The 72,089-nt window shown below is 46.7% G+C and overlaps 1 protein-coding gene and 2 long non-coding RNA genes across 3 annotated transcripts; all 3 read right to left on the reverse strand.

Annotated features, from left to right (window-relative positions):
• Positions 1-695: 695 nt before the first annotated feature.
• LOC149344473 (uncharacterized) lies at positions 696-9,369 on the reverse strand. Its single transcript, XR_016282768.1, has 2 exons — positions 9,296-9,369; positions 696-864 (listed from the first exon to the last, which is right to left on the reverse strand). It is a non-coding gene; the product is annotated as an uncharacterized LOC149344473 (long non-coding RNA).
• LOC149344474 (uncharacterized) lies at positions 3,830-6,609 on the reverse strand. Its single transcript, XR_016283202.1, has 3 exons — positions 6,016-6,609; positions 5,832-5,948; positions 3,830-4,070 (listed from the first exon to the last, which is right to left on the reverse strand). It is a non-coding gene; the product is annotated as an uncharacterized LOC149344474 (long non-coding RNA).
• A 9,086-nt stretch (positions 9,370-18,455) lies between the features above and the next one.
• LOC149344475 (uncharacterized) lies at positions 18,456-36,129 on the reverse strand. The gene is made up of 9 exons (XM_089547233.1): positions 35,833-36,129; positions 32,889-32,948; positions 31,817-31,891; positions 30,758-30,806; positions 28,908-29,134; positions 27,511-27,801; positions 23,207-23,426; positions 20,290-20,448; positions 18,456-18,644 (listed from the first exon to the last, which is right to left on the reverse strand). The coding sequence occupies exons 1-9, from the start codon at positions 36,127-36,129 to the stop codon at positions 18,460-18,462; spliced, it is 1,563 nt and encodes a 520-aa protein (XP_089403359.1). The 3' UTR covers positions 18,456-18,459.
• Positions 36,130-72,089: the final 35,960 nt, after the last annotated feature.

Consider the following 72,089-nt stretch of genomic DNA (forward strand, 5'->3'; position numbering starts at 1 on the left):
AGAACGAATAATCGCCTACGCGATCCGCACACTTTCTTGATGAGAACGGAACTATTCGACGACAGAGAAAGTGTCTTGCCGTCATCTGGGCTCTGCGTAGGTTCCGACCATACAACTGCGGACGACCGTTTCGTGTTGTCAGCGATCCCTTATAAAAATTTCTATAGATAGTCCATAGACTGTCTATAAGTCTATGAAGTCTATAGACTGTCTATAGACAAATCCTTTAGACTGGTCTATAGACAGTCTATAGATTTATGGCCATACACTTTTAGTAGACTTTTGTCTATAGACAGTCTATAGACAAATGTCTACAGAAAGTCTATAGGTCTATAGGAAGTCTATAGACACAGGTCTATAGACATTTCCTATAGAGCTGTCTATAGACCGTCTATAGACACTTGTCTATAGACGAACTATAGACGACCTATAGACTTATGGCCATAGACTTCCTGTAGATTAGTCTATAGACAGTCTACAGACAAGTCTACTGGTCCAGTAGACATGTCTATAGACTGTCTATAGACATTCCATAGGTGTGTGGCATGGCAGTGCTATAGACCTTTGTCTATAGACAGTCTATAGACCTCTGTCAACTAAACTATTAGTAGACCATTATCTATAGACTGCCTATAGACTGTCTACGATCATTGAAAAAGGTCACCAGACAGAGTTCACACATGAAACAATCAATATACTTACAAATTTAGTTTATTTCCAAGCTATCCAGGCTGGGAATATGCAATACATGCACCATAAGAATGCACCACAGTAACATAAAAGTTGAAAGTAACAGTCCGGCTAGTTTCCTCAGAAGCATTCTTGTGGCCTGTTGTCTGCAGTCAATCATCCGGGCATGTTCACCTGTACAGCACAAAGGAAAAAAATAATATAAGAGGAACTGAAAAATTCCCATTCCATCTCTACACATGTGCTTCACAATGCAAGGCATATCCTGGCTATGCCATTCTAGAATTGTCTACGCAATCTTTATATTTTGGTTTGGTTTTATGGGGGTTCAAAGACCCATAAGGCGACACAGGCTACGAGACGCTGAAGTGAAAGGCTAGGGAATAATTAAGGTCACCTGTGCAGTGTACACAGGCCTTTAGCATTTTGCCTCTAATGCGACCGCCTAGGCCGGAATCGAACCTGCATCTTTCAGGTCGCCATACGAACATGATAGCCACTGAGCTATCACGCCGGCTCAATCATTTCAGTAAATACACGACAGATTATAAGTGTCGTCATAAAACATTGTAACAAAGACCCCTAATCCCTGGAGCACTCTACTCTGAATCCAGTACTGATACTGATTACAGCGCCGTCCTTGTTGTCTCGTCTAGTCCTCGTCTCCTTGCGCTGCTATTTATTTGTTCAAGACATGTACCAACACGCCCAATTTTCCAAGTTAGTCAAATACTGATTTCTGTATGGAAATACTGTTACAGCCAATACTGATCTCTTTATGGCAATCCTTTTACACTATTTGTAACAGAAGACTTCGAACAATTGTGGCACATATCTGCATTGACTCGCAAGGAGCTGTTAAGAATGCCACCTCCATAAAATACAGATTCAGTGCACCTTACACACGGATCCAAAAATAAGAATATTGCCGCATTTATTCTTATAACCGCTACAGAAGAAGCGCTTCAGAATACCCTGCGTGAATTAAGCCTGGCACACCCGGCCAAATTTTTAACTGGCTCCGGTGTTGCATCGCTAAATGCACCTTGTAAAAAAGGTGCCTTTCGGCTACACTGCTGGCATATTCATGCTGTAATTAAACGAGTGAAACGTCATTTCGTGGTTCCTTTTTGTTCATATAATGTTTGAGTGCAGTACTTGCGTGTTTAGATCAACGTTATCAGAAACATTCGTCTGCCACTACGAACAGCTGAAACAAGCGGCATACGCAGCAATGGATCTGGTCCATATGGCCTCATGCTCTGGGTAAAGTACCACTCCTTTCATGGCGGACAAGTCGTTTACCCATATTAGTTCGATCCCGACCGCGGCGGCTGGAATTTCTTAGGAGGAGAAATTCTAGAGGCCCGTGTACTGTGCGATGTCAGTGCATGTTAAAGAACCCCAGGTGGTCGAAATTTCCGGAGCCCTCCACTACGGCGTCTCTCATAGCCTTAGTCGCTTTGGGACGTTAAACCCCATAAACCAAACCAAACCGTTTACCCATATTAGTGAAAATGCGCCACCAGAACCATTGCTGCGTATTCCGCTTGTTTCGGCTCTTCGTAGCGGCAGACGATGAATATTTTCTGATAACTTTGATCTAAACATGCAAGTACTCCACTCAAACATTATATTAACAAAAAGAAACTATGAAATGCCATCTCACGCGTCAAATTACAACATGAATATGCCAGCAGTGTAGCCAAAAGGCACCTTTTTACAAGGTGCATTTAGCGATGCAACACCTCAGCCAGTTAAAGATTTGGCCGAGTGTACGTAAGCCGATACTCAAACGGGCACAAGCTATACAAAACCAGCAGGCAGAAGCAACCAGTTAACCACAGATTTGCGCCTATAACTTGAAGCACAAAGACGGAACAGCATACTCATACATCTGCGCGCGCTCTTAGAAACAAGCGGGTTGCAGCGCTTCCATGCCGCGCTCATTATTCAGAAAACCAATACAGCACACAGAGGCTGCAGCTGCGCCGTTTCAAAAGCAGTCGCGAGGTTGAGACAGCAAATTACTGTCACGATAAAATACCGTCTGAAATTCACTTAGTTTTTCCTTCAAGTGCAGCTCCAACAGCGCAGTAAAGAGGTGTGTTTCTTGCATGGAGGCAGCCTAACCCAACGCTGCTAGAAAAAATCAGCGAAAGCATTGAACGTGCTCAAAGTAGGAGGTATTTCAATGAAACAATTAACGCCTTCAACAGGCGCAGCTATAATAACACGAGAGCTTAATTTAATTTTAGGCGCAAATAAGCGGCGAGTCACATCGGCGCTTTCGTAACGTAGCAGTCTGAAATCAGAAACACATACTTTGCCTCTCGCGCAAATGGTATTCTAGAAATCTGTGCACGCGTGAGCGGGATTCATGAACGAACCACTCGGAACGAAATGTAAGCCACCTCTTGTGGAGCCGACCTTTACCCAGCTTTCAAAATGAAGTGCCCGCAAGCCAGCGGCGGCGGCCAGCGGCTCTGATGACAGACACGGACGAATCCATACGTGCGCAACGAAGGGCAGATGGGATGGAGCTCGTGGGTTCTTCGCGGTGTTTGAGCACGCCGGCCATTCGCGCCGGAAACGAATGTTATTCACCCATCACACTACAAGCATTCCTCCAGCGCCGCTTGAATACAACTTTGACAAATGTCTCGCGCTCCAGTCTACACTGCAAACCGAAAAACACCCGGATAGGAGTAAATGGCTCATCGCGTAGCGCACTCCCGAAAAGGGGTTTTTATACTCCTCAGAATAGGAGTATATCGTCTACTCCTCTGCTTGAAGGGGTACTTTCGGAGTGCTAGAAGGAGTAAAGTGTTACCGCTCTGCAGACGGGAGTTTATTTAGGAGTAAAGTTGTGATCACAAAGGAGTTAGCATGGCAATTAATAGAAGTATTATATACTCCTTTGCAGCTACTTTTATAGTACATTTCAGGAGTACGTGCCTGTTCCTTTTAAGTAGTTTTGACAGGAAATTTTTTGAGAAATTTTTCTTACTGTAGGGTTACATTTATGATTCCCAAACGAGTATATTACTTCACTTGATGCGGAAGCCGATTTGAAATAAAGTATTCGTATGGAAGGCTCATTTTAGAGCCTGATATTCCAGGATAAATGCGTCGATGAACTTACAGTGATTTATTTCAAACAATATTTTATTGGGTACAAAACATTTGAGACATGTGTTCGGCAGCTTGCTTTCGACGGTTACAGAGAACCAACGTCTTGGCCCCTGTAGAAGAGTGCCTTAACCCACGCTGTCTTTGGGTACATAATTTAAATACCCAAAGGAATGAAAATAGAGATGCCACACTTGAAAGCAAGGAGGGAACCTTGAAATGCTTCGCTGTCAACATACAGGCTCCTTCTGAAAGAAAGATTAGAAAAAAAAATGCATCAGAGGAATTGCACCTCTAAGCTTGAAGTATGACGTGCTTCAAGTGTAGAAGTCAACGTCCCAAAGCCGTTCAGAGTGCACTTTTCAATAAAGTAGGTATTATTGAAGTTTAAACGTTTTTCATGACAAAAGATTAGCTAGTAGAACATAGTAGGTAATCAACTAGCTAATACATCCTGTACCCTGTCGGATGACAGCGGCTAAACGCGGTTTTCAGGGAATCACAAATTCCAGAGAGCCGCTTTCGTAAACGTTAAGGCAACACGGCGAATGGGAAGCAGCATCGATAGGGAACATTTTTTCCGCAAAGCATAAAACTGAAAAAAATAAAATGGTCTTACTGAGGCACTTGCGCATTCGCGCTGCCTTTGGCTGCGTTCCTGCACCAAAAGAGGCCTCGAGATATAATTTTTTTTTTACTTGTCAGAGGTTCCTCATGCTTTTCAGGCACCATATCGGAACCAATTACTGAAATCAAAACATGCAAACAAAAGACAGCGCTTTGCATACACGCAGCGGAAGCTTACATGCAATTTCCTTGATGGGAGAGCCCGCAGCTACGCATTTTCAGGACGTCATCATTCTGTGTATAGGTCAAAGGCAGGGCAAGGGTGACTGACATTGCAGGCATTGTTAGGAATAGAAAGCTACCACCAGACCCACCCTCCCGCCGCCACCTGTCTTCTGTTAAGCTTTGCCCTCACATTCGTGGCCAGGGTTCAAAAGAAAACATTCTACACAGGTCTATCTGGCTGGGAAAGGAATATACTTTCGGGAAAGAACGCCAACCAAAAAAAAAAAAACATGTTTCGGAATCTTCTTGGTTCTTTCAGCAGGTGTGACTGCGAGTGACTCAAAGCTTGCCTTTTTTAAGCCTTCGGTTAGTCATCCGCCGGGTCACTGATCTTAGACAGTTGATGCAAGGATAGTTCCCTCGAAGTCAGTCTTGTCAACCCGCGCTTCCTTCCTTGTTCATTTGTTTGGCATCCGCTTTGTGCTGCTTCAGTTTTTCTGGGAAATGCTTGCTTTCGCCAATGTACTACGTCCAGCACGAGCAGGGGATCTTGTACACTGGCGTATGCTTTATTCTTTTTCTTTCGCTGCCTTCCTGGGATCAGCAGTCTGAACCAGAACGCTTGCCTCCACGAGTTTCACATAATGGAATGTGTTCGGAAACTGCACGCGAAGTGGAAACTTCTTTTAACATTTTTCAAATGCGAAGAGCTTACAAGATACCACATTTTGGAACTAGACGCCTAACCATCCAGAAAAGGCAGCGTTCAGTATGGTTGAAATCCCATGTCCGCTGCCGAAAATCGCTGCAACGTTAAGATGCCACCAACTCGGAAAATGTAACAGTTTAGCTAATCTCCGTGAGCGCTAAGGCGTCGCCATGTCCTGTGCTATGACTGAAAAGAATAAAATCGCTTGCATTGTTTGCATAACAAGGCCCTCTTAGAACACAGGAAAGGAAGCAACCGATTAGGGCAGGGTTCTCAGCACTGTTCGTAATAACGTGAGAAAAATTCACAGACCCCAAGGCTGTGCATTTTCACCTGTCATTGCCTGTACAGCTTTTCCATATTCATGGGGCGTGAACGCATGAAGAAAATTTGGTCCCTAGAAGAACTGACCGTACTTCCAGCTGTACATGTTAGCGTAACAGCCACGACTCCAGTGCCACACTCTTTTTTTCAGCCGCATGCAACAACAAATTTCTCAGATACTTACTTCATGCCTGCTGTGTGAGTTGGCTCCACCGGACCACAATGAAGCCTTTGCTGTTTTGCTGTTCTCGTTAAGCCTTTCATCTCGGCGCACCCGTGGTTCACAGCAAGTCTACGCACACTGAAAAGGGAGCGGCGTTAAGTGCATGCGCGTCTATGGCGTCAAAGGAGAGTTTAATACTGCTTACCAGAACACACGACGATGGTAATCCGGTCTTTAGTATTCTTGCAATACAGCGAAAGAACGAGGGGCCGACGATGTCGAGAAAACTGGTGCGTCACACACACACCGCCATGTCGGCGCGGCGAAACGGCAGCAGCCAACACTTGTATGCTGCGTAGACAATGAATGACTAGCCGCTGCTTCTGCACATATTGCTGGCTTGAGTGAGACGTTCATTGCAGCACGTTGCTGCTAAGGTCGATGATGTCCAGTCTTACGTCACGACAAGAGCGCGCAAAGGAGCGGGTGGTAAACTGGCGGCTTCGGGGAGGTCGACGCGTCACACACCGCCATGTTGGCTCGGCTGAGCTCGGCTGGCTAAGCCTCTCGCAGACTGCCGTCGCAGGCGATGCAACACCAAGCGTTCTCCGAATACACTGGGGGCTTCACAGGCACTGTCTGTGGCGCACATTGGTGCGCGAGGTTGCGGCGATCCGGTGTCTTGTAACATGACAAACGTGCGTGAAGCAGCAAAAGCAGAGGCGAGCAGGCAGCGACGACAGAGCCGGCGTCGTCACCTGCAAGTGCAGCGAACCGGCAGCTGCCACTAGGCGGCGGGCAGACAATGGGCTTCTTCGATTAACCGGGCTCGGGCAGCCCGCTGGCGGCCCGCAAGTTCGTCTCTGACAGGAAAACGCATCATGGTCACGTGGGCTGGCGGCCACCGGAACCAGACGGTCGGCAATCTCGGCGGCAAGCAAGTCGCGGATCACGGAGGGCAGATGCTCTCTCTAGCTTCGCGTTCTGCGTCTCATTCACGCGTACGGTAGAAATAGGCTGCTTGGTATCGAAAACAACGACTTGCAGTTATTGAGGGCTGCGTGCCGCAGACTGCAGAACATGCAGCTGATCAAGCTCGCACTCGTATACATCGGCAACGACAACGCGAGCGTGTGCCTTCGGTGCACTGTGTAAGCTTCAAGAAATCCTCAAAAGCATGCGATGAGCAATCGCAATCTAACGTGTTTCAGTCGACACCACATAGAACGGAAAAACTGCCCGTGCGTTGTTTATCAAACGACAAGCCGTACTCTCGGATTATTGCGTGTTTGCTTACTACGCAGTAAGTAGGTATATGACTGGTATGACCGCCGACGATCGACCCAGCTGGTGTACTCTGCTGTGGTCGTTGCGATTTCTACGCTCGTAACCTGCTTCCCGTAAGCTGTAAGCAGAAAATAATCGGGATACGTTCGTTCAACTGTAGTCTGTCGGCCGCCGGCTTTTGCTGCGGGCAAGGAACGCCTAATCTCGGCAAAATTTGCGCATATCAGCTCTTTGAACGCCCACCTAGAACAAGCGGGTGCACTGTATAAATTTAGCTGCGTATCGTTTCTGTAATAATACAGCTTTATAGCAGAGAAGCACTGAAATGAAAGGCGCTACAATCCCTGCGTGTCGGCTCCTCACGTTCCGCGTGTGTTTGCATGACGATAAGCGCTAGAGCTCATTTTTATCTATTTTTTTTTAAATGGGCCAAACGCGAGGAGGTGCATGCCTGCGGTACTTCTCAGATATTTTGAGCATATGTGGCAGAAGGCCCGAGCATGAAGCTGTTCAACAGTTGGTGACAACAGAATCAGCACTTGGTCGGCGCGACAATTCTGTGTGGCGCGACAAGAGATGTCTCGAGCAATGTGCTCGTTAGGGCTTTTAATAAAGGACATGTTTCAGTCAAGCGTTTTTCAAAGCATATCCACTTTTGCACTGCGCCAAACGCAATAAAGATTGGTTGGTTGGTTTATGGGGTTTAACGTCCCAAAGCGACTCAGGCTATGAGAGACGCCGTAGTGGAGGGCTCCGGAAATTTCGACCACCTGGGGTTCTTTAACGTGCACTGACATCGCACAGTACACGGGCCTCGAATTTCTCCTCCAAAGAAATTCAGCCGCCGCGGCCGGGATCGAACCCGCGTCTTTCGGGACAGCAGCCGAGCACCATAGCCACTGAGCCACCGCGGCGGCATAAACGCAATAAAGACCATACGCTCCCGTATCGCGCTCAACCAACTCTTCGTAAAACACGGTCAGCACATGCATCTATGCGCGCGTCTGAACGCGTACTCGGAACTGGAATCCGGCTGCTCTTGTGAAAGGCCTCGAACACCATCGCAATATCCGCTGGGCGCACGAAATTAACAGCCGAAATATTTTGTGAATCAGAAGTATGCGATCGTAATATGAAGCGAGCAATTGTGCTTTCGAGGTGGTGAGACGATCAAAATATGATCGCGCATACGCACGCAAAACATATCAATAAACAGCGAGAACTACCGCAGAAGGTGTCATTGCAGGCGACACAGTCGATATGCACCGTGGCCTAGTCGAAACAAGCGCCTGCATCGCGCAAAACATCGCATGAAGAACCGCGGTCCTTCTAGTCCTTATAAAAATGGCCGCGCGAGCTTCCCGCGACCATACACCTCTCTGTCGTCTGCTAGCTGCCCGAGCGCTGCCAGCACAAAATCGTCCTGGCGAGTCTGGCCGCCGGCTGGCAGCCCGAAACCGCCCAGCCAGAGAAAAACGAACGCGTTCCGGGCAGCCACCGGAAGTGGGCGGAGCAACCCGAGAAAATCGAGCGCGCTCGGGCAGCCCGCAAGCAACCCGCGGGCTGCCAGAGGCGGATAATCGAAGAAGCCCAATGTGAGTGCATAAAGGGCCTGAAGGACTATTGAAGCCGACATACTCCTGCTTGGAAAAGTAGTAAAATCATGTAAATGCTTTATTTTACTCCTCGATTTCGCGACGGCAGTAAAAAAGGAGGATTTCCTCTTTTTTACTACTTAAAGTCGATTGCGCAATTTTCAATAAGGAGTTTAAAAGCGGACACTAGCCATTTATACTCCTATTTGGGCTTATTTGTGTTTACAGTGTATGTAAGTACGTTTCGGAGGTGCAAAGTATATTGAGCTCACACGGCGATAACTAACACACAGTTCCATTTCGGCCGTCATTCACAGGCTAAACGACATTTCTGGCCGCGCATCTACCTTGAAACACGAAAAATCTAGTAGACAGCTTGCGAGGAGCGGCTTATCATCAAGGGCATCGCACAGACTGCCTTTCCGCGCGTTAGTAAGGACAGCGGGACAGAGATAAGCGGCATTAGTCGAGAACCCGATGGCTTCCGCCTTAGAAACGAAGATAGTAAGTTTGTAACTGCGCACATAATCTGTTCTGCACACACAGCTCTGCTTAGAGTGGTTTAGGAGACCAAATGAATAAAATATAAACGTGTAGACTTACCGTAAGCGGGCGATGAAGCTGGATTTTGAAGAAAACATAATCCGCGAGAAACACGCCAACGCCATTCATGCAGCCACGCACAGGGTTGTTTGCAGCCCGAATGATTTTCTGCCGTCTCGCAGTTAAAGGGACCATGAAAAGAATTAAAAGACGCTTGTAAATGTTAGAAGTTATGCTCAGAAGCACTGACACCAAGTATGAGTCTTCGGAACTGAGCCGGCAATTTATTATGGCTTTTTAAAAATCGCGTTTTTTAAAATTCGCGGGCCGATTGGTGTCTTCGTAGGGAGCGATTTTGAAACCAAAACCGGGAAAACAGACGTCACTAGTCCCATGACGTCGGTAGGCCACCACACGCTGTCATTCGCTCGAGCCGCGGCAGCTACGACGTCACGGGCACACTTCCGGTAGCGGTGAAAATCGTCTGCTCGAGGCGCCGCGCGACCCCCTCGGGCAAGCGCGGGCCAGGGCATTGCCTTCACGCATGTTTCCAATTTACCTCTGCCGCCTCTTTCTGCCAGGAGTTCGGGAGCAAAGAAAGCGCCGAGACCGGAGAGACGCTGCCGACGCACGCTGCTCCTCGGGAGTGCGACAACCGGAAGCCGTAAACCGAACGTCAGCGAATGACGTATTCATGGGCGGAGCCCAGTCCCGGAGCTGTTTTCTTTATTTTTTCTTGGTGCTCCGCGCGTATGAGTTGAGGGGGGAGAGGAGGAGCGTGATTTTTAATCGTCTATAACTTCGTTGTTATTCATGCTAGCTCGAAAATTCTTTCGCTGGGGTGACGAGTGATGGATTGCCTATCTTTACGTAATCTCAATTAATTTGTTTCATAGTCCCTTTAAATGGGTAAAACGTGAAACAGAAACCCATTTCACGGTCGTATCTTTATCGCTCGCACTCTTGCCGTGTGCAGCTTGATCTGATATCCAAGACCACAGAAGGCAATTGGTTTATAAGCTTAAATTCTTCGCTTACCCTATAATAATCTTATTGTTTTCGTGAAAACAGAACCGAAATCTCACTTCTTGTCGGTATACGCGCCGCATCTCCCACCGAATAGTATGTGGTACAATTCTCAAATAATAATTATAAGGTTGCATAGCATAACGTCTTTTTTGCGTGTGTTCGTGTTTAGAAAACTGATATGCGCCACATCAGCGTGTCATCGGCTCCGAAGCAACAGGTGCAAGGGTAGGAACGAAAAAATACTGGCTTTGTGATTGTTGCGTCCCCGCACTTATTCACGTGAATGCAAACTGCAAACGTAGAAATGGCAGATGTGAATCGCACAGAGGACCAGGCTCTTTGAGATTAATCTAAGATGTTTCTAAGGGATGGGCGCTTCCTTGAATTCTCACACCCGTATTTCCCCCTTTGCTTTCAGGACGTTTTAAAGAGAAATGTAGAACCGTTGATGAAATGTTTCTGATTTCAGCGCGTTGGACAGTAACGATCGAAAGATGGAATGGAATTGTGTAGAGCGATTCCTTTAAGGGGCAGCGTATTCGTTCGATGTAGTACAGTTTGCGGGCGCCCTTCAAGAACGGCTGCCTTTCCTCGGCTTACTTGTTAGCATTAAATATCTAATTGTATTGACAATATACGTCATGGTATAACAAAAAGGAGCTTGTCAAGGCTCCTGACAACATTATACAGAAGGGTGTGTAATGGCCTTACGCAATACTTTTTAATTTCCGTAATAGCGAAGGAGGTGGGGGACTCCCGACTAAGTTGCGGTCACTAAATGCAGGTCCCCTCAACATGCAGTGCAAAAAGAAATTGACATTGTTCTGGACTTAGTCGAAAGTCAGTGTATCAAACATTGTTAGATAAAATTACGATTGTTATATACTGGTCTATAGGCAGTAGACTATCTATAGTGTACAGTCTATAGACGAAAGGAAATTGAGGTAGTTGTAGACTGTAGTCTATAGAGAGTCTATAGACCGTCTATAGAAAGCAGCTATAGACCGTAGTCTATAGAGAGTCTATAGACCTCTGTAGACGAAAGGAAATTGAGGCAGCTATAGAGAGTCTATAGATAGTCTATAGACGAAAAGATAGTTGAGACAGCTATAGACCTTGGTCTATAGAGAGTCTATAGACCTTCTGTAGACGAAAGGATATTGTGGCAGCTATAGACCTTAGTCTATAGACCGTCTATAGACGAAAGGAAACTGAAGCAGTTATAGACTTTAGTCTATAGACAGTCTATAGACAAAAGTAAATTGAGGCAGCTGTAGACTTTAGTCTATAGCGAGTCTATAGACTGTCTATAGACGAAAGGAAATTGAAGCAATTATAGACATTAGTCTATAGACAGTCTATAGACAAAAGGAAATTGAGGTGGCTATAGACCTTAGACTATAGACAGTCTATAGACCGTCTATAGACAAAAGGAAATTGAGCCAGCTATAGACTTTAGTCTATAAAGTGTCTATAGAAAGTCTATAGTCAAAAGGCAATTTGAGCCAGCTATAGACTTTAGTCTATAAAGTGTCTATAGACAGTCTATAGACAAAGGGAAATCAGGCAGCTATAGACCTTAGTCTATAGAGGGTCTATAGATAGTCTATAGACGAAAGGAAATTGAGGCGGCTATAGACCTTAGTCTATAGAGTGTCTATAGACCGTCTATAGACAAAAGGAAATAGAAGCAGCTATAAACTTTAGTCCATAGATTTTCTATAGACTGTCTATAGACAAAAGTAAAAGTCTATAGGATGGCTATAGAGTCTATAGAAAGTCTATAGACCATTTTTATAAGGGATCATCACTCGCTATACTGGCTAGTTAGCATTAAAGACCCTTCTGGCCGGTTGGCCAGATGGAGCCTCTCTTTGCAGGAATACGATGTGACGGTCGTCTATAAATCTGGTCGGCAGCATCAAGACGCGGACTGTTTGTCACGAGCGCCCGTAGAGCCGGCTACGCAAGACATCACCGAAGATTGCCATCTTCTTTGTGCTATTAGCATCTCCCGTATGGCGCAGCTTCGACGGACTGACTCTGAGTTGACTCCACTCATTAAGTATCTGGAGGGTTTTAATTGTAGTGTACCTCGTGTGTTTCGCCGTGGACTACAGTCCTTCATTCTGCGGCGTGGAGTTCTCTACAAGCGCAACTTTGACAGCAACAAGGAGATGTTTCTGCTTGTTTTCCATCGCAGTTACGCTCCGAAATCTTGAGCGCTTGTCATGATGAACCATCCGGCGGCCACTTGGGGGTCAGTCGCACACTGGCGAAGATTCGGCTTCAGCATTACTGGCCCAGTTTACTACCATCAGTGCTTAAATACGTAACAACATGCCGCGATTGCCAACGGCGCAAATCTCCTCCTCTGAAACCAGCCGGCTTTCTGCAGCCCATAGTACCACATAAGACCCCTTTTCAGCACCTTGGCATAGACCTCCTTGGCCCTTTTCCGAAGTCGTCCACAGGAAAACGGTGGACTGTGGTCGCGACCAATTATTTCACACGGTACGCTGAGACCACGTCACTTGTAAACGGTACTGCTGCTGAAGTTGCCGCATTCTTTGTTCACAACATCGGCCTGCGTCATGGCGCTCCTGCAGCTAGCATTTACGGCCCGCTTCACTCAAGCTGTGCTCGAGCTCACGAACACCAGCCATAGACGTACAACGGCCTACCACCCGCAGACATATGGCTTGGTGGAACGCCTCAACACGACCTTGACCGACATGCTTTCCATGCATGTTGATATCGAGCACAAAACATGGGACCAAATTCTTCCATACGCAACATTCGTGTATAATACCGCGCAGTAAGAAACGACGCCGTTCACTCCGTTCGAGTTAGTCTTCGGTCGACAGGTTACGACCCCCCCTGGACGAAATGCTACCCGTGGATCCCCCTGACTGCGAGAGTGAACTTGACGTCGACGTCCACACTTACGTTCATCGCGCGGAAGAAGCGCGGCAACTGGGCAGACACCGCATTCACCGCCAGCACAGCTCGATGCTGACCGCTACAACCTTGGACGCCGCTACGTTACCTACAACCCAGGCGACTATGTGTGGGTCTGGACGCCCGTTCGTCGCCGCGGGCTGTCCGAAAAGTTACTGCGCCGCTACTTAGGCCCTTACCTTGTTGTCCGCCGCCTCAGCGACGTAACGTACGAACATGCACCAGCCTCGCCAGCTCGTTCATCGCACAACCGTAAGCGCAGCGACGTTGTGCTTGTAGCGCGAATGAAGCCATACTAGGAGCGACCCCCCGACTGACTTTCAGGCTGCATGTAGTCTATTCCGTGATGTCAGACTCGTGGTGTAACTCTTGAACGCTGTCAGACTAGTCGGCCTCGGCCTAAATTTCTGCTCGTTTGGAATTTAGGGCACATATTTAGAAGCTTTCATCTTAATTCTTTTTTCTTTGGAGCTCTCATACTACGTTAAACATGATGCAAGGACGACCACAATGGGCGCATGTTTTCTTCGTATCAATTGCTTTACTTAAATCGCTGAAGGCACTATGGCGGTTTTGATGTGCTATCACTGAGAGAGCATGTGGCTTACGTATTCGCTGTGATTTTCAGATTAATTACTACAGCACGCTGGAGCAAGTATGTCTTTTGTGTTTGCCATCGGCCACAGAGTTCTAACTTTGGCCATTTTTTTTTCATGAGGACATCTCGCCCTTCGCTACAGGCGCTGGTCATCACCGGGTGTCTTCCGGTGGTTTTACACAAATATCTTGACAAGCTCTTCATATTATAGTGGCATGCCAACACTTACTGTTTCATACGGTTATAAAAATTAATCCCTGGGCCAGCTGTAATCAGATATAAGTTTATCGAGCGGAGAGGTCGTCCGGAAAGATGAATATCTGTCCTGCTAATCTTTACTGCGGGAAGGGAAGAGGAGAGGAAAGTGGGTCGTGGAGGATTTAAGGGTGCACGTTGTTGGGCGAGTCGGTCGTACACACTTCGGCAAGGGAAGTGCGCAAAAGAAGACAAGGACGAGAAGGGCACAAGGACGGGCGCTCTTCCCCTTGTGCTCGTCCTCGTCTTCTACCACGCATTTCCTTTGTTTATAAGTCGTGGTGGATGACGATGTGCTGAGAAGAGGGATGGAAATATACACATCAGCTGACGTCACAGTCTCCAGTCGAGGCCCCTGTCGCTCAAAAAGCGTGAAAACGCCCGCACTGCCCGCAGAGCATTCTCTCAGACCACGCGCATAGCGGTAAGTCCTCCGAGAGCGGCCTGCTGTCGAAACGCTTCAAGGAAGCGGCGAACGTTAGTCTTCTGTGCGCATATAACGGACACACCAATAGTACACGCTGCAAAGCCTCAGTTACGTCACAAGTGGAACAGTAATCTGAATCACAAACGCCATCGCAGCTTGCTGCGATGCTTCGGGGTGCCGACGTCATGAACAAACACCACATGAACGTTCCGACGTAGAGTGGGACCGTGAGGTGGTCCAGGGACCCAAAGGGGGTCTAACACACTTGCCATAATAAAGTTTTTCTCTCTCTCTCACAAACGAAACCGAACCGCTACCCGGTCTCTCTGTCACAAACCTGGATTGTAAAATAGCCAGAGCAGGAGTAGTGTCTCAGGATCTTAATGAATAACTTTCAGTATTTATTATATTAACAAGACGCAAATTTAAAATGAGCTAAGAGGGTCTGAATAGCTTTTTTTAAAACATTACGTGTATCAAACCGTGTGCCTTGGAAACTCAGTGTGCTGTGACCTGAGAAGAATTCTGAAAAGAGACAACGCTGGAATGGCAACTGACAAGATTACGGACGAAGTCTTTCAAACATAAAAACGAAATTTTTTTCTGAAAATTTTTAGAATACTCAAAACGATATGTCTAAGTAAATGAATTTTCGGTTCCGGCATGGAACATACCACTGACGAAACAATCGCCTTGCACTGAGAGCTTGCACTAAGCCGGGCGCATACGTCATGGACCAACTTAACATGAACATTTACACGACGAGAATGGCTTAGTACGAACACCCAGGGGGCATGCGTGCCTCGAATTAGCATGCGAAATGAAGTGTCTGTACGTCTGTCTGCCTGCACTGAGTATGAGTCGTTGGAAAGAAACTGGTGATTTATTAATCGTTGAAACCTTTTTATTTTTTTAATTGTGAGGCTGACTGATCAGCGCAGTAACGGTTTCTGGTACTATTTTTGTAAACAGTACAATATGCGAATGTGCTGATGTCATAGTGGGTGACAGGGCACCAGACGTTGGCATTCGCTGCATTCATGCCGTCATGGGCACACTTTCAGCATCGCGAAAATCGTTGCTGGGAGAATCCCTCGGACGTGCATGAGATAGGCCGATGTCTTAGCGCACATGACTACGATTTGCCACAGTGAGCGACGTATGTGCGGGAAGGCGGAGTTTCGCGTGGGAAAACCGGTGCGGCAATCGGACGTCCTCAAACCAATGCGTCAACTCATGTCAAATTTATGGGCTAGGCGCCATCCCCAAGCTATTTTGTTCCTTTCTTTCTGGTTTAGCGGGGAGGGGATGACATCATTTTAAATCGCCGATATCTACGGCGCTAATGAGGCCAGCTTAAAAATTATCGCGTCAGGGAGACGAGCGATGAAATGCGTACCGCTTGCCTTGTTTAGTTAACTTCGTAAAGGCTCTTTGTTGTCCCTTTGGAAGAAAGCTTTCATATGCGTACGGAGTACCACATACGTGTAGCCCCGTCTGATACTGCGATCTCGGCGTGTATGTTTTTTTCTCTTTCTTTTTTTTTTTGGTGTAGTGCTTCCATCGATCGCATCGAACAGCTCAGCCTGCCGTAGAAAACCAGTGCGGAACGCTTTTGACGGTAGCAGGAATGTTAATGAAAAAACTGGGTTCATAAACGGTTTCCCGCTCAAAAATGCTTTTGTCCAAAATTGTTGGCCGTGGGTTACGCGTGGGAAAACGGATGCGACAACCGGAAGTCTGTGAACCAAAGCGTCAAGCGATGTCAAATTTATGCGCTGGGCGCAGCCCCCAACTTTCCTTCTTTCTTTCTTTCTTTCTTTCTTTCTTTCTTTCTTTCTTTCTTTCTTTCTTTCTTTCTTTCTTTCTTTCTTTCTTTCTTTCTTTCTTTCTTTCTTTCCTTCTTTCTTTCTCTCTTTCTTTCTTTCTTTCTTTCTTTCTTTCTTTCTTTCTTTCTTTCTTTCTTTCTTTCTCTCTTTCTTTCTCTCTTTCTCTCTTTCTTTCTCTCTTTCTCTCTTCCTTTCTTTCTCTCTTTCTTTCTTTCTCTCTTTCTTTCTCTCTTTCTTTCTCTCTTTCTCTCTTCCTTTCTTTCTCTCTTTCTTTCTTTCTTTCTTTCTTCCTTTCTTTCTTTCTTTCTTTCTTTCTTTCTTTCTTTCTTTCTTTCTTTCTTTCTTTCTTTCTTTCTTATGTCGCGGCATCTACGAGTTGGAGGTAGAGGGGGAGCATCATGTTTATCCGCAAGTTGGGCGCTAATGCGGCTAGCTCAAAATTCTTGCTTCGGGTGACCGGTGACGGAATACCTATTGCTTGTCTTCTTTACTTAACTTCGTAAAATGGCTTTTTGTAGTCCCTTTAAAAAAAAAGTTCCTATGTGCGTAGGCAGTCGCACATACGCCTAGCCCCATCTGATACTGCGATCTCAGCGTGTATTTGTTTTTAGTAGTGGGTGACAATTAAATCTATCCCGAGCGAAATTGGAGGCCCTCTTTGAGGTGCGGGCAGAAATGCACAGCTTGCCGTGCGGGAGCACCGTGCGGAAGACGATGTCAAATGGCAATAGATATTGAACTGGAGACGACGACTGGACGCACAGTTTTTTTTATTTACGTTTTACAAGAAGAACGCACGCACCGATAACGCGACAGAAAAAATAAATAAGGAAAACGATAACAAAACTTCACAGGGACAGGTAATTTATCAGCGGTTGGTGCTTCTACTGGAAATGACATCACTTCCGGTATTGACGTCAAAGTCGTCAATTTCCCCCAGCGAATGGGAATGCTTCCATCTAGTGGCGTCACTTCGCTCTAACCAATGGGCGAGTTTTATGACCGCGACGACGCATTTCGGCGCCATGGAGGTTCTAATGCTAACGCATTAAGGGCGACTCTTATAATGAGGAGGAAAGATGAAATACATTTCAAACGAAAACTATACTTCTTCCGACGCAAATGGCGCTCGCGATGCTAGCTGGACGATTCTGAATGACAGTCATCTTTCAAAAGACAGCGAAACCTTGCCCCTGGCACAGACTTGCTTCAGCTAGGGATTGTGAATTCAAGTGAAAATACCTGCATAGACTCCGCACCCGCTTTGCCAATCGTGGCGGCAGTTCGGGCGCACTAAGTAACGCACAGATTAAGCCACGGAAACTGGAATTTGCACTCGCACGAAATGATTGAAAAAGACCGCTGCGCCTCTGTCTGCCGCTGCGGCTGTCGCAAGGATTCGGAAACTCGGTCAAAGAGTCGTTCGTATATGACGACACCAGCTTTTCTACAAGGTAGTGGAGCTTAAACGCTTCAGCAGACTTGACAGCTACATTTCTTTTATTCAGTGAGTGGACAACGGGGTGGACCAATTTAGAATTCCAAATGTTCGTCCTGGTCTAAAGATATTCACTCGAAACCCGCGATAATTTTCAATGCACTAGAATGCAGTCAGGCTGCGCAGATAGCAGCGAGTTACAACGTTGTATTGCACAGACACAATACCCTGAAGAAGTGATCTATTTCGCAGCTTGTGCCATTGTTACTGGTTCCGGCTGTAGTCGCATTCGACGGGTAGTAATAACTATCAGTGTTCCGCCTGCATGATGCCACGCTGGTATTTTGACGCAAGAAAACGTGCAATAAGTTATGAAGAACACTAATGACGGCGTCACCTATCTGATGGGTGCTATTTGGAATTGTGCAAATGAAGGGCAGGTGGAAAGAAGGACCCCTGCGCCTGTAGTTTTGAGTGCGCACACTTACAAAAAGCGCAAACCACCTCTGAACACTCGCATATGTGTTTGTACAAAGTTTTCGCCGCAGATGATCGCCATTCCGAATGCAGTGACGCAGAGAGAAGCAGCTTGTGTCGTCGATACAGTGTCTGCCGTCTTCAAAAGTCACCGGTGTCGGCTGAAAGCTTCCACTGAGTCGGGCTTTTTGGAGGTATAGCTCACGGCCATCACGCCATGTGGGCGTCGTAGACGAAGCGGCGGTCCCCGGCTTCACGGTGTTCGGCCAGCAGGTCCTCCTGGGACTCGCCCACGGGACTCGAGGGGCCGTTGGGCTGGCCGTCGGCGCCTCCGTGCAGGGCCTTGGCGACGTTGCACAGCTGGGACCCACGTCGGCTGCGTCTCCCGGGGCAAGCTGCGGAGGCGGCCCATTCAGTTATCTGTTCATTTCGCTTTGGTGCACAGTTACGCCGAAAATCAGGAAAACGCTTAGGCTTCCCCTTAAAGGGAAACTGCATAGGTTTTAGAATTCAAGGATGGTCGAATGTGTAAAACTTGCAGCTAAAGCATGCCAAGTCTTTATGGGCTAGCACTTGAAATAGTGAAGTAATCGCCGATTAAAATCCGCACGCTCTTCAAGCTACTCCGCAGCGCACAACGCTTAGTGGAGGGGGGGATGAGCATGATGACGCCTTCGAAGGTATCGGTACAATTCCAACGCACAAAAGCATGGTTTGAAAAAAAAAAAAAACCAACGCCATCAAAGGCAAACCCTGCCGAGAGTTGTTTGGCAGCGTCTAACGACTCAGGGCACGGTGTGGCGGACGACAGCGGCAATTTGAAATCATACCTTCCGTGACGTCACGCTGAATTTCCTTGCACTCCAACGGTGCATTGAGGAGAAGCACAAAATTCAATCGACTATTACGTCACTATTTTAAATGCTAGTGCGAAAACAATTGGCATGCTTTACCTACAGCCTATACAGACTTGAATCCTTGAATATCGTGCAATTCTAAAAAAATGCTGCAGTTGCCCTGCCCACTTGCCCAGTTGCCCATTAGACGCGGTAGCGCCTTTTCCTTCTTTTCTGAAGCCTAATTAGCATATATATATGTCTGGTTTTATTTTTTATTATTATAGCATCAGTACACATCCCCAACACACTTTACTGTCACACACACCGTGAACCAACAACCAACAATACGCGTGAACCAACAACCATTCGTGGCATAGTTCCACACGCTTATTTGTAAATGGCTGTCTCTCACAACCAGTCTGCATTCAGTCCTCTGTGAAATAGCGTTGCCCACTGTCTCCGCTCCTGTTCGCACTATACTTGGAGCCACTTTGCATAAGTGTTCTAAAAAGTAGAACATTCAGTGGTTTCCGTATAATGGTTTGGTTTATTGGGGTTTAACGTCCCAAAGCAACTCAGGCCCTGAGGAACGCCGTAGTGAAAGGCTCTGGAAATTTCGACCACCCGGGGTTCTTTAACGTGCACTGACATCGCACAGCACACGGGGCTCTAGAATTTCGCCTTCGTCAAAATTCAGCCGCCGCGGCCGGGATCGAACCCGCGTCTTTCGGCCCAGCAGCCGAGCGCCGTAACCACAGAGCCACCGCGGCGGGGGTTTCCGCATAATTGGTCGCAAGCTGAAGGTTTCTGTATAATGAGTCGCGAGCTGAAGGTATTAGCACATGCAGATGAGCTCGCGTTTTTCTGTGCTATGCCAAGCATCGATGAAGTCATTCGCTCAACGGAGGACTGGTTCAATGTCAGGAGCTCAGAGTAATCGTTTTAAGAGTTGCAGTGTCTGCTTCTGATTGTGGGGATCGACACCTGCTGAATATGCTGGTGTTCAATGGCCAAGTAATCCTCTAAAGTACCTTGGCGTCCCTCTGAATGCCTATAAGCATAGTGCACATTACTGAAAAGACCGTGAGCCAACTCTTCAGCGCTGTGCTCAGACTTTTTTCCCTCATGGTCTCTCGATTTTTGACAGGGTGACCGCATGTAATATGTTCCTCGCCACTAAAATTTATTTGCTCGAACTCACCGTCGCGTGCAGGTGCCGACTTGCCAGTGCTCCCGTGTCCGTTGGAGATCGCTGTTCGTCGACGCGCGATCAGGAGCAGGGCTACAGCGCAGACGATGAAGACGGCGAACAGGGCAGCTGCGCAGCCGACGACGATTTCGACGCTCACGCAGCTCCACGCTGAAACATCGAAGCAGTGAAAGTGCATCAGTTCGCTCCTAACGCCGCAGAGCTAAGCCTTTCACTAAGATAGTCCACCCTTGCGACAAGCTCCTAGCGGTAACAATTATGTTCTTAGTGTGGAGGCAAGGCTTCCCAAATGCAACTGCTATTTGCCTGATGCATAAAATCCAATAGTTATGATGATGTGTGCTCGGAAGTCCAACATAGAGAAAAAATTCAGGGGGCACTTTGACTGTCTAAAGCGCGTAAAGGCGAAAGCGTTTTCCGCATCACTTTGGCTGCTTCTGTGGCACTGGTGGCGTCACATATAATTGAGTACTAATTACTAACTGATGACACATAACTAATTAATGGTTATTTACTGATTAATGCCTGAATACTAATTAACTACTAATTAATGACGCTTAAGCTTCGGCTTTAGGAGTGGAACGCGACAGCGTGTTGTAGCGCTGCCAGGGAGTCCACTGAACGCCACCACCCGTTCGGCGCGATGCCTTGTCCTTTGAACACAACGCTTTTTGAGGAAAGGAAATGGCGCAGTAATTCTGTGTAATCTCGGTGGACACCTGAACCGCACCGTAGAGGAAAGGAGGAAGTGGGAGTGAAAGAAGACACAGAGGGCCCGTAATGAACAAAATGAAAATTGTACTTGAGGAAAGGAAATTACGCAGTAACTGTCTCACATATCTCGGTGGACAGCCGTCAAAATTCAGGGGGCACTTTTTTGACCTAAAATGTGGTCACTGATGTCTGGTTAAGATGTTAAGCTTCGCCTCTAAGAGTGGAACGCGACAGCGTCTTGCAACGCTGCCAGGGAGTCCATAGAACGCCATCGCCCATTCGGTTCTACGCCTCGCTCGTCGGTAAATTGGTTTTTGAGGAAAGGAAATGTACGTGTCTCTCATATCTCGGTGGACACCTAAACCTCGCCGGAAGGGAAGGGAGGAGGATGGGAGTGCGCGAAGACACCGTATTCACTGGACTCGCCTTTGTTCATTCCAAACCATCGAGCTGGCATGGCGGAGTGGATAGCATGCTCGTCTCGCACGCCAAAGACCGGGGTTCGATTCCCGAGCTCGACCAATTTCCTACTCGGTTTCATTTATTTATGTGGCCTGACTAGAAAAGTTAATTAGGCCACTGAGTAATTAAGCAATTAACTAAGGTCAGTCCCACTTACTTGGAGCATCACTATACGATCCCTTCAATTGGTTGCATTGTTACTAGCCAAAGTACAATTGGCCCCGTTTGAAGTTCGCGCACTGTGAAGTCACGACCGTTTCGACCTATTGAAAAGCGTGACATTTCTGTCGACAACTGCTGCTTACAACGATGAGACATTAAAAGCTTCCGCCTTAAAAGCATGCGAGAGCAGAACAACCACGAGCTCTCCACAAGCGCAAACTCAGCGGTTAGGACGCCACGTAGGACACGATGACCTCGAAAGTTAGACTCTTGGTACAAATCTCTTAGGAGTACAAATGAATTTAAACTACTTTCTGTCTTGAGCGTGCACCAAAAGACGTCACTCAGCTTCTTCATGTTAAAGACTAGGTTCCAGGCGCACATTGACAGTTTCTTTACGCTTAGTTACGTTTAAAGACTCGCCTGCATATCATTCGGCTACAGCTGGAAGAAGCCAAAGCCTCCAGCACTAAAACAATCGGACGCGACGTTGGCGTTCGGTGTATTGAATCACATCGCTCGAATGAAGCAAACGTTTGCCAGAAGAGGCAGCACGCGTATCGAAGTATCTGCAGCACTTGTATTTGTCTGCTCTTGTGATAACTCGGCAATGAATATAGCTTGTTTCGCCTCTTAGTCATGATAAAATCGAAACTTAGGCATGCATGCAGAAGGTGTAATCTACAGTATAAAGGGCATAGATCCGTGTTGACGTTGCAAGGACGCTTCTATGCAATATGCGTTTGCCAGGTGAACATTTGGAAATTGTCAAAAGTAGTCAAAGACTCGATGGTCGATAGACAAATACAAGGAAGCGCGACAATCACAGAAGAATATGAATAACGACGGTTTTATAACGAAATGTCGAGGCTTCTTGCTTTTACAGTAAGTTATTATGACCGACACATCGCTTGCTACAGGGGCACATCTAAATCAATGTAGTACATTAAGGCCGATGGCAATTTTGCTCAAAGTGATAATACTAAATCATGGAGCGTACGCGGTGAAAGAAAGACAACAATGATATCATGTCTTATTTCCATGCACTGATATCTGTGCTGTAAAGATGGCTGATAGGAAAACCCTACAAAATAGTCGGTAGGGGTGTCGTTTATTGTGTTGCGTAAACGGCTGCCCTAGTCGGAAAATGGTTAAGGCAGTTGTTGGGAAACCAACAGTACAATTCGCATGACCGCCATAACACGCCCCAACAATCTCGCTTGCTAGCACTTTCCTGAACGGTCTCAGGACCTAAGCAGAGTAGCCTAGCTTTAGCTGCGAAAGTTGAGAAATGCGTCCTTCAGCTGTGGTTATTTATGATTTTTACATCGTCTTCTGTATTCTCGCCCCTTGACTGTGCAATGCTCCTTGCAACTCACTTAGTGTAAAATAAACACGCTGTAGAGCAACCTGATTCCAACACTATGAGAATGCATTTTGCGCTTGGCTGGTAGATCTGTACTGTGTGACCAATCCATTTGCTGCTCTCGACGGGAACAAACGCTTACCAGTAGTCACTAAAGGTGTGAACGCGAGTGTTAATGAGGAAGCATGTATAGGTGCAACTCACGCGGAGGGGCCTCCTGAATGCTGGCTTCGGGCTCGGCAACGAGGAGCGTGTCGAGGAGCAGGGCCTGTGTCTCCGCTTCAGGTTCTCCCGTCCACGGGGACAGGCGGCGGACGAAGATGGAGTAGGAGGTGTCCGACCAGAGAGGGAGCGTGGCTGACTGCCGGGAGGTGTGCAGGCGCCCAGTCACATCCACCGCGTTGTCGAGGACCTTCCACATGACCTGGGAGAGCGCGAAGACCCGCCGACGCAGCATTGAATGCGGCTGTGAACAGAACTATCCGATGATCGCATGTCCGGTTCGCTGCCCTACCCGTGATGCCCGTGGCTGTGAAGAGAGGGTATACAATATAGAATATGCTATGTCCTGTGTACTAGAGAGGACAGAACTACGCAGGGTTCGTGGCTGGTTAATTTGTCGTATCAGTGGGATATGTACCAGTTATCGCCTGATATCACTAGCACACATTAGAGAACCAAAATGCAACTTCCACGACCATAATTGCGGAACCGCCGGCCGGCATGAAAGATATGGGCTCTGGTTGCTGTTCACGCGTAATCTACTTTGCTCTCTGCTAGGAGCTCAAAGGGCAACCAACCAATATTCTTCTATATAGCTTCTCTTGTTGTCTTTCCCTGAGCCCCTAAAGCTAATGCGAGCACAGTTGAAAGTTGAAAGTTGAAAGTTTATTGAGTAATACAATAAAAGTTACAATTGTATACAGCGAGAGGTCCCATGGTGCAAGACCGCGGGCGGGACCTCCCATGAAAATAAATTACAATATGCAACATAATATGAAATACACAACACAGTAATTAGCTACGAAACAGAATAAATGTAAGCACATAGTGTAATATTAGTTACTGAAATATTTAAATACAAGCAATGTAATGCACGATAATGTAAAATAAAACACTCACAGATGCCGCGATACATAGAATAAATAACATAACAAAAAAATCCCAAATTAAGAAGGAAAAGCTTTAGTTTGACCTTGAATAAAGAAAGCGTATTAGTTTGTTTGATGTCTATGTTCAAAGAATTCCAAAATGATACGGATGAAAAATGAAGGCATTGTTTCCCGTAGTTAGTTCTGACCTTAGGTAGTAGAAAGTTATTACGCAGCGCAAAACGTGTGACGATGTTGCTCATGATCGTGCCGGGAGAAAATATGCTTAGCGGGAGATAATGATGAAGAATCTTAAAGAATAGGATACCAAGGTTGTAAAAATAAAGGGCCGAGATAGGTAGAACGTTTAAATCTATGAACAAAATGCGGGAGGGTGACATTCGAGGGGTATTGGTTATGATGCGCATGGCTTGCTTTTGCAGTTTTATTAAAGGCCAGAGATGAATATGATAGGCGTTACCCCAAGATGAGATACCGTAGTTTAAGTGGCTGTGGATGAATGCGTAGTAAAGAGATAATAAGTTCTTTCGTTAATGTCCAGTGTTTTAGTACGTCGGATTTGAAGCCTAGTACCGCGTTCGCAAATGTCACTTCCGCAGCCATTACACCATTCCATACTACTGATTCATATCTATGGTATCTCTACAGTGCTCTATGTTTCATTATGGCCGCATTCGTATTTGTTTTCGTCTTGAGACATTCTTCATGGGTCTTTAGATATTCTCTTCCTTCATCAATATTTGAGCTTCACCCTGGACAATAGTAACGATAACCGTCTTCTGCCTTTAGTGAACACCGCGCAACGCAGAGGGGATGTTTTCACATGTAATTGTGAGGAAACTACAGAGTGCCATGAGATGCAGCTCGAACATGCTGATATTTGTGGCCTACGCTTCCCTATCACTGCAAAGCCTGACTTGTAAAATGATTCCTACCTTCCAGAAGCACCAACCACCTCCTCTCACTGCGCCTGCTTTAGCGCCAAAGCCAACGCCACCCTGATCCCCCGACCCACCCTACCCCCATCCACCACCACCTTGTAGGAGCGTTATCCATAATTCATCCACCAAACTCTAAACTCTAGAAGCGCTAGACACAACCTAATCTCCTCCCTCCACGCTCCACAAGGTCGCACCGGACTAGATACCAACGCAGCAGCGGATTAAAAAAGTAACGGTGAATCGAATTCAAACACGCTGTGGGAAAGGCCTCCGAAAGGAGCACCCTCCAGACACCTCAGCCCCCCCCCCCCCCCCAGCCATTGAACTGGCCGCTCACCCACCACTACCCTAACCCATCTCCGCTGACTGTCACCCTCCGGAAAAATTACGCCCTGTACATGTAAAGCTCGGCCTTGGTCTATAGCCTCGGCTTAGTAAAAGCAGTCAGTGGAGTAAAAGCATCGCAGTGATCATCGAGGTTAAATCCAACCACTTTCGCACAATTGTTATATCAGATGTCTGATCGTCCAGTAATTTTTTCCTACGGACATGGGAAATGAATGGTTTAAACGGAAGATTTAATCCAAAGTTAGTTTTGAATGCTTAGCGCCATGCGGTACGTGAAGGCAGTAGCGCACATTTAAAGCATCTGCCAAGATTTCCCAGACTTGGGTACACCTCGGAAGCCCACACTCTCCAGGCTGTCTGGACAGAATTCCGCTTGGCCAATAGGCAGTGGCGGGAGTCAGTTTTATGCTGGAGAATAAAGAGATGGCTGGGCCATTTGGCAGAGTCGCCGTCTCAGGTCACACTTGACGGCACATATGACGACGTCATCAATTATGGTTTAGCAAAACGTTCAGTTGGGCGAGTTGGTAGATATTCATGATGTGAACAGCGCGAACTACAAGGGACAAGAAAAAGAAGGGACACAGGACGAGCGCTGACTCGCAACTAAAAGGTTTATTCACTGAAACCTTCTTATATGAAGAGACAATCAAAGGGAAGAAACAACACAAAAAACTAAAAACCATGAAACGCAACATTCGTCAGGTGCTCCCGAGAAAATTCATCTCCCCATCGCAAAGGAAAACAGATGGTTTGCTGACGCAATTCAGTTGATCCCCTGCGATGTGAAAAGCCTCGACAACTTCTCGTGTCATCTGATCACTGTGGGTGTATAGTACACGTGTTTGATTGAATAATGCAGTGCATTTTTTCTTTTTCTTTTTCATAACTTTACATTCTAGACAATGTTTGACGAAATGTGAAAGGTCATCACCAATGTTGAAGTTGTTCCTGTGCTCTTGTAGGCGCTTGTTAAGGCAACGCCCGGTCTGACCAATGCAACGCGCTCCACAGGAAAGGGGTACACTGTATACAACACATGTTTTACAGGCCACAAACTTATCCCTGTGCGCAACGCCACATCCTTCTTTTTTCTTCTTGGCCTCTTTCTTTCTTTCAATGGCAGGGCATATCTGTTTGAGCTTGACGGGGGCTGAAAGGAACACGCCAACTTTGTACCTACTTGCTACGTTCTTTAGTCCGTGGGAGTGTTGCCTTAACAAGCGCCTACAAGAGCACAGGAACAACTTAAACATTGGTGATGACCTTTCACATTTGGTCAAACATTGTCTAGAATGTAAAGTTATGAAAAAGAAAAAGAAAAAAATGCACTGCATTATTCAATCAAACACGTGTACTATACACCCACAGTGATCAGATGACACGAGAAGTTGTCGAGGCTTTTCACATCGCAGGGGATCAACTGAATTGCGTCAGCAAACCATCTGTTTTCCTTTGCGATGGGGAGATGAATTTTCTCGGGAGCACCTGACGAATGTTGCGTTTCATGGTTTTTAGTTTTTTGTGTTGTTTCTTCCCTTTGATTGTCTCTTCATATAAGAAGGTTTCAGTGAATAATCCTTTTAGTTGCGAGTCAGCGCTCGTCCTGTGTCCCTTCTTTTTCTTGTCCCTTGTAGTTCACGCTGTTCACATCATGGACGTCATCAATGACATTTGATACGCGGTCATAACAACAAACATGTCATTTCATGACTTGGTATGACTGAGCGAGCGTAACGTTAGCAACCAGGAAGTTACTACCGGAAGGAGGCATGTAGCCAGGAATTTTTTTCCGGAGGGGTTCCAAAGTAATTTCTTCTATATAATTGCCGGGGGTGGGGATATTTACAGCTGGCTGAGCACTGCCAAGACAGTTACCCCGCCCCCTTTCCCGGATACGTGCCTGACCGGAAGTATTGGCACCAAGCCGAAAGTGATGCGAGAACACATCGAGGCTATCCTTGCGCTATGGCAGCCCAGGCTGGGCCTTGTCCAGGCGTTCGCTACTTTTTGCCACCGGCTCTGACGTTCACCCCGCGGAAACCCTTTCACACAAATGTCGGTCTACATAAACGTGCTCTACAAAGCAACTGTAAAGGGTGCGCACCTCGAACTTGACTCTCTTGGAGTGGGACGAGTGGTGGGCGCAGTCCCAGGAGACCTGCGCCTCGACCTTGTGCTCCGCCGAATGACGCAGCCCCAGCAATTTGGGCGAGGGGCAGGTCTCCACCCTGTCCGCGGCGTCCGACAGCAGGGTGTCCTGGTCTGGCCGTATGGCGTCCAGCTCCAGCATCAGCCGGGTGCGCGCACAGGGTCCACGGGGCGCCAGAGCCACGATCTCCAGCTCGGACGCCTGCTTCAGCTGGCTGCGGCGCAGGGTCGCGTTCTGGTACTGCGTCTGCGGAAAGTGATGTACGGTGGTTGAGGCTATGAAAGTACATCACAAAGCGGCGTAGCAACTGCATCGAAATGTCGGGGTGGAGATTGCAGTTCTATTTGCGCTCCTGCTGTAGGAATGATGTGATGCCGTTTTTCTGTGGCGAGCAGGCATAAAACAATGACGGTCGATTTGCATAGTTAGGACAAATCCGACTGAGGTGCGCCAGCGCTCGGTGCCCATTGTTTGGATTGTTTGCTGTCCATTTGCGAAATAGGCCACGTGACCTTGTAACGTCATCGCGACCTCTGCAGTGAGTTTTACAGTTACTCGGGGTTTTATTTTTTTAAGAAATTAATTAGTGACTCTCAAGAGCTCTTGACAATGTGTGCACGGACACACCGTAAACTTTGACGGGTGCGTCACGCTTACGTCTTACTTAGGCCTGTAGAGGGATCTTAGGCAGGTATGCTCTTTTTGACAAAGGAATATATTTTATGCCATCATAATTTCAAATACTGAAACCTAAGCGTAAAATCCTGCTACTTATCAATCATCAAGAGACAAAGCATTACATCAGGCTTCAGCTTTGTTGATCCTCGGACACTTCCCAAACATCTTGAACATCTCCCGGCAAACAACTGTAATATGCGGTCGCGTTCAGCGGCCGCGAGCTGTAGAGGACAACCGGCGGGAATTAGTGAAACAAACAGATGTAGATGAAAAGCGCTCATCTGGGGTTGTGGTTTTTAGCCGCTCGTTTCCTTTTCCCTTTTCTTTCGGGCTTCTGTCGTTGTAGTCGTCCGCGACGGCCTACACCATCGCGAAGCCGCGAGCAATGGCAGAAACCTAAACGAAGGCTCACAAAGTTTCGGCCCCTGCGGCGGAACTGGCGGTGACTACATCCGAGCCAAGTTCTTGCCGCATCACACCTTCTGCCCGAAAACGTATAAGACAGCAAAGTCTCAGTGCATGACCATGCAAAGTCGAGAGGAGGCACAGCATACCGCTTCCTTCTTTATGCTGTTTATTTATTCGGTTATCTTTTTGTTCTAACTGCACAAACCTAACACGAGGCACATGCTTTCACGTCGCCAGATCTCCGACCTCTCGGCTGGCATGCGTACCTGCGCGGCCTCCTCCCAGCGGTCCCGGTGCACCACTCCCCTCAGCAGCAGCAGGTACACCAGCGCCGCTTCGGTGGGGACGCCCCCGAGACCCAGAGGCCGATGCCACGTCACGCGCACCGCCTGGTCTCCGTCGGCCGCTTCCAGCCGCGGCGGATCTGCGAACACGCCGGCCAGGTCCTCCTCTGCGGGGCCTTTCTCAGCTGCGATGCCTGCGAAGAGGAAGCCTGCGTTTTTCGGGGTCTGTTCGGCACTTGAACTTGCGGGGATGTGAGGAGGCTGTTTGAATGAAGCGTCCCAGCCGTGCGGCCATATTTCTTTTTCTTATTTTCCGCAGCCAAATGCCCGGCCCCTGTAGTACTTTTTCAAGACGACGATAGCCAAGCCGCGTGTATAGACAATAACTTACTTCTGTGCGGATCAAGTAGAGTCCGGTTCAAAATATGATTTCACTAATGACTTGTTCACAAGAACAAAATTATTATGGATTGCTTACATGAACGAGTCACAACACAAAGGAACAAAACAAAAATATTTGAAAGCTAATGTGATTTATGGGTGCCATTGTAAGAAGCCTCATTGCTGGAAGCACGTTAGAGGGCTTCATAAAATGAAGCCCTTCCACCTTTCAAACAAATTACAAGAAAAAGCGAACAACGCCATTCAGCACACCTATTAAAGGACAGAAAGAAAATATTAGGACGCTTTTAGAGCACACGCAGGTATAGTTTTCGCCATCTGAAAAACAACGATTTGAATGTTCGTACCAACTGTGTTACTGATAGTGTATTGGGAGAGTGAGATATTTGAAACCTATTTGGTTGCACGCACATGTTTATACATTCTGGATTCAGCCCTGGAAAACTGTGGAGATGAACACTGTGATGAGCACTGAAGCGAGCACTGACTACTAGGGCCCGCTGCGATGGCTCAGTGGTTACAGCGCTTGGCTGCTGACCCGAAAGACGCGGGTTCGATCACGGCCGCGGCGGCTGAATTTCGATGTAGGCGAAATTCTGGCGGCCCGTGTGGTGCGCGACCACCCCAGGTGGTCGAAATTTCCGGAGCGCTTCACTACGGCGTCCCTCATAGCCTTAGTTGCTTTGGGACGTTAAACCCCAATAAACCAAACCAACTCACTACTTGAAACCTAATCGAGGTATTCTGTTACAGTTTCTCTCTGTCTCTGAGGTGTCAGGTAGGATTTTGTGGTTTGTTTATATTTAGAGAAGGAAAAACTGTTTTGTTTCTTTTTTTGGCGACGGTCCTTTTAAGGCATTCCATACCCATGTGTGTATCCTTTCTGTACTTTTCGTTTCTTTCTCAGGGCTATATTGTCTATTCTCTGCAGTTTCCTGCATAGTTTGGTACATAAGTTCGTGCATAATTTATTTTATACATTATGTTTGCCATTCATCACAGGCTACATTGATTACTTTGAAGTGAAAAGCCTTGTTCTGGAGTTTCGCGGCCTTCGTCCGGTGTTTGTACAGCTTCTGGCTAAACATTCGCCTCCGAACTTTGTGCCATGTTACTGAAACCAAATAAATATAAGTTAATCAATCACTCGAAGGAAACATATTGAGAACACAATTAAGGTAGCAGAAGAAAGCCCCATTAAATCTGAGAGACTAACTCCTTAACTACCAAACATCCGTTCTAGCTTTTGAAGCCACTACTTGAGAGCTGTAGGGGCTTTACAAAAGATTACAGAGAAAAAACACGGGAAGCTCAACGCAGTCGGCTAGGGCCGGTACGTAGAATCCTGCCTGGTGTTCGGCTCATTAATATCGGCACCAAGTACTCGCGGTCCCCGCTCGTTTTGCGCTACTACTTGGCAGTATACGTACCGGTTCCATTTGTGCGCTTGAAGGAGCAGGCCACCTGACAGCCGGGAAACTGCGCAAAGGGTGTTGGGACGCATTCATTAGGAGGACACGCTCTTACAGGAGTCTCTGTGCTCAGAAGAACAGGTGAACAACAAGAAAAGAAAAAAGACAGAGACAATACAGACAAGAACACGGGTCCTCGGCTAACAGATCCTTCAGTGGAGGTTTTAGCCTTTAGTCGAACATCCGCACTGGGGGCTGTCTTGACTTGGTCTTTTTTTCTCCTTCCTCACGTGTTATCAGTGAACAGAAGGTTCTTAATGCGAAGCTGTCAAAGGCCGAAAAGGAAGTTTACTGATGACAAAAGAACCAAGTGAGCGATGATGCTTAAAGAGGCACACACACAATTTCAACGCTCTACGCCTTAGGCCAAAGCTTAGCTAGGCCTAATCAGTTTATTAGTGACATGATTCGCCAGTTTTTTGACATCTGCCAACTCTGGTATTACTATATCGGGAAGTGCTTCTATTTACCTAAAAAACACCATTTAAAAACATTTTTGGCCCTTTGAAAACGAGAAAGAAATGAAACCCGGCATATGTAGAAGAGCAGGCTGAAGTCAACGAAGCGCTCTATTCCCTTCTAGTGCTATTTACGCGTTGTCAGTTGCAAATATAAAGTACCGGCATGTTCAGGAAAGAGTTTCTCAGGAACGCACCATTTTTCTCCCCTTATGCTAGCACAGCAGGTGTGAATATACTGAGAGCAGACTGGACTGCTCTACTGACTCATATATGCACCCATACACTTATCATACGCACTCCCGCTCGTCATATGAAAAAAAAGAACAATTTCGCACACAAGTGCGAATTTTTTGGCTGTTTCTTCACTAAAGTAGAAAACGACTTTTTGATGTTATACGCTAATTAGAGAAGAAGTTACAAAACGAAAAAAACCGTGCCTGTCGCTCCTAACAATGATGATATCAATAACTGAATGCTCTTACTTCGTCCCCTCTCATATTGTACACGGCGGTCTCCCGAATTAAAAGAGAAAAACCTGCAGGGTGGATTGACTTACGCAGATGTCTGCCGCGGTGCACATGGGTCCCCAGATGGTGAAGTTGTCGTAGAAGAGGTCGCACACTTCCCAGCACTGCAGGGACAATGAAAGTGGTGAGAGGAACCGACGTTGCCCTGACGAACGCTGCTTGTCGCTACCATGTCACCGACGCGTACGCTGCATGTGCTTAGCCGACAACGAACACGGACGACAACGACATGCGCTCGGAACACAGCGCGCCTCCATTCTGCGGTATTTTGAATCATTATAGAACATTCTAAGGGTTCTGGAAGTGTTGTGTTTTGGGCAAGCAGGCACAGCTTAGTTATTACCTGTGTTTCTTTTGCCTTTGCATCAATGCCGCACGTATCTAGATCGAACACCTCGGGAGTGTACAAAGTCCACATATGCGCTCAAAGGAGTACTGCGAGTCTGAAGGTGCATATCCCGAGACAGAGCACAAGAGAACGGCTCCGTGGGGTGTTGTTCAAGGAGCTAACAATAAATCCCTCAAAATAGGCAACCGCCAGGTGACACATCTTTATGCTTTGTGCATGTTCCGAAACACATTAAAGGACATGGGACCTCCACGCAAGGCAACCTTCATAATCAAATTCAAATATCAACCCGATGAGAGAACTCCCACTTCAGCAACAATATACGCTTGATCTAGCAGCCATGCTTTCTGGATCCACGAGAAGTAGAAAGTTCTTTTTGGATGACGCGGCGCGGGTTGCCCGAAGAAAGTGCATTTTGCTTTGTTCAATGCAGTGATATGACTTGCGTTCATAAACAGAGAAAAAACTGAGATACAAAAGACGCTATTATGCCTCAGGCTGGCAGTAAATCTGGGCTGTGAACATAGCCGAACGAAGGCTAACAACCAAGTGCTTTCGGTCTGAAATAACCTACACGTTCAAGAGAGTGCGATTTGCTGGAGTACACCACCGTTGGTTTTTACAGCGTAAAATCCTGTTTTGGGATCCATAATTGTTCCGTCATGCAAAATCGCTGTTTTTCAAATTGCCTCCCTGTGCGAGATAAACATTGTGAACCCACAGTGAATTGTGCCCACAGTTATTAGACTCACCATGTAACACTCCTTGTCTCCCTTGCATTCAATCTCCTGGGACTCGGTTGCCAGGCCAAGCTGAAAGTAAAGACACCACAAACAATCAGACTTGAGAGCAGTGTAGCAATCTTAGGGCCGCAAATCTATGCAGCGTAGCTGGGCACACTCTGTGGTCGTGCAGGCACGGAGCAGTGAACATTATCGAGCACCGATGAGGGAATTTAAGCAATCTGGCCCGCATAACTCGCTACTTCCATGTGGCGATGTAATGCATATAACTAGGGTAGGCTTTCTTCAAAGCTACTCGCTCAAGCACTTGAAATCTGACGGGACCCACATCGCGTGGAACGAATCAAATTGCACCTGATACGCTTAGCTTAGAGATTAGCAAATAGCAAAGAACGTTGCAGTGAAATGGTTGAATCGAAATGTATCCGTACATCTCTCCCGAAAAGGGCGACAAACTTCACGGCCAGCATAGCGTAACTATCCCATTATAATTTTATTAATTTCATCGGTGGTCGCCGCCACTCGTTATCTGCCGTAGTTACCGCCGGTATCAGACAGTCGGTGCAGCAGTTGATACAAATGGAAAATGATTTAGGTTTGGTTTATAGGGTTTAAAGTCCCAAAGCGACTAAGGCTATGAGAGACGCCGTAGTGGAGGGCTCCGGAAATTTCGACCACCTGGGGTTCTTTTACGTGCACTGACATCGCACAGTACACGGGCCTCTAGAATTTCTCCTCCAAAGAAATTCAACCGCCGCGGCCGGGTTCGAACCCGCGTCTTTCGGGTCAGCAGCCGAGCACCATAACCACTGAGCCACCGCGGCGGCGGAAAATGATTTAGGGAAAAGACAGTGTATTACACAGAATTAAGGTATACTGGACGTTTAAGGGAAGTTCGCGGGTAACCTTTAAAAGTCTTCTATGGAAAGGCTTGCATTCTGTTGCATGTAATAGAAGTGCTATCCGTCACTAATAAAAGGCGGATCATGTGAACTAGGGATTCTAGTCCTAAACTATATTCTAAAAGCTTCTTAAACATAACAGATTGACACCTGGTTGGAATTTGAGATTTGCAGTTGACCATTAGTAACAGCCGTATTAGTTTCTAGAATTTTGTACACGCGATTATTCTCGCGCCTGTGGCACAGCAAATTTTTACCCTCTCGGACAATTTAAAAACTGAAAATTCGAAGTTAAAAAAAAATTATACGGCTATTGCTGACGGCCAGCCGCAATTCTCTACTTATAACTAGGCTCCGTCCTGCAACAGCAAAAAAGGTGCCTATTAGAATTTAGTTAGTCACTTCGCTAGTTAACAGATTCGCCATTTTTCCGGCGTACGCCAACAGTGGTATTAATATACCGATGAAATCATCTGTACAACTAAAAAAAAAAACCCTTTTAAAGTTTAGTGGAGAGTTCTCTGAAACGCGTGGTTTTTTGGTATGCAGGGTCTCACTGCATAAGGGCTATAGCGCTATAGTGGAGGGCTCCGGATTAATTTGAAGCACCTGGGGCTTTTTAACGTGCACTCACATCGTTCAGCACACGGGCGTTTTCGCATTTTGTCTCCATCAAATTGAGGCTGCTGCGGCCGTGATTAGTCACGCGTAGATGACCTTATAGCAGCCGAATCGCAAAGCCACTAAGCTACAGGGACGGGTTAAACGAGATTAGCGCAAGCGATGTTAAAATAAACCGACATTGATGACAGCCGTCGATCAGAATTTGTGCCCATTTCATCAGAACAGGAGAATTATTTATATTTTAGACAGGTGGCGTCATGTATGGTTCACATTATAAGTTTACAGGCGACAAAATAGCGGCGAGTATGAGAGGGTTATAGGAAAAATATTTCATTTCCTCAGAGTTGTGAGCTAAGCGTTAGCAACCTCCAGTGCAGTTGACTACTCCGAGTGCGGCCACGGATGCCAGAGTTTGTGCGGCCGACGGCCCGCAAAGTTAGCGGGCGTCAACACCGCAATGTTCACAGCCGTGACTTCGCCAAGGACATTTTGTATCTTGCGGGCATCATTGACGATGAGGTCAGAATGCGACGTACGTTGCGAGAACCACGTATGTTTTTTTTTTTTTGCGTCGAATGAATTACGCAGCGAAGGTATTTTACTGCTGCAAGGACTGAAACCTGTTTCACATGCAAGCGGAAACGCTTAAGGCCGGTTCACATGCAAGCGACTGAGCGATTGAGCGGCGCGTCGCAGCGAAAATTTCCAACTTGTTGAAACCTCGCCGCTCGTCGCAGCGACGACTCAAAACAGGTTTTTCCGCCGCGGCGACAGGATTCGCTAGCATTTTCGCTGGCATGTGAAACAGGCTTAACGATTCCTGCCGCCGCGGCGTAAAAACCTGTTTTGAGCCGTCGCGGCGGCTGGAGCGGGCAGAACGACGAGGTTTCAACGAGTTGGAAGATTTCGCTGCGGCGCGTCGCTCAGTCGCTCGCATGTGAAGCAGGCTTGACAATTTCATTTACTCACCAGAACTTCCTATTTATATTTTTCCCTTAAAAAAATGTTACTGCTCCGGGTCCTTGCTGTCAGAATTGCGTTTCGTGCTTACGCCACACGTGAACTGTTGAAGGAATTCACGGTTAGGTATGTGGCACAGGCTCAACTGTCCGTATCAAAGAGAATACCTGTAAAACAGCCGTCGCGGCGGTTATACAGTGGCTGATGCGGCCGTGGTACATAAATTTCGATGGAGCAGAGATGCAGAATCCTCCGTGTCCGTATCATGCGAAGTGAGTGCAGGTTAAGGAACACCAGGCAGTCGAATTAATCCGGAGCTCTCAACTACGGCGTCTCTCACAACCACGTGCGCAGCTGTGGGACTTTAAACCACTGGTTAAGCGAACTACTAGCCTCCGCGCTCTCTGAACAAGTCAGTTACAGAATAAATGCTAGTGTGGGCGTCCACTCCTTCCGAGGTCACTCACCTCTCCGAGGCAGGTAGCGCGGCACTGGGCCAGCCGGAGTCTCTCCTGGAGGGCACCGGTGACGTGGAGCTCCCGCGTCGGCCGGTGGGCCACCACCACGCCGACTGCGATGAGCACGCCTAACAGGAACACCGTGCTTGCGAACATGGCCGTGCCTCGAGGCGAAGACCACCAATGCGTCTCGGGCTGCGAACTGTGACGGGCACCGGGGCCACTCGGAGTCCTTATGGGCGCTTGGTTTCCTGCCTCACGGAGGCTGCTGATGCGAGCACTGACGCTGGCGGACACCCTCTCCATGCGGTCGCCTTTGCGCCCTCGGTCCCCATTTCCTTAAGCTGGGCTCTCCTCCCCGCGTCCATTTCCCTCGTCGAGCTCCATTTCCTAGTCGCCTGTGAAGTGATTGAGAACAGTTTCCTGGTTGCTTACCCGGTTGTCAATCGCGTTTCCTCTGAGGGCCGACACTGTTGACGACAGTGGTGTGCTTAGCCCACTTTTCATTTCCTTCTAAAATCACGGCTGAGGGCCTTCTGGTACAGAGCTCAGTAGATTTACAGGATTGCATGCTGACAAAAGCTGCAAAAAAAAAAGTGCTCTAATTTTGCCCTCCGCAGGGAAAAGAAGTTACCGCAAATAACAGCATACATTCCACGCCCAGTGTACAGTTCGAACTTTCCAATTTTTCCCCAGAAGGAAATTTTTTTCATTTAACTGTCGTTATAGGATCTATAGCTCTCAGAAACAAAAACTGCAATATGCGCGGAGACAGTGCAAGTATCATAAAACCTCTTAAAACACTAGTGGCTGGAAAATCGATGTCGCATTTGGCGGTGTTAAAGAAAACGCCGCATAATTCTCGGTTCAACTTATAGTTATGTATAGCCCGCGAATTGTATATGAGAAATTACGTCGCATAGATAGCCCCATTTCCTCATTTTGGGCTCAGTCTTATTTGAAAAGAATAAAAAAAGAAGAATATGGCGATCAACTGGATTGATGCGGAGGAAATAGGATAGCATTGTTCTTTCACTCGGGAATCTATTACAATTTGATTCTATTACTATTCTGGGTTCGCTGTCTTTCACTCCCCAACCTACTCCAACTCTGATTCTATTCCACTTCCGACCACTTAACTACGCGAAACGAGTCGCATTATAAGATGGCGGCGAGTCCTCAATGAGTGGCGCTGCGGTTAAACGATGCGCCACTCCACCGAGCGATGCGGAAGGAACAGCTCCCGCAAGCCTCATTTTTGAAAAGATAGTAGGCTGACTATTTTGCACGTAGGCCTGTTATTTGGTTTTGTGTTATGTGTGTGTGTGTGGGGGGGGTTAACGTCGCAAAGCGACTCGGGCCAAGAAGGACGCTGGAGTAAAGGGTTCCTGACAATTTTGACCACCTGGGGTTCTTCAACGTGCATTGGCACCGCATGGTACATGGGCCTCTAGAATTTTCCCTCCATCGAAATGTAATCGCTGCGCCCGAGACGAACCCGCCTCTTTCGCTTACGCGGCCGAGCGCCAAAACCACTGAGCCACCGTGGTGGCGTAGGACTGCTGTTGTATCGGTGATTTTCTCCGTAGGCATTTTCATTTTTGCTTACCCATTCTTCGTCCCACGTCTCCCTCCCCTTGCCTGCAAATGGTAAGGTGAGGGGGGGGGGGGAGGGGTCGGTTGATAGATTGCACGTAGAGAGACGCAAATCTCTCTAAGCACTACCTAGCAGGTGGAGGCTTGCCACAGACGCCGCCGGACATAGTTTTCGCCTTCATCATCATCATCATCAGCCTGACTACGCCCACTGCAGGGCCAAGGCTTGTCCCATGTCTCTCCAGTTAACAATGTCCTCTGCCAGTTGCGGCCTCTGTATCCCCGCAAACTTCTTAATCTCATCCGGCCACCTAACTTTCTGCCGTTCCCTGCTACATTTGCGTTCTCTTGAAATCCACTCCGTTACCCTTAAGGGCCAGCGGTTATCTTGCCTTCGCATTACATGCCCTGCCCAAGCCCATTTCTTCCTCTTGATTTCAACTAGGATGTCATTAACCCGCGTTTGTTCCCTCTATCACACCGCTCTCATCTGATCTCTCAACGTTACACCTATCATTTTTCTTTCTATAACTCGCTGCGTTGTCCTTAACATAAGCTGAACCCTCTTTGTTAGGCTCCACGTTTCTGCCCCATAGGTGACTACCGGTAAGATACAGCTGTTGTATACTTTTCTCTTGACGGATATTGGTAAACTACCATTCATGACATTCGCCATTTCGCCTTCATGACAGTCGTAATACTGTCGCATTAAAAGTGACAGACTGCATAATCCTGCTTAGCTGCAGAGGCTTACAGCGATAAAAATAAATGAACAGGTCCTAAACGTAAGAGGAAATGGGAAATGCAAATTTAAATCAAACGCCACTTTGGAAAGAGGCGAGGTATGCGTTGAGTGGAGAGAATTTAAATCAAACGCCACTTTGGAAAGAGGCGAGGTATGCGTTGAGTGGAGAGACAAAGCGAGGGCCGGGGAGCGCACAGATGTTGGCTGATGCGAAAAAATGAAAACCAGGTAGCAGGTGCCATGCAAAGAAGGAAAAAAAAGGAAATGCGCTAAAATAAATGTGGTGAAGTTCGAGATATCAAAAGAGAAGATAGGTTAAATTTCACCTCGAACAACGCGAAAAGGGAGTAGCAAAAGAGTACAGAAGAAGAAACGCAAGGAGGAAAAGAAGAAAGAGCGCAATTCTGCCCAAATGTTTAGTTTTAGGCTTTGAACTGGACGGAAAAGCGGCCATCACGCCCTCACACTTGTATGCCTGGGCTCTCCCAGATCTTTCGTGATAGAATACGTAGGCAAAATGCAATGGATTTTGATAGCAATATGAGACGTTGGTCAGCCAGGCAGCAAGCGCGGTTCAATGAAATCCTAATCGAAATCAAGAAGAAATGTGCTTGAGCGAAGGCAAGATAACCGGTGGTCCTTACGGGTAAAGTAGTGGATTCCAAGAGAAGGCAAGCGTAGCAGGCGGCGGCAAAAAGTTACGTGGGCGGATGAGATTAAGAAAGTTGCGGGGATACGGTGGCAGCAGGTGGCAAAGGAGAGGGTTAATTGGAAAAATATGGCAGAGGCGTTTGTGCTGCATTTGGGACTGACGATGACGACATTGATGTGACGTTTGAGCACTATTTCTAAGATGATGAGAAACGGACTCACAAACACGTCCAGAAGGGCACTTACTGTCGAGTCGGGGCCGAGAACGACGAAAATTGGAAGGGAAATCTCGATGGGCTGTTATGGAATGAATGATGGATTTTGGAGAAGGGAAGGAAGATGAAATTTCGGTGACATCAGGAACCCAGCTGTAAAGATCAGTGTCGTTGCGAGATGAACGCCCTTGCGCAGACCATTGTCCATGGACAGCAGCTGCAAAAGCTGTCCAGGGACAATGAGCTGGCGTGTATATGCTGATCATGCGGCAAATTACGCGCGCTGAAATTTCAGTGAGTGCCTGTTTGAGAGGCCCATCGCGACTTTCCTCTCGCCAAAGCAAAGCTACGCGTTCTTCGCTGCATCCACTTGAACACACTCCTAAGCCCTGCCCATCCTCTCCGGTTCTGTCTTCGGCCCTTCTTTGCATTCCCCTCATCTCATCTGAAACATTCCCTTTTCTTCTGCGGCAGTCAATCCCCGCATTAATTCATGTCCTTGTGCCCGGACGCGTAGGGAATGAGCTGGCAGACGAGCCCGCTATTGTGAGTGCCACAGAATTTGATCCCAGTGCTAAATTGCGTTGCTCTAAACTTCGTTCTCTCACAGGCACAAGTTTAAGCATTGCGCTTTCGCGAAGAGGCGACACGCGTGATCAGATCAGTGACATGTACCGCGATACCTGCAGTGAGCCTTAAAGTAATCGACTGATTCGCTTGTTGCTACTCGTGATGGCCTATGTCAAAGCATAAGATAAGGCGTATTTTTGCGGCGCAGACAGCACTCACGCTTTGCTGCCTGTTCCCTTAACGTTTAATGTGTCGCTTTGACCAAAACGATGCGAAACGCACAGCAGGCCGTTGCTTTAACGCGGCCATGGGTCTCAAATGTTTGATCCGGAAGGATGGACAAGAGTGAGCAGGAACGTAGAAGCACTGCGCAAACTACGCCGGTTGGAAGCACCAAGCTGTTGGTACATATCGAGGTTGTGCTGGTGTTGTGGAAAGCGTTGAACTGTAATTTCCACCCGAAGCTCGTTCAGTAGTAAAGTTTTCAATCTCGATTTTTTTAAATCTCCAGAAAGTTCCATTTTTTTTTTTGCCAAACACTGTATATTGAGTCAGCTCTATAAGGCCGTCCCTGCTTGCTGTAGCCGGCTTTGTCCGTAGAAAGCAAAAAAGATGACAATCGGACGATCCTGATCGGAACAGAAACAGAGATAGGACAGACACAGACAATTTTAACAAACTCAGATGCGATATGGAAGCAGTACACGCAGCTATGCACCAAGCCCTCAAACAGCGTGCGACACTCCAATATTAATGGAAATGCATTTTTATGCCTCATGAGTGTCGTGTACGGGACCTTTCAGCCGAGCGTGTCGGCAGAGCGTGTCATCAGAACCTGTCCTCACGAAAATGACCAAGGCCGGCAAGGATATACAGCTTATCAGGAGGGGAAACCAAGCCGGTAAAAAGTCCAATTTTTTATAAATATCCGTTACCTGCGGCAACATTCGGCTAAAATTAACCCTGGGCGAAACAACTTTTTCAACATTGCGGTCTTGCATGCGCGTTTTCCAAAGGCTATGAAGGCCAATCAGAAGAATCATATCATAGGGTCTCGAGGCAGGTTGGGAAACAACAGGGTAGCGCACACTGTAGGAACTTAGGAGCAAATCTTTCTGTAGCGCCCTCTGGAGCACATCCCAAAACAAAATCGGGTCTTTGCAGCCTATAAAACAATTTTGAATTGTTTCAGGCACATTGCACAAGCGGCAGTTTACAGAAGACACAAAAATGTTTTCCTGTCGAGCCACGTGTTGACAGGCTGAGTTTCGGTGTGTAATTTATAGAAAAATGTTTTGGTGCAAGGAGAAATTGGGATTTTACGCACTCGCTTTAAAACATCATTACCCATGAGCCCAAAGTAGACAGTACAGGGGGGGGGGGGGGGGGGGAATAGCGTCGTTTTCAAATCCCTGTACAGATTTTTGCGCGAAACAGAATATAAGTACTCATTTGAAATCCGAATTTGAGAATTGGAAGAAAATACTAAGTTCGGAAGTAGAGTTACGAAGTTAACCTGCTAGAACGCCCTAATAATGGGATGGCAACAATCGCGAAAAAAGAAGAAACGGGCAACCAACTGTCTCCCTTACAGGTGCTCTAGGCCCAGACCTCCTGCACAAACAGGGCTGAAAAGTTTATCACGCCGCATGGGCTCAAACTTAGAAGACCAAATAAACGTCGCAAATATACGATGGAAACGCTCTATGTAATGTCCGGCGCAGTGAAGTACCTAGAGTACGCAATAAATTCTTATTGGTGCTGCAAGCCTGGGCTCGACCAAAAATTGAAAGCCGATGCGGGAGAAACGTCTGAGCATAACGCTCAACGGCCGGAACTCGCTCTCTCCAGTAATGCGCACTTGATTTTAAGGCATGAAGTGGAACACCAAGATATTTAGGAGGCACACAAGACCATTCTATTCCAGCGTACAGGGGCGGAGTTTTATGTTTTACGTTCATGAGGTGTATACAAACATTAAGAAGACAGTGGTACATCAGCACACATTACTCAACGAAGCACGGGAAACGAGTCAATTTGGCGCACATATCTAATGCATCATAACACGACACATCTAAGCAACAAAGAAGTAGAAAAAAAGCAATGAACTACACAGCACTAAGAGCGAGTATCCCTCCCCTTCATACTCGGTCTGAGCCTTGAATTCTTTGACTTGAACAATCACAGAAATTGTCTTTAGCAGAAGCAACAGATTCGCAATGTCGGTCCATCATGCGTGTTTTCCACAGGGTGTGCAATGCAATCAAAGATAACACATCTAAGGGTTCATCAAAAAATGGCAGCTCAGTGAGAAGTTTAAGTGTTATAAACAGTGCAGCTGTCAATGGTTTTCGTATTGTGGGTCACGAACTGAAGCTAGTATCCTATGCAGATGACCTCGCATTTTTCGGTTCTGATAAGCCAAGCATTGATGAGGTTATCCGCTTAACGGAAGACTTCGATTAAGTGTCAGGAGCTCGAATTAATCGTTCTAAGGGTTGCGGTGTCTGGTTTGGTATATGGGGAACGACACCTGCCGATTATGCCGGTATACAGTGAACACGTACACCACCAAAGCAACTTGGCGTTCCTTTGAGTGCCTCTAAGCGTCAACGGTGCAGCATATCGGGAAAAGTGGGCAATGAACCGCCGGTAATACGCGCAAAGGATAAGCAAAGTACACATTACTGGACTGACCACGTGCCAACTCTTCAGCAGTATGCCCAGACTTTTGTGTGGCATGGTCTCTCCCATTTTGGTAGGGCGACTGCATGCAATCTCTTTCTCGCCGCTAAAGTTTATTATGAACGGCAAATTATTCATTGCAAGGGTGGAAGAGCGGGCTAGTTGGTAGTTCATCTTGAGGAAAAACACAGCGCACTCCTAAGACACGGACAAAGAAAGGCAAGACGATACAGCGCTGACTTCAACTGATTACTTTATTGTGGAGCAACATATATATACGTTCGAAAAGTGGGCGGGAAGACATGAGTAACATCTGCTGTGTTTGCACGCGGCCGAAAGATAACAAACTGCAATTGAAAATAACATGAGGGCAAGGGTGACCCTTGGAGGCAACAAAAAATGAAAACTAGACAAGATAAAGAGACAAGTGGAGGGGCGATTAAACGGATCACGCTTAAAAGGATGACGCTTAAAAGGATGACGCAAGCAGGCAGTAGAAGAGACAAAAAACACTAAGAGATGACAAGTGAACAAAATGCACTAAAAGGCAAAAAGACGATTAATAAATTTTTAAAACCAATAAAAGAACCAAAAGGGACGTTAAAAGCAGAAGACAGAAAACAACCTTGTACAAACGGTAAAAAAAGGCTAAAAGACGAATTTCGGAATCCTACATATTAAAATTGCTCTATGCCTGGCTCAAATAATCTAACTCATGTTTCGTTAGCGCTGTCGAGGGTGTGCTAACGCAATCTTCACCTAGCTTTAGAATGTGGGCGGCTTCTATAATTTCGCGTGTGGATTGATGCGCGTTTCTCGCGATGACCAAGCAGTCATGAAGGAAAGGCTCGCAGGAACCGGAGGGACACTTTAAACAGTGAACACCCAGGTTTTTCTTGACGATGTTAGAAACATTATTTGAGTGCTCCCTAAGACGCTCATTGATTCAACGTCCGGTTTGCCCCACGTAGGCCTTGCCGCAGCTCAAGGATATCTGTAAACTACACCAACCTCGCTAGGAACGAAGGGTGCACGGTGCCTAACAAGGCAGGCTGGCTCTCTCACAGCCGGGGCATTTACTCTGCGACAAAGCTTGGATAGCTTGTCGGGCGCCGAGAACACTACTCGGACACCTGCCTTTTGTCCAATTCTTTTGAGCCTGTGAGAGAGACCATGCAGGTACGGCACCACAGTGACTTTGTGTTGGTGGTCTGGGGCAGCACTCACTTGGCTTCCTTTGAGTTTCCTCAAGAGGGAGCCGGCTACTGAGATCAGAAGATGCTCGGGGTAGCCAGCTTTTATCGGCCTCCGATTCTGCTCTTTCAGACTATGGTCCATCGAGTGGACACAGGACTTCATTAAGGCATTTGTGAAACAGAGGTTAACAATGCCCCTCTTAACGCTCTTGGAGTGAGCTGAACTGTAAGGCAACAAGGACTTATGGAGCACTCTTATGGAGCACTCAAATAATGTTTCTATCACCGTCAAGAAAAACCAGGGTGTTCACTGTTTAAAGTGTCCCTCCGGTTCCTGCGAGCCTTTCCTTCATGACTGCTCGGTCATCGCGAGAAACGCGCATCAATCCACACGCGAAATTATAGAAGCCGCCCACATTCTAAAGCTAGGTGAAGATTGCGTTAGCACACCCTCGACAGCGCTAACGAAACATGAGTTAGATTATTTGAGCCAGGCATAGAGCAATTTTAATATGTAGGATTCCGAAATTCGTCTTTTAGCCTTTTTTTACCGTTTGTACAAGGTTGTTTTCTGTCTACTGCTTTTAACGTCCCTTTTGGTTCTTTTATTGGTTTTAAAAAATTTTTTATGGTCTTTTTGGCCTTTTAGTGCATTTTGTTCACTTGTCATCTAGTGTTTTTTGTCTCTTGTACTGCCTGCTTGCGTCATCCTTTTAAGCGTCATCCTTTCAAGCGTGATCCGTTTAATCGCCCCTCCACTTGTCTCTTTATCTTGTCTAGTTTTCATTTTTTGTTGCCTCCAAGGGTCACCCTTGCCCTCATGCTATTTTCAATTGCAGTTTGTTATCTCTCGGTCGCGTGCAAACACAGCAGATGTTACTCATGTCTTCCCGCCCACTTTTCGAACGTATATATATGTTTCTCCACAATAAAATAATCAGTTGAAGTCAGCGCTGTATCGTCTTGCCTTTCTTTGTCCGTGTCTTAGGAGTGCGCTGTGTTATGCCTCAAAATTATTCATTGCACGCTAGTGCGTGCATTCCTGCAAGTTAATTTAGCTTATGCATTACCGAACATCACTGTGTCTTCTTATGTTTCTGATCGTCCGCGTTGATGGGGATTCATGCATGAGGTGTATTTGTCTGTTCATTTCCATCTTGTCCCTTTTCCCCCTGTGTTCCTTTTTCGGTGTCGAAGAAACGGCTTTACAAGGACTTAGTCTGTATGCTCGTTCCTCCGCCAGTGTATCGCTCTGTGTATTTTGGTTTACCTCCGAGACATGACTTACTCTAGAGACTGTGCGCAAAATGCCCCTCTTGCCATGTACAGAAACGTTTTTCTTTAAGCTACACACTGAGACATTACAAGTTAAAACATGGCTAGAGAAAAAGGATATTTTCGTGTATACGGTGTACTGTCGTCTTTGGGATGCTCCTGAAAAGATTGAGCATTGTTTAATTAATTGTGCAGATGCAGTACTTCTCTCGGACATTATGCAATGGACATTGAAAAAAAGACTTAATTTGACTCCGCATTCTTACCGCGCGACGGGTCGTTGGTTCAAGCTTTTTAGAGAGGCACGAAGTGAACGCTTTGTTCTGTGCGCGAAGAAAAAAGTGTGTGGGGGTGTGCACTGATGTTAGCAAATGACGACCTTCAAAAACGTTGCTGACGTCATCCAAGGGTCACGTGATAAGTGTCGCGTGAAAATGATGACTTGCAAGAAATTTTTCTGACGTTCAAACGAAAATGCTTTCGCGTTTCTCCAATGCTGCAGACCGCAGTGCTCTACATTTTTTTTTTTTTGCTTCTGTTGAGCTAAAATTATAGTTGACTGCAAACCCCCCAACCACAGTCGCAAGCGATACCTAGTGTATCGAGTATCTGTGTAGTTTTATATCACACTGAATTAAACCGGTCTGCTGGGCACATAGATGAAAGTCGCTAAACGCACTTAAAGGACAACTGCAGCCGTTTCTTGTTGTGAGCAAAAATCGATTCTACGGCTCTCCCTGAGTACGCCGATGTTTGTCCGGCAGCGGACGACATTTGTTGAGGAGAACGTTCTCTTGCCACTCGAATGAAAGCAGTGGCGTCTACAAGAAAAAGGTCTCTGTGGTCACGTGCCGATGCGAATGGCAATAAAGCCTAACCACTGTGATCCGTGTCCAAAAACTGTGTTGACGCATCGCCGTTTATTCGTGAATTCGGCTGCTGCTGGCGACACCCGTATTTAATTTCTTCCCCCTTTATAGATTATACAATGCTCTGTTTTCCGCAGCTACCGTCTGTGTTGTTAAGCACATTAATCTATCGATAAAAGCGAAGATCAGTTATTCCTCAATGGCACTTTAATTGCTTGATGCCACCAGCCACTTCGCGTACGGAGACGTGTTTACACCCGTTTAAAGTTACAAGTTGCAGTTAGAAACTGGAATGGGAGTTGTGAGCCTGTGCGTTTCGTGCGAGAGGTCCGCAATTTTGACGGCTGATAAGTGACGTACCCGAGTTCTCTCTCCCTCTCCAGGCGCAAAGTTCTTCTCGAGGCTACCGCTTCCCAGAGAGATTAGACCGCTGGAGCAGCCTATTTGCTGGGGGCGGTAGGCAGATGCATCATACAAGTGCATTATACTATACAGTTGGAAATCGGTGCACATATAATTTCTTGTGCATACGCGTTTCTGAGTCACAGTCATTTTTGCGCGCTCACAAATGTCTTAAAACGTACCTACAAGCTCGAGACACAATTTCCTTCCAAGCAACTATGTCCGAAATGAAACCCTACTTCTGCCACACGTCGTCCTACAAGCCGAATAGCACCACTTTTGGACGAAACTGTAATCCAGTAATCGCATCCGGGATGAGTTTTTTTCCCCAGTATCATAAAATGGATGACGGCAGAGGCAGCGGTCAGCCGAAGTGTGCCGAAGCTCTGGCGCGGAGTTGTGCAAACAGGAAATTAAGCTCGTCTCTGCTGCGTGTTGCGATAGGCGACGGCCACTTGACACCACGCCGCTCACTACAGAGTGCTTATTTCCGCTGCGACGCCCGAAACGTCTGCGCAGATATCGCGTGCGTAGACTGGGCATATTAGAGCTCATTATGCGTCGATGCGTACTCCCCGTCTCCTCTCTCCTGACGTGAGGACAGGGTGTTCGGACAAATGCTTTCACACACAGGGATTGGAGGAAATCCTGGCACGGGTGTTTCCGCAGTCGCGTTTCCCTCTGTCTGCTCGCATCCGCCGTCGCGATTTCTCAAAAGTTCCGCCATCATGCTCCCCTCCCCCCCGTCCGCGTGTTTGGATCGGCCGTTGTCATTTATTTATTTAGTTATTTATTTACATATACTGTAGCCCCGATGGGGCTACTGCAGAAGTGGGAGGAAGAAAAAAAATAAAAAAAGAAAAGGCAGAGAGGGACAAATATTAAGAAGTGAACACCATTAAAATACAGAACAGTAATTCAACAGACTAATCACAGATTTGAAACAACATTGAAAAATAGGTTTGGTTCCAGGGAGCGTATATGACCGGGTAAAGAATTCCATCGTTCGATAACACGAGGAAAAAAACTAAATTTGAACATATCAGTGCGCGCGTGAATGGGTGTTACATTCAATGGGTGGTAGCTCCTTGTAGATGAAGATACTGAAAAATGCAAATACTCAGACAATGAAGCAAAGCGGGATGAATTAACAATACCATGAAAATATTTTAAATACTCATTGTCGCGGCGGGTACAAAGGAGGGAAAGGCCTATGGCAGGAAGAGTGGATGAAGGTGAAAAATTTCTGTCATACCGTCGGCAAATAAACCGTACTGCTTTCCTTTGGACGGATTCCCGCTTACTGATATCGGACTGTTTATGAGGATTCCAGATTATTGACCCATACTCCAAAAGTGGACGAATTAAAGCTTTGTATGTTACCAGTTTAGTTTCTTGGGGTGCAACACAAAGTGTACGTTTTAGATAACCGAGCCTCCGCATTGCATTATTGGATATTGTGTTGATATGCTTTTACCAGGACAAGTCAGAAGAAAAAAGAAGACCTAAATATTTCTACTCGGACACTTGATTCAGAGGGTTATCTTTGAATGAGTAGGTGTAAGAAGATGGTATTGTGCGATTACAGAATGATATGTATACAGGTGTACGAAAGTTTATTTGCATTTGCGGTGTTTCACACCATGAGCAGAATGACACGAATGACTGATTTAGTTGCGCGTGATCCTCAGGGGTGTTAATTGAACTGTATATCACACAATCGTCTGCATACAACCGAATTTTAGAAATAATATTTTCTGGCAAATCATTAATGTATAGTAAGAATAACAGTGGCCCGAGCACTGATCCTTGTGGTACACCGGATGATACATTAACAGTTTCAAATGAACAGGAGTTGAAAGAAACATACTTTCAACTCCAAAGGAAGGAAAGTGGTGTTAACTTTCAGAAGTGAACACCATTAAAATACAGAACAGTAATTCAACAGACTAATCACAGATTTGCAACAACATTGAAAAATAGGTTTGGTTCCAGGGAGCGTATATCACCGCGTAAAGAATTCCATCGTTATCATCACGAGTTATCATGGAGCTACGAGTTATCATGGAGTTATCATAGAGTTATCATGGAGTTATCATGGAGTTACCATGGCGTTATCATGGAGTTATCATGGAGTTACGAATTATCATGGACATAACTCGTAGACCAAAACTATGAATGTAACTGAAGGAGGAATTGGCGCTACGGTCTATAATTAAGGACCTCTGGGAGGTACACGAAGTTTCACCCAACTGCGTTGGTGTCGTGGTTGCGATTTTGGCTATATACACAATAGTGCACTATATACACGAAATATGGTTAGGCTTAACTGTTAAAAAAAATCGCCAAATTACCTAAAAAATATGGGCTAGTTGTTGCGAAAACCTCGACGTATGAGTGAGAGTATGCGAATTAAAAGGAAATACCTTTATTTATAACGAGAAATGATGCCGAAAAACACGGCGGCGATGCTATATTTGGTACCAAGCGGCCGCGTAGTGTGTTTACGAGCGAACGCTAACTCTCCGCAACGCTAAAAGAGACCCCGTAAAGTACTAGCGGTTGCTAGTGGCCGCGCATGCGCAGATGTCACTAGGCGAGCCCGGTAATCGGCGACGTAATCACGGTAACGATACGCTACAATTCTGTATTATTTTTAACATGTCTGAAAAGGTTATTTTAGCGCGATAGCATTAACGAGTTCGTGTGGCAGAAAAACTGGAGTCGGCGTCGTTGTTGGCCGTTGGCGTTGTAACACGAGAACCTCCAGATAAAAAAACTTGTGGAGATACGAGCAGTCGAACCCAGGTCTTTGAGACTGGGAGGCGAGCACGCGCACAACGCGCTACGAAGCCTCATTTTCCCCCTCATTGCATAGAAATAGTGGCGAAAAGAAAAATCTGAGTATGCTTATGCAACAAAACACCAGGCTGTGTAACACCAGGCCACCATAGCCCTGCACGTCACCACCTTCCTGAACATCAAAAGTCTGGGAGGCACACACATGCATATAGATATGGAAGCCAGCTAGGCGGCTATTCCATGTCAGCATATACTCCCCGAACCAAAGCGCACTGCTCACGGAACAAAACTTTCGATAACCGCGGCCATTCGGCATGGCGATCCATCATACAGCTCTTCCAGAGACTAAATAGTCCCTGCAACGTAAATAGATCACATGACACAACACAGTTTTTCTCTACAGGCAAAAAACTTGTACTGTAGGGAGTGATTTCAATGTCTATGTAAGTGTTAGCTGTAATATGCCCCAGAAGAACATAACATCATTGCACAGAATAAAGAAATGGTCAATGGTCTCTGGCGCATTGCACAGGCGGCAATTCACCGTCCATGGCAGAAACATCTCCTTAGCATGAAGCCATGCCTTGACATGAAGCGTCCATGTGTGCTTTTTAAAGAACATCTTTCCAGCAGAACAAATGCACATTGGCCTAACACGTTTCAAAACACTGGTGGCATGGAACTCCAGAGAGGCTGCTGATGCAACGGTACAGGAAACAAATACTCCAAGTACCTGAGGCGTCTGCCTTCTGGAGACGCTATGCAGGTAATCTAAAGAAAAGCGCACAGTGAGAAAATTGAAGGCGTCAGCGACTTCCTGAAGGAATCCCCATAGAGGCTCCTCGCGGTGTGCGTCCAATCGGTGCGAATAGGAAAGGGAAATGAGCTTGAAGACCTCTAATAAGCGCAGCTACTAAAAAAGGGTGGTTTGCCAATTTGGAAAGAAAAAAATGCGAAACAAGCCAATGCCCAAAAACGGAACAAGGTCTATTCCACCAGACTCTAGGGAAATAAACAGGTTGTCGCGACGGATAGGTTCCCATTGGGAGCGCCATACGAAGCTAGTTATATTCTGCTCATGTGCTGCACATTTGACCTCGCACAACGGAGAACCTGCAGCACTTAGGCAAATTTTGAAATAAAAAAAATGTTGCAGATTGTTAGTCGCTTGATCGACACTATATGTGAGTCGTTATTGCATTCGTTGTTGGTTTGCCAGTAATTTTGATTTTAGTGTTGGCCTTTGTTAACTGGTGCATTCATGTGCATTATAGCGATCCTTTTGCCATTGTGTGCCCCGCATGCACTTAACCCTCCCACGATAATGCCTTCCGGTGATGTAGGTATTCTAAATAAATAAGTAAATAAATAAATAAATAAATAAATAAATAAATAAATAAATAAATAAATAAATAAATAAATAAATAAATGATAAATAAATAACTAAATAAATCCCAGTTGGTGCCGCTGTTGCGAATTTGGTTCAGTGGAACCCTCCGGCCCTGAAGGGCGCCGCATTCCCAGCTTATGCCACCAGAATGACTTGGCCTCGGACCCCACTGACCCAACCAAAACTCCTTCGATTTATCTAAATTAAGAGCCGCCCCTGATACTTCACAAAACAGTTCAGTAAAATGTAACGCCCCAAGCACACTCTCTTTGTCAGAACTAAAGAGAGCGACGTCATCAGCATAAACTAAAATCTTGATTTCACATTGTGCTCGGGAGAAAGCACTGATAGTTGCGCTGTTAATAAATAATACTGAGATAAAGAGGTTCAAGATATAGGGCAAACAACAAAGGCGATATTGGACCGCCTTGGTGAACAGATAATTTCGGTGGTATAGGTTTGATTAGCTCTTGGTTAACAATTAGCCTTGTATAGGACTCCTTATAGCACAGTCTTATGCCTCTGAGCAAAACATCTCCAATATTTGCATGCTGTTATATCGCAAACAAGAAATCGAGACGAACTGTATGAAATGCCTTTAAAAGGTCAGTCTGAATAAGAGCTACTTGGCCAGTCCCATGTGATTCTGTCTCCAACACTGAACGTGCAATATGAATATGGGTTTGGATGCTGCGACCTCTGATGCCACAGACCTGATGCGAGCCTATTAAGTCAGGGACACCTAGCTGCAGTCGATTACAAAGAACCTTTGCAAAATGTTTGCAATCTACATTTCAGAGGGAAATTGGACGATATCTTTCAACAGTTTTCAACCGATTTGTATCTGTGCTTTTTGGAATAAATATAGTATGCCCAAAATAGAAAGTGGGGGGCAAAAAACCAACATGTTAAGAAGCCTGAAAAACCTCCATCAAAGCAGGCGCAAGGCAAGGGGAAATGTTTTACAGAACTCGTTAGTAATACCAACTGACCCAGAAGATTTCTTATCCGTGAGGTCAATAATGCCAGATTTAAGGTAGTCCAAAGTGAGATCCCCTTCACTACAGCACGCTGCTCATCGTCAGGTCGGGGAAAGGTTTCGAATAAGGAACTGAAATCTGAACTCCCACTTTCGTCCCCGCAACCCCCCAAACAGCTTCCTATAATAGTCAAAGGAAGCATCGATGACACCAGTAGCATCGCTGTATGTGCAACCTCTATAGTGAATTTCCAATATTTCTTTGGTAGGAGCAGTCTGCCTTTCTCCGCTCAGGGGCCGACGAGATGGTTGCTCATCCAGAAACCTACGGGACGTAGACTTTATCAAGGCCCGGCCCCTTTATATCTTTCCGCTTTGAACTGTTGAAGCTAGGCTTCACTGTAGTGACATCTTATACATAGGCCCCTGGGCTAATCCTCTCTATCTCATGTTGCTCGCTCAGCAAAGTACTTCTGAGCTCACGATCTCTCTCCGAATAGGCGATTCTTGCTGACGTTTCAAGAGCCAAGTTTTTTGTATCTTTCTTATGTAAGTCCCATTTTTGTAACACTGAGATATGAACGCGTGACTATGTGTCTTTCAAGCAAGTGGACACAGCCCATTAGAATATTTCATCCGAGAGCAGACAGCTATTCAAATTTCACAGCTCCCGTCGAAGATGGTGTATGCACCGATTGTACCTGCTCATCTGAAGAGACACCATGGAGTGATCACTGAAGAATATAGGCAGCACTCAGTAACCAAAAACTCTGGCTAACATGTCTTCCGAAATGTAAATCCTGTCAAGCCGAGCACTACAGGAGCAATGAAAATTAATTAGTAAAATGAATATTATGACCCTTTTCTTGTCCAACATTAGCAAGGGTGTATTAACATGCGAAGTCAGTAAGTAAAACAGCACTAGGGTAATAATGCTTACATAACACTGTTCGGTCTTCATCCCTAGAAACACAATTGAAATCATCCAACAGAAAAACTTTAATGATCCGTGCACAAATGGTTAACTAATGACAGAAAAAATAACCATCTATCACACAGCTTTAGAGGGACATAAATACAAATACTTCGACACTGAGCACTCAAAATTGAGAGATCATTAGCAGATTAGTCGCCCATCAGCATCTATGCAATACGACGCTGCAGTATTACCGAGTGTGCTGGCAAGGAATAGAATGCAACCTTCTGATAAGCCTCTCAAATGACTAACGACACCATTTAATTCTGGCAAAAACGGCTCGAGAGCAGCTTCAGTCTCATCATCAGAGGACACCTTGGTTTCCTGGATGGCTGCCACAATCAGACCCCATTTCTATAAAAGATGCCGTAACTGAAGTTACCTTCGACGGCTACGAAAACCCCTAACAGTAGTGGCAAGAAATACTGCGACGCTCGCCGTTGTTAGTGCCTGTCTTATTGAACGCCACCCCCCGTACTGGGGTGGCCCGCCTGAAAGTGGGTGGCCTAAAGGGCAGACATCACCCTTCGTTTTGAGGTTACCCTTCCCAATGCTACCACACAAGGTGCCTCCTGCTCATCGCCACCGACACAAACCTCCTCAGCCGCCGCGGTGGCTCAGTGGCTATGGTGGTCGGCTGCTGTCCCGAAAGACGCGGGTTCGATCCCGGCCGCGGCGGCTGAATTTCTTTGGAGGAGAAATTCGAGGCCCGTGTATTGTGCGATGTCAGTGCACGTTAAAGAACCCCAGGTGGTCGAAATTTCCGGAGCCCTCCACTACGGCGTCTCTCATAGCCTTAGTCGCTTTGGGACGTTAAACCCCATAAACCAAACCAAACAAACCTCCTCATCTGTAGGACGCTTCAAAGGTGCGCTGTTGTCCGTCGCCTCTTCCGTGACAGCCAAGGCTTTGGCCCATGAAACCGAGTGGACCACGTCGCTCGCAGCCACGCTGACAGCCGACACCGTTACCTTACATGGGCCCCTGCTCATGAGAGGTTGGCAGGAAACGAGGCAGCAGACGCAGCCGCCAGCGCGCTCTCTCACCGGGCTGTTTTCTCCTCTCCACCCGATCAGGAACCCGACCCTAATCTGATGTATACCTTCAAAGATATTAAGGCGGAAGCCTTTATTGCCTCATGCTGTCGTTAGCAATCCATGTCGGCAGCCGTGTCTGCGTCCGGACAGCCGTGTCGGCAGCCGTGTCGACAGATGTGTCGACAGATGTGTCCGCGTTTTGACGGGTGTCCACCGAGATATGTGAGACAGTTACTGCGTAATTTTCTTTCCTCAAATACAATTTTCAGTTTCTTCATTACGGCCTATCTTTCTATTGCTTCTTTCACTGCCACTTCCTCCCTTCCTGTGTCCACGGATATGACTGAGAATTACAGCGCCATTTCCTTTTCTCAAAAAGCATTGCGTTCAAAGGGCAAGGCATCGCACCGAACGGATGGTGGCGTTCCGTGGACTCCCTGGCGGCACTACAACACGCTGTGGCGTTCCACTCCTAAAGGCGAAGCTTAAGCGCCATTAATTAGCAGTCAATTAGTGCTGAGTGATCAATCAGTAATTAGTCATTAATTATTAGTTTGTCATTACTTCGACATCAATTATGTGTGACGTCATCCAGTGGTGACGTCACCAGTGTCACATAGGCAAAGTGGTGCGGAAAACGCTTTCGCCTCTACGCACTTTCGGCAGTCAAAGTGCCCCTTAATTTTTACAACGTATTATCAAGACAGTCATCGCCTTTACCCTCGCCTGTGTAAAGGCCTGAAGTAGGCCGATGAGCAGCTCTTTGTCCGCCTTCTCACCAATACATTTCTGTGCCCGGTAGCACTAAAACATTTTGACTCCTCCTTTAACGGTAGCTGCCCGCACTGTAGTGCGGTGTATTCTGACACTTTTCACTTGGTGTCATCATCATCATCATCATTTATTAACCCTTAAGGGTCCCGTGGGGACATTACATAAGGGGGGGGGGATACAAGTGTCCGACGGTCATACATAAGGAAAGGCAAAAAAAGAACAAGAAGAGAGAAAAAAAAGAATAAAAACTAGAAAGAAAGCTAGACAATGCAAAACAGTAAACAAATTATGAAGTCAATCAAAGACAATGTGAGAAACAAGCAAAATAGTAAATACATTAATATACTCAATCAAAAACAATGTGAAAACAAAAAACATACAGAAATACACACCACAGTAAAACAACGCGTCCAATAAAGCGATCATTTTGTAGCACATCGCAGCTGATACATGGAAAGTTTTATTTTTCTTGGAAATGGTCGATGAGTAGCTGTCTAAAGTTGGAAGGATTAGTTTCAACGACAATGTTTTCAGGTAAGTTATTCCAAAATTCGATCGCGCAAGGAAGAAACGATTTGTTGAATGCATTGGTGGAGCCGTGTAAGCGCTGAATGCTAAATGAATTATATAAACGGCGAGATGATCGTACCGGAGTGCGCAGAAGGTTTTCACGAAGTGCTGGAAAATTAAAGTACAGTTTGTGGAATAGGCGAGGATTGAAATTTTTCGGCGAAGCGCTAATGATTTGAGACCGAGAGATGATTTCATGAGAGTAACACTGAGCCGAGGTGTGTACTGCGAGGTGATGAAACGTGCTGCCCGGTTTTGGATGGCCTCGAGTGAGTCAATAAGGTAGGCTTGGTGCGGGTTCCATATTGGTGAGGCGTATTCTAGTTTGCTGCGAATATATGTTTCATATGCTAGTTCTCTGATGGCTGGGGGGGACATGGCAAGTGATCTCCGGATGAATCCAAGTGACCTGGAAGCGCTAGCGCGTAATTTTGTTATGTGATCTGCCCATGTTAGACTGGTCGTTATCTCAATGCCGAGGTACCTGTATGAATTAGTTTGAGACAAGGCTATGGAGTTCAGGGTGTATGGGAAATAAAGATTGGAGCGTTTGCGTGAAATGTGCATGAATTTACATTTTGTAACATTGAGCTGCATTAACCAGTCGGAGCACCACTTCTGGATTCTGCTGAGGTCTTCCTGTAATATTGTCTGGTCACTGCTGTTGCTGATGCGGCGATAGATGACGCAATCGTCCGCGAAAAGACGGACGGTTGATGAGATGCCAGAAGGTAGATCATTGATAAATATTAAAAACAGTAACGGAGCAAGAACCGATCCCTGGGGGACCCCGGAGATTACTCGAGTAGTTTCGGAAGTACGACCGGCGATGACTGTGAACTGTTGGCGGTTGGTTAAGAAGCAATGAATCCAGGATAAAGTAAGAGGGTCGAGTGACAGACGGGAGAGCTTGGACAGCAGGCGTTGGTGGGGGACGCGATCGAAGGCTTTGGCAAAATCTAAGTAGATGATATCGGTTTGAAATGAGGAGTGGGCCTGACCCTCCAAACTGGCTATTCCCCTCATCCCCAACTCAGCCCGGGGTGACTGGGAGGCGACCCTGCTCGGCTGCCACAACTTTATTTCGCAACAAGCCTTCGTCGGGCGCGCCCGGGCGGCGGCCACCGCCCCTGGGGTCCCATACTAGGGACCTCCACCCAGTGTTTATAATGATCGGTCCCTTAAGGGCTGATCTAAACATACCTTCTCTCCCTGTTTTCTCCGCCACCACCACGGGCCACCGAACACACTAGAGGCTGGCACTTCAGGCGACCGACAGCTGCACTCCAGCGACGAAGGTGCACCACCGGCGGAGCAAGCATGTCGCACATTCTGTGGCTGCAGCGTCTGTACTGACTCTACAGAAAGGGTGCCCAGCTGTCATGATTCCTGGGTGACAGATGGCTTAGGACTCAGAGTAGCAGGCCCAGGCAGACCCGGGTACCATGGCTTTGGGTCTGTAGACAGGGATCCCAGATGGTCCATACTTGTAGGCGGTCCTCTGCTGCTATTTAGTGCCGAAGACTTTGGTCTCCCTTCTCTCGGGAGCTCATGACTCGGTTTATCCGACGCGTCCACAACTTCCGACACATCCATAATGTGTTCTGACACGACCTCATCCTCATGCGTCCAGTTACTCCGGCGTAAACTATCAGCATGGCTCCCTGCACAGGGTACAACTGTGATCCCAAAACGTCGGCACTTGGTTCATCGAGGCGTACGACACTGACGCCGTACATGGCCCTAACGGCTACAACGAACACACAGCGGAGGCCTACCTGGGATCACAACTGAAGCCTCAACATCGAAAACATTGAACATGTGAGGAATAGACGATATGCGAAACTGCTTGGTGGTCTGGCAACACTGCGCCCATAGCTTCCGGTTTCCATCTTGGTTTGGTTGAGATCATCGAGCTGGTGCGTCGTTTTCTATGCCTACTTTCTTGATACCGGTATAGCTGTCTCATGAATCTCGTGTTTGGGATTTCAAAAGGCGAGCTTCAGCTGCTGCGTTGGTGCTCTCAGTAAGCGCCAACTGACTCCTGCCACGTCCTCAGCTTCGCTTAAAGTCTGACGCTAATGATAGCAAGAATCGGCACTGGGAAGTGGGTTGGAGAGTCGAACCCTTTGCCGTTGTCGTTTTAATGCGTGCATTAGAGCAGCGGTTCAAGCACCGCGTATTATCATGGCTATTTTATTTTCAGGTGGACGCGAATTCACTTGGTAGGGTAGCGAGCGATTATTTTGGGCTGAGTGCGCATATGTGTTGACAAACCTTTGTGACAGTCAGAACTCTCGTTCGCGCGGATGCCAGGAGCTTCGTGCATTTAAGTATAATCACACAAGACCCTCGAGCTGCTGCGTAATGCCATTTATTCACTGAAATGTGCAATGCACATCCGCCGTTTTCAACGTCACCGTTTCAGAGCCCAGCGCGGGAGATTTTCGCCACAATTCGTTGAAATCGCGTCTTGCTTAAGATACAGTTGAAGCGAGTATTGCGATGTTATCAGTCGATATTAACAAAAGGAAAAAGTGGGCATATATAAGTCAAGATATTGTAAGCAAAGACGCATGCATTTTTGTTTAGTTTATTTATTTATTATTTATTATTGATACCCTCAGGGCCAGAGGCATTTAAGAGGGCAGTGATTAAAAATTATAGAAAGAGAACAAAAACAAAATTCAACATACAAGCGTCATGTTCCTGGTTATACAATTCAGTAAAAGAAGTAAGCATAACATGTAAGTGCAAGGTAAGAAAACAAACAAAGGAAATGGAGAATGATAAGTACATTTGTTGTGAGCCTTAGTATACAATGTTAGCTAAATTGTTACGGAAACGCAGGATGTCTTGAATGCAGGCTGTCGATCCGGGAAGGTGGTTCCAATCTGCTGATGTACGGGGAATGAACAACTGAGAACAAGCTTTTGTTTTGTGCGACGTTATACCGACCTTGTGAACGTGATCTAGCCGTGGAGAGATGAAAGACGAAGGAGATATCCATTCATCGCGTAGATTGGGACAGTTATAAAAAATTTTATGAAATAAACATAACCGTGAAAATTTTCGACGGGAGGCTAAAGGTGGGAGGTTGAGCGTATTTTTCATGGAGGTGACACTTGAAGTACGATTGAAGTTAAGTAGGATGAAACGGGCGGCGTTATTTTGTACAAGCTCGAGTGCATTAATTGAATTTGCGTAGCTGGAGTCCCAAATTGCAGATGCGTATTCTATTTTGCTACGGACAAGGGTTTTATATAACATGAGTTTTAGGGAGGTAGGGGATTTGGAGAAATTCTCCTACCTAGGAATTTCCCTGCGCCTAGGCTACCTAGGCGTAGGTAGCCTAGCATGCTGTTAGCGTTGTTAATTATGATGTTAATATGGAGCGACCAATTTAGAGAGGAAGATATATGAACTCCGAGGTAGCGATATGACGTGACGGCCTCCAGTATGGTATTATTTAGACAATATGCTCCTGTAGTAGATGATGTGCGGGAGACACGTAAAACTTTGCATTTAGAAGAATTAAGTTGCATTAACCATAAGTTGCACGATGCAGATATAGCAGATAGATCATTCTGTAGAGCGCACACGTCGTTAGTGTCGTTAATTTTGCGAAAAATTACGCAGTCATCAGCGAATAAGTGTATGTTCGAGGTTACGCAAGAAGGTAGGTCATTAATATAAATAAGAAATAAAAGAGAGCCTAAGACGGATCTCTGTGGCACTCAAGAATGGACGGGGGTTGATGGAGAGGTGGCATTGTTAGCAGTTACGAACTGAGTGCGCTTGCAAAGGAAATATTCGAGCCAGGAAAGAAAGCATCGGATCAAGGTTTAGTTTGCTTAGATTAAAAAGTAGTAATTTGTGGCATACCTTTTCGAAGGCTTTTGCGAAGTCGAGGAAAACGCAGTCAGCTATTGAGCGGCGATCAAGGATGAGATTAAGTTTATGCGTAAATGATGCTGAGTTTCGCAAGACAGTCACTTACGAAAACCGTGCTGCATGTCTGTAAAAAATGAATTTGACTCCAGGAAGTTCGCGATACCTGTGTATAATATGTGCTCCAATACTTTACATGGAATACTTGTCAAAGATATGGGACGGTAGCTAAGGGGTGAATTCTTGTTACCTGATTTATGGATAGGGACCACCTTCCCGACCGTCCAGTCAGCAGGCAGAGCACCGGTGTCGAGGGACAGTTGGAATATCTTACAAAGCAGCAATGAACAGTAAGTTTGAGAATTCTCAAACTTACTGTTCATTACTGTTCATTACTGTTACTGTGCTTTGGGATCTTAAAACCCAATAAACCAAACGAAACCAAACCAGAATTTCGCCTCTATCGAAATTCAGCCGCCGCAGCCGGGATCGAAGCCGCGTCTTTCGGGACAGCAGCCCAGCGCCGTAACCACCGAGCCACCGCGGCGGCTTGACTAGAGAAAGACGCTACAGCTGTAGGTGCATGCACGGACTCGATACGCTGGTCAAACTGTGTGTGCACGGGTCAAATTGTCATGTTCAGTTGCTTCTCACACTTAATTCGCTTGCTCCGAAACCTTCACGAATTTCTTTGTTGCGAAGCACGCCGTTGGAGCTTCATACAACGATAATAGAATCAGGCGGCCTGAAGCGTTTGCAGAACACAGTCGAACGTACTTACTAGCTTGGAAAGGCGTCCCCACTTCTCAGTAAAGTAGCTACATTATCAATTTTTTTTTTTCACAGACTTTCATCGCCGCAGGTATCAAATGTAGGAATCCTCAAAAAATAAAGCATTCGAACCTCAGTTTTTATACGTAGGGTGTATTGCTTCACAAAGACGAATAAACGCTCACAAGGTATATGCCGGCGCGCTCGCATAACATTATAAGAGAACAGTGCGTGGGATCTTGCAACAACCGCATGATCCAGAGAGCATGCTAGGCCTTCTAAAACTAAATTAACACAGAGAAAACTTAACTGAACACGTTGCAAACTAAGCAGCAATCGGCATGTGACTCTTAGAGTGCACTTAGTTCGCCACAGCACGAGCTTTCGAGGTTTGTAGATGGAGCACACTGAGTGCCCATGGCCGAGCACATTAACAAACGCGCTTCTTCGTGACTGGAACACACGACTGAAAACAGCAGGCGTAGGCCGGGTAAAAAATTTGCCTTCTCATCACGCTGTTCAAGTATGCGTCTATATATACTCACATCTGACCAACTATGCGCTACCAGAGAGTTAATAAATGCACGAAATCTGCTGCTAATTTGGACCATAGACAACAAAGGCCCCTATCTTAATTTAAAAGATATCTGAAAAATCAGCGCAGAACTGGTCGGCACGCTGACACACGATACCTCGATCGCATGACATTTGGTGATCGTCCGGACAGAGTAAAAAATAGAAAAAGGAAAAGCTGGAGCGCTCCTGGTTCTGGCACGCATCGTAGTGCATTTGCATAGTGGACAGCGCAGCGCGAGAGGGCATCGGCATTTCACTTTTCAAAAGAAGCGCAGCCGTTTTAACCCAACGCTGGGCCACGGTTTCGTTTTCTGTACCGAACCAACATGGAGGACTTAGTTCTCGGAGCGCCGATAAATGGCGCTGTGCATTTCGCATATCCTCTGTTGTACTTGTTAACACTCCGTCCTTGAGCGTGAGCGAGATTTCAGTTTGCTGTTTCCATGTGCTCCACTCAGGGTACCACCACTTCTCGCGCTCAATTTATTGTGCAGTTCAAAAGGCTCCAAAGCTTCCACAGTCCTCCGATACTCCGTATAGCGCGGAAGCCAAATAAGCTTGAGCTTCACGTTTTTGGTGTCCGGGCCAAATACGATACTCTTTAGACCGTCGACAACTAGTACTTCTGCTTTGTAAATAAGCTCCTTTTTGAGGAACTGCTATCGGAGGCAGCTGCAGCCGGCAACCAGACCGTTGCCGTGATTGCAGAGCCTTCGAAAAAGCGCATCCGTTCGGGCTAAAAGTTTCGGAGAGATGGTTTCATATTTTCTCTCCGGTTCGGCGCGGTACACGGACGTTGTTCGCCTAAGTTTGCCGAGAACAGGAGCTAAAAGAATTTCATGTGCAAAGAACTGAAATAGCCGCGCAATATTAATAGAGGACCTTTACTAATGGTGACCTTGCAATCTTGATGCACATCTCAGACTTTCCAGCTTAAGATTGCTGGCACAGTTAAGCATGGGTGAGCAGGTGTTTTCTGGCACAACATGACTAGTCGGCCTCCGCCTAAATTTCTGCTCGTTCTGAATATAGACACAGATTTAGAAGCTTTCATCTTTATTTATTTTTCTTTGGAGCTCTCATATTAGGTGAAAGATGATTCAAAAACGACCGCAATGGGCGCAAGTTCTCTTCGTATCAACTGCTTTGCTTAAATTGCTGAAGTCAGTATGGTGGTCTTTCTGTGCTATCATTGAGAGAGCACGTGAATGGGAAGCCCCGTGGCTTATGTATTCGCTGTGGTCTTTAAAATAATTACTACAACCCGAATGAGCAAGCATGTTTTTTGTGTCTGCCATCGACCACGGAGTTTTAACATTACACTGTTCTTTTTTTTTTCATGAGGACATCTCGCCCTTCGTTGTAGGCGCTGGTCATCACCTGTTGTCTGCCGTTGGTTTTACGTAGACATCTTGACAAGCTCTTCATAACAAATGGCATGTCAACACTTACTGCTTCAAATGGTTATAAAAATTATTCCCGTGGGCCAGCTGTAATCAGACGTAAGTTTATCGATTGGAAGAGCAGAGAGGTCGTTCGGAAAGATCAGTATCTCTCCTGCTAATCTTTACTCTGGGAATGGAAGAGGAGAGGAAAATGGGCCGTGGCGGATTTAAGAGTGCACGTTGTTGGGCGAGTCGGTCGTACATACTTCAGCAAGTGAAGTGCGCAAAAGAAGACAAGTACGCGAAGAGCACAAGGACGGGCGCTCTTGTGCTTGTGCTCTTCTACTTGTATTCTTCCGCACATTTCCCTTGTTTATAAGTCGTGATGGATGACGACGTGCTGAGTAGAGAGATGAAAATATACACATCTGTTGACGTCACAGTCTCGAGTCGAAGCTTCTGTCTCTCAAATAGCGTGAAAACGCCCGCACTGCGTCTAGAGCATTCTCTCAGACCACGCGCATAGCGTTAAGTCCTCCGAGAGCGGCCTGCTGCAGAAACGCTTCAAGGAATCTGCGATCGTTAGTCTTCTGTGCGCATATATTGGATACACCAATAGTACACACTTCACAGTCGCAGTTACGTCACAAGTGGAACAGTAATCTGAATCACAAACGAAAGCGAACCGTTGCCCGGTCTGTCTGTCACAAACCTAGATTGTAAAAGGCCAGAGGATCTCAGGATCTTAATGAATAACTTTCAGTATTTATTACATTAACAAGACACAGCTTTAAAATGAGCTAAGAGGGACTGAATCGTTTTTTTTTTTAAACATTACGTGCATCAAACCGGGTGCCTTGGGAACTCAATTAGTGTGCTGTGACCTGAGGACTCTGAAAAGAGACAACGCTGGAATGGCGACTGACAAGATTACGGGCGAAGTCTTTCAAACATAAAAACAAAATTTTTTTCTGAATATTTTTAGAATACTCAAAACGATGTGCCCAAGTAAATGAATTTTTGGTTCCGGCATGGAACATACTAAAGACGAAACAATCGCCTTGCACTAAGAGCTTGCTCTAAGCCTCGCCGCATACGTCACGGACCAACTTAACATGAACATTTAGACGACGAGAATGGCTTAGTACGGAGACCCAGGGGGCGTGCGTGCCTCGAATTCCCGCGCAAAATGAAGTTTTTTGTCCGTATGTCTGTCTGCCTGCACTAAGTATGAGTCGTTGGAAAGAACCTGTCGATTTATTAACCATTAAAACCTTTTTATTTTTTAATTGTGAGGCTGTGAGTTTTTAATTGTGAGTTTTTTGTCTCTATGTCTGTCTGCCTGCACTAAGTATGAGTCGTTGGAAAGGAGCTGGTGATTTACTGTGAATTTTTAAAACTTTTCATTTTTTAAATTCGGAGGCCGATTGAGCAGCGCAGTAACGGTTTTTGGTACTATTTTTCTAAACAGTATAATTTTCGAATGTGGTGATGTCAAAGTGGGTGACAGGCCACCAGACGCTGGCATTTGCTGCAGTCATGACGTCATGGGCACACTTTCTGCATCGCGAAAATCTTTGCTGAGGGAATCCCTCGGACGTGCATGAGATTGGCCGATGCCTTATCGCACATGGCTACGATTTGCCACAGTGACCGACGTATGTGCGGGAAGGCAGAGTTTTGCGTGGGAAAACCGGTGCGGCAACCGAACGTCGTCAAACCAATGCGTCGACTGATGTCAAATTAATGGGCTGGGCGCCATCTCCAAGCAGTTTTGTTCCTTTCTGGTTTCGCGGGGAGGGGATGACATCATTTTAAATCGCCGATATCTACGGCGCTAATGAGGCTAGATTAAAAATTCTCGCGTCGGGAAGACGAGCGATGGAATGCCTACCGCTTGCCTTGTTTAGTTAACTTCGTAAAAAGGCTTTTTGTAGTCCGTTTGGAAGAAACCTTCCGTATGCGTACGCAGTAGCCCATACGTGTAGCCCCACCTGATACTACAATCTCGGCGTGTATGCTTTTTTTCTTTTTTTTGGTGTAGTGTTTCCATCGATCGCATCGAACAGTTCAGCCTGCCATAGAAAACCAGCGGGGAACGTTTTTGACGGTAGCAAGAACGTTAATGAAAAAACTGGGTTAATAAACGGTTTCCCTCTCAAAAATGGTTTTGTCCAGAATTGTTGGCCATGGGTTACGCCTGGGAAAACGATGCGAGAACAGAAAATCTGTGAACCAAAGCGTCAAGCGGTGTCAAATTTATGGGCTGGGCGCAGCCCCCAAGCTGTTTTGTTTCTTTCTTTCTGCTGTCGCGGCATGTATGATTTGGGGGGAGAGGCGGAGCATCATGTTTATCCGCAAGTTGGGCGCTAATGCGGCTAGCTCAAAATTCTTTCTTCGGGGTGACCGCTGACGGAATACCTATCGCTTGTCTTCTTTACTTAACTTCGTAAAATGGCTTTTTGTGGTCCCTTTGGAAAAAAGCTTCCATGTGCGTTGGCAGTAGCACATTCACGTAGCCCCATCTGATACTGCGATCTCAGCGTGTATATATTTAGTAGTGGGTGAGAATTAAATCTATATCATGCGAAAATGGAGGCCCTCCTTGGGGTGTGGGCAGAAAGGCACAGCTTGGGAGCACCATGCGGAAGATGATGTCAAGTGGCAATAGATATCAAACTGCAGACGACGACTGGACGCAGTTTTTTTTATTTACGTTTGACAAGAAGAACGCACGCACCGATAACGCCACAGAAAAAATAAATAAGGAAAACGATAACAAAATTTCACAGGGACAGGTAATTTATGAGCTGTTGATCGTCTCCTGGAAATGACATCATTTCCGGTATGGTGTTGTCAAGCTCGTCAATTTCCCCCAGCCAATGAGAATGCTTCCATCTAGTGGCGCCACTTCCCTCTAACCAATGGGCGAATTTTGTGACCGCGACGACGTATTTCGGCGCCATGGAGGTTCTAATGCTACCACACTAAGGGCGAGTATTACAATGAGGAGGAAAGATGAAAACACATTTAAAACGAAAAGTATACTTGTCTTCCGACGCAAATGGCGCTCGCGCTGCCAGCTGGACGATTCTAAACGACAGTCATATTTCAAAAGACAGCGAAACCTTGCGCCTGGCACAGACTTGCTTCAGCTAGGGATTGTGAATTCAAGTGAAAATACCTGCATAGACTCCGCACCCGGTTTGCCAATCGTGGCGGCATTTCGGGCGCACTAAGTAACGCACAGATTAAGCAACGGAAACTGGAATTTGCACTCGCACGAAACGATTGAAAAAGACCGCTGCTCCTGCGTCTGCCGCTGCAGCTGTCGTAAGGATTCGGAAACTCGGTCAGACAGTCGTTCGTATATGAAGACACCATCTTTTCTACAAGGCAGCGGAGCTTAAACGCTTCAGCAGACTTGACAGCTACATTTCTTTTCTTTAGTGAGTGGAGAACGGGGTGGACCAATTTAGAATTCCAAATGTTCGTCCTGGTCTAAAGATATTCACTTGAAACCCACTATAATTTTCAATCCACTTGAACGTAGTCAGGCTGCGCAGATAGTGGCGAATTACAACGTTGTATTGCACAGACACAATACCCTGAAGAAGTGATCTATTTCGCAGCTTGTACCATTGTTACTGGTGCCGGCTGTAGTCGCATTCGACGGCGAGTAATAACGATCAGTGTTCCGCCTGCATGATGCAACGCTGGTATTTTGACGCAAGATGACGTGCAATAAGTTATGAAGAACACTGATCACAGTGTCACATCTGATGGGTGCCACGTGAAAGAGTGCAAAAGAAGTGCAGGTGAAAAGAAGGACTTTTGCGCCTGTAGTTTTGAGTGCGCACACTTACAAAAAGCGCAAACCCCCTCTGAACACTCCCTTATGTCTTTGTACAAAGTTTTCGCCGTAGATGATCGCAATTCTGAATGCAGTGGCACAGAGAGAAGCAGCTTGTGGCGTCGGTGCAGTGTCACCGACGTCACCGTGAGGTCACCGGTGTCATATGAACGCTGCCACTGAGTCGGGCTTCTCGGAGGCAGCCTGCGGCCATCACGCCATGTGGGCGTCGTAGACGAAGCGGCTGCGCCCGACTTTATGGCGTTCGGCCTGAAGGTCCAACTGGGACTCGCCCACGGGACTCGAGGGCCCGTTGGGCTGGCCGTCGCCGCCTCCGAACAGGGCCTTGGCGCCGTTGCAAAGCTGGGAACCACGTCGGTTGCGTCTCTCGGGGCAATCTGCGGAGGTGGCTCATTCAGTTATCTGTTCATTTCGCTTTGGTGCACAGTTACGCCGAAAATCAGGAAAACGCTTAAGCTTTGCCTTAAAAGGATACTGCATAGGTTTTAGAAATCAACGATGGTCGAATGTGTAAAACTTGCAGGTAAAGTCTTTTTGGGCTAGCACTTGAAATAGTGATGTAATCGCCGATTAAAATCCGCACGCCCTTCAAACTTCTCCGCAGCGCACAACGCCAAGTGGGGGTAGCATGATGACGTCTTCGAAGGTATCGGTACACTTCCAACGCACAAAGGCATGCTTTGAAGAAAAGAAACCAGCACCACCGAAGGCAAACCCTGCCGAGCGTAGTTTGGAAGCGTCTAACGAGTCAGGGCAGGGTGTGGCGGACGACAGCGGTAATTTGAAATCATACCTTCCGTGACGTCACGCTGAATTTCCCTGCACTCCAATGGTGCATTGAGGAGAAGCGCAAAATTCAATCGACTATTACGTCACTATTTTAAATGCTAGTGCAAAAACACTAGGCATGCTTCACCTACAGCCTGTATAGACTTTAATCCTCGAATATCGAGCAATTCTCAAAACATTCTCCAGTTGTCCTGCCCCGTTGCCCAGCAGACGCGGTAGCGCCTTTTCCTTCTTTTCTGAAGCCTAATTTGCATATATATGTCTGGTTTTATTTTTTATTATTTATAACATCAGTGCACATCCCCAACACAATTTACTGTCACACACAGAGAGAACCAACAAACAACAATACACATGAACCAACAATCATTCGTGGCTTAGTTCCACGCGCTTGTTTGTAAATGGCTGTCTCTCATAGAGAGGGTCATCAACACGAGACTGAGTAGATACTTAGAAGAAAACAACCTCCTACCTAATACTCAATTCGGCTTTCACCCTCACCTATCGACACACGACGCCCTCTTGTACCTGTACAAAGACCTCCTTGAGACACCTCTCAAGTCACAGACAAGGGCGATCCTGGCACTTGACTTGAAAGGAGCGTTCGATAACGTTCTACATAAAAACATCCTGCAAATCCTCGTCGATACCAACTGTGGCGCAAGAACCTACAGCTATATCAAAAACTTCTTATCAGCCATGCAAGCCACTATAAACTTCGGTGGAATAAAATCTGATCCCATCACTCTAGGCCCGAGGGGAACTCCGAAAAGGACGGTACTGTCACCCTTCTTGTTCAATTTGGCTATGAAAGATCTACCAGGCCTTCTTTCCGAAATCCCCGGCATCAAACACACATTGTAGGCGAATGATATCACTGTCTGGTGCAACTCGGGGAGTGACGCCGAGATCGAGGAGCGTCTTCAAACAGCAGCCAACACGGTGGACCGGTACGCCAGGGAGAGAGGCCTCCAGTGTGCGCCGGAAAAGTCCGAGTTGCTAATCCTGAAGAACCCGAGGACACCCCTAGCGCAGAACATCTCGGTGTATATAGAAAACCACCCAGTACAGAAACCCACGGAGATCAAGATCCTAGGGCAGTATATCCCGCAGGGACGACAGAACACCACCACTATGAAGGAGCTTACAACATCCACCGAGCAAATCCTCCGCATGATACATCGGATCCGAAATAAACAGCATGGCATGAAGGAAAGGGACACCATTCGCTTAGTGCAAGCTTTCGTGATCTCTCGGATAATGTACGGGACGGAATTCCTTAACCTCTCCAGGTCGGAAATTGAAAAGTTGGAGGTACTCATCAGGAAAGCCTACAAGACGGCACTGGGGCTACCGAACTCCACGCCAACGGCAAAGCTCATGGCTCTAAGAGTACATAATACCCTCAAAGAGATGTGGGAAGCACAATGGCTCTCACAACTTAATCGGCTCGCACTTACAAAACCCGGCAGAGCACTGCTCGAAAAAATCCATGTTAATCTGCCCTATACAATTGACCAAAGGGAAGAGGTCCCACGCGATGTGAGAAGACGCATAAACATGCACCCCATTCCGCGGAATATGCATCCCGCATATAACATCGAGAGGAGGAAAGCAAGAGGTGAAGCCCTGCAGAAGAAATGGGACAAGCAAATTAACACCCTTTACGTGGACGCAGCAGGACCAAAGAATGGAGACATGACTATTGTGGTCTCAACGCCTTCAGGGTCGATGGTGAACTGCGCCTCGCTGAAAACATCTAACCCCACTCACGCAGAGGAGGCAGCTATTGCATTAGCTGTAGCATCTAACCCCAACGCCGTTGTGCTCACTGATTCCCAGAACGCCTGTCGCAACTTCAATAACGGATTAATTCACAAGTCAGGGTTGTCATTGCTGACTAAGCATCCACCCAACCAGGTCTCAGACATCTGGTTCCCCGGTCACCTGGAACTACCAGGAGGAAACAAAGCCGCCCACAGGCATGCCCGAGCTCCTCTATACCGGGCGTCTCCCCCTGATGACCATGAATGATGCCGCGACCTAATAGGTTTAGCAGTGTATGCTGACAATCTTGCGCCATACAGAACAGCCAGAAAGGAGTACCCAACACCACACAAATCCCCCAACATGTTAGAAGAGAACACCCTTAGGAGACTACAAACCAACACATACCCAACACCAGCTAAATTACTCCAGTGGTACCCTACACTATACTCTCCGCAGTGTCCACATTGTGGAACGGTAGCTAACCTCTACCATATGGTGTGGGCATGCCAATATAATCCCTTAGTTGACCCCATTCCCAACCCCTCGGAGGAGCAGTGGGAGGCTATTCTGCTCAGCGATGATCTTGACCGTCAGCACTGGCTGGTGGGGAGGGCCAGCGCAGCAGCAGCAGCCAGTGGACTACCGGACTAGGCGGCCCACCCACCTGTTCTGAGAACATTGAAGAAATAAAGATGTTTAGAATCAATCAATCAATCAATCAATCAATCAATCAATCAATCAATCAATCAATCAATCAATCAATCAATCAATCTCTCACAACCAGTCTGCATTCAGTCCTCTGTGAAATAGCGTTGCCCACTGTCTCCGCTCCTGTTCGCACTATACTTGGAGCCACTTTGCATAAGTATTATAAAGAGTTGAACATTCAGTGTTTTCCATATAATGGGTCGTGAGCTGAAGATATGCAGATGACCTCGCGTTCTTCTGCGCTAAGCCAAGCATCGATGAGGTTATTCGCTCATCGGAGGGCTGGTTCAATGTCAGAAGCTCAGATTAATTGTTCTAAAAGTTGCGGTGTCCGATTTTCATTGCGGGTATCGACACCTGCTGTATATGCTGGTGTTCAATGGGCAAGTAATCGTTTAAGTACCTTGGCGTGCCTCTGAATGCCTGTTAGCATAGTGCATACTACTGGAAAGACCGTGAGCCAACTCTTCAGCGCTATGCTGACACTTCTGTCCCTCATGCTCTGTCGATTTTTGGCAGAGCGACCGCATGTAATCTGTTCCTCTCCACTAAAATTTATTTGCTCGAACTCACCGTCGTGTGTAGATGCAGACTTGCCAGTGCTCCCGTGTGCGTTGGAGATCGCTGTTTGTCGACGCACGACCAGGACCAGGGCTGCAGCGCAGACGATGAAGACGGCGAACAGGGCGGCTGCGCAGCCGGCAACGATTTCGACGCTCACGCAGCTCCACGCTGAAACATTGAAGCAGTGAACGTAGTACATCAGTTCGCCCCTAACGCCGCAGAGCTAAGCCTTTCACTAAGACAGTCCACCCTTGCGACAGTTTCATAGCGGTAACAATTATGTACTTAGTGTAGAGGCAAGGCTTGCCAAGTGCAACTGCTATTTGCCTGATGCAGAGAGTCCGATAGTTATGATGTTGTGTGCTCGGTAGTCCAACATCGAGAAGAAGCATGCGAGAGCAGAACAACCATGAGCTCTCGACAAGCGCGAACTCAGAGGTTAGTACAAATGAATTTAGACTAATTTTTGTCTTGAGCGTGCACCAAAAGACGTCACCCAGCTTCTTCATATTAAAGACTAGATGCCAGGCGCACATTGACAGTTTCTTTACGATTAGTTACGTTTAAAGACTCGCCTACATATCCTTTGGCTGCAGCTGGAAGAAGCCTAAGCCTCTGGCACTAAAACGATTGGACGCGACGCTGGCGTTCGGTGTATTGAATGACATCGCTCGAATGAAGCAAACGTTTGCCAGAAGAAGGAGCACGCGTATCGAAATATCTGCAGCACTTCTCATTGTCTGCTCGTGCGATGTCTCGGAAATGAATATAGCTTGTTTCGCCTCTTAGTCATTATAACACCGAAACCTCGGCATGGATACAGATGGTGTCACCTACAGTATAAAGGACATAGATCCGTGTTGACATCGCAACGACGCTTCTATGCAATATGCCTTTGCCAGGTAAACATTTGGAAATTCGGCAAAAGTAGTCAAAGATTCGACGGTCGATAGACTAATACAAGGAAACGCGACAATCACAGAAGAATATGAATTATGACGGTTTAATAATTCAAAATGTCGAGGCTTCTTGCTTTTACAGTAAGTTATTATGACCGACACATCGCTTGCTACAGGGGCACTTCTAAATTAATGTAGCAGATTAAGGCCGGGCGCAATTTTGCTCAAAATGATAATACTAAATCATAGAGCGTACGCGGTGAAAAAAAGACAGCAATGACATCATGTCTTACTTCCAAGCACTGATGCCTGTACTGTAAAGATGGCTGATAGGAAATCACTTCAAAACCGGCAAAGGGGGTCAGTTTTACTGTCTTACTTAAACTGCTGCCATAGTAGGAAAATGGTTAAGGCAGCGTTGTTGGGGAACAAACAGTAAAATTCGCATTTCCGCCGTAACACGCGCCAGACAATCTCGCTTGCTAGCGCTTTCCTGAACGGTCTGGGGACTTAAGCACATTAGCCTAGCTTTAGCTTCGAAAGATGGGAAGTGTGTCCTTTAGCTGAGGTTATTTATGAATTTTAAATCGTTTTCTGTATTCATGTATTCACGCCCTGCTTCGAAAGTTTAAAAATGTGTCCTTCAGCTTTGGTTATTTATGATTTTTACATCGTCTTCTGTATTCTCACCCCTTGCCTGTACAATGCCCCTTGCAACTCTCTTAGCGTAAAATAAACACGCTGTAGAGCAGCCTGATTTCCTCACTATGAGAATAGAATTTGCGCTTGGCTGGTAGATCTGTACTCTGTGGCGAAACCATTTGCTGCTCTCGGCGGGAACCAACGTTTACCAGTAGTCACTGCATGTGCGAACGCGAGCATTAATGAGGGAGCATGCAGGTGCAACTCACGCGGAGGGGCCTTCTGAAGGCTGCCTTCGGGCTCGGCAACGAGGAGCGTGTCGAGGAGCAGGGCCTGGGTCTCCGCTTCGGGTTCTCCCGTCCACGTTGACAGGCGGCGGACGAAGATGGAGTAGGAGGTGTCCGGCCGGAGAAGGAGCGTGGCTGACTGCCGGGAGGTGTACAGGCGCCCCGTCACATCCACCGCGTTGTCCAGGACCTTCCACGTGACCTGAAAAATCGCGATGACCCGGCCACGCAGCATTAAATGCGGCTATGAGCAGAACTATCCGATGATCATCGGTCTCGTTTACAGCCTTACCCGTGATGCCCGTGACTGCGAAAAGAGGGTAGAGAACGTCCCATGTCCTGTGTACTAGAGAGGACAGAACTACCCAGGGTTCATGGCTGGTGAATTTGTCGTATCAGTGGGATATGTACCATCTATCGCCTGATTTCACTAGCACACATTAGAGAACCAAAGTGCAACTTTCAGGACCGTAATTGCTGTACCACCGGCCGGCATGAAAGCTATGGGCTCTGGTTGCCGTTCGCGCGTAATCTACTTTGCTCTCTGCTAGGAGCTCAAAGGGCGACCAGCCAATATTCCTCTATATAGCTTCTCTTGTTGTCTTTCCATGAGCTCCTAAAGCTAATTTGAGCACAGTTCTTTCGTTAATGTCCAGTGTTTTTAGTACGTCGGATTTCAAGCCTAGTACCGCGTTCGCAAATGCCACTTCCGCAGCCATTACACCATTCCGTAGTACTGATTCATATTGCCACGTATCATTGTAGTGTCCGTTCGTTCGCGCAAGGCCGCAGGAAAGGGGTGTTATCATTTGTGTTCGTGACGCGAGAAGCGACCGGACTAATCTCGATTGATCACAGCCATGCCGAGCTGCATCTACGTGTTTCCAGATTACTCTAGACGATCTCGACCTGTTATCTCGAAGTTTCTTTGCCGGCTTTAAATTGAACGATGCCGCGAGCAGCGGGCATTCGTAGTTCGACGACCGACGAGCACGCTTGTTGCTTACGGTTCTGCCTCACCTAATTCACCGGGCTCAAACCAGCAGCGTGCCTGACCGCTTTGTGTTTGATGCACTGACACTCACAAGAGACCTGTTCACATTTGCCAGCAGGACGGGCTTCAGCGGGTGCTTTGTTTCGCTTGATCAGGCGAAAGCATTCGATCGGGTGGAACACTCGTATCTGTTCGGAGTCCTCGAAGCCTTCGGATTCCCACCGCAAATTGTCAGCAGGCTGCGCTTACTTTACGCAGACCTGAATGCTCGTCTCTCCGTAAACGGCCACCAGAGCGCTCCCTTCTCAGTCACCCGGGGCATAAGGCAAGGATGCCCTCTCTCCCCAACGTTCTTCGTGTTATGCCTGGATCCACTCATCCGGC

The sequence above is a fragment of the Amblyomma mixtum genome, chromosome 5, assembly GCF_055824585.1.
Source record: "Amblyomma mixtum isolate Tamu chromosome 5, ASM5582458v1, whole genome shotgun sequence".
Classification (NCBI taxonomy): Eukaryota; Metazoa; Arthropoda; class Arachnida; order Ixodida; family Ixodidae; genus Amblyomma; species Amblyomma mixtum.

What these genes read in the sequence shown, in the direction of transcription:
- LOC149344475 (XM_089547233.1), bottom strand. Translation starts at nt 36,129, where the DNA reads ATGGAGAGGGTGTCCGCCAGCGTCAGTGCTCGCATCAGCAGCCTCCGT. An exon ending in GAGACAAGGAGTGTTACATG is followed by an intron (nt 31,892 to 32,888) that starts GTGAGTCTAATA and finishes TTGTCCCTGCAG; the next exon opens with TGCTGGGAAGTGTGCGACCT. An exon ending in CATTCAGGAGGCCCCTCCGC is followed by an intron (nt 20,449 to 23,206) that starts GTGAGTTGCACC and finishes TCGATGTTTCAG; the next exon opens with CGTGGAGCTGCGTGAGCGTC.